The sequence below is a fragment of the Chenopodium quinoa genome, unplaced genomic scaffold (assembly GCF_001683475.1).
Source record: "Chenopodium quinoa cultivar QQ74 unplaced genomic scaffold, ASM168347v1, whole genome shotgun sequence".
In the NCBI taxonomy this organism is placed as follows: Eukaryota; Viridiplantae; Streptophyta; class Magnoliopsida; order Caryophyllales; family Amaranthaceae; genus Chenopodium; species Chenopodium quinoa.
In genome coordinates this window covers 3,663,421-3,735,509 of record NW_018744092.1, presented here as the reverse complement: position 1 = coordinate 3,735,509, position 72,089 = coordinate 3,663,421, and the positions used below count along the sequence as shown (strand labels likewise).

General features: G+C 35.8%; 4 protein-coding genes across 7 annotated transcripts; 3 read left to right on the top strand and 1 right to left on the bottom strand.

The window, feature by feature from the left end:
• The first annotated feature begins 13,567 nt into the window (after positions 1 to 13,567).
• On the top strand, positions 13,568 to 17,690 carry LOC110691906 (4-hydroxyphenylpyruvate dioxygenase-like). Its single transcript, XM_021868884.1, has 2 exons — positions 13,568 to 14,986; positions 17,199 to 17,690. The coding sequence occupies exons 1-2, from the start codon at positions 13,671 to 13,673 to the stop codon at positions 17,383 to 17,385; spliced, it is 1,503 nt and encodes a 500-aa protein (XP_021724576.1). The 5' UTR covers positions 13,568 to 13,670; the 3' UTR covers positions 17,386 to 17,690.
• Positions 17,691 to 19,586: 1,896 nt separating this feature from the next.
• On the top strand, positions 19,587 to 28,404 carry LOC110691905 (switch-associated protein 70-like). Of its 2 annotated transcripts, none has more exons than XM_021868883.1 (10): positions 19,587 to 19,780; positions 19,921 to 20,025; positions 23,649 to 23,710; positions 23,835 to 23,918; positions 24,010 to 24,041; positions 24,168 to 24,249; positions 25,542 to 25,770; positions 26,639 to 26,866; positions 27,081 to 27,373; positions 27,678 to 28,404. In XM_021868883.1, the coding sequence occupies exons 1-10, from the start codon at positions 19,757 to 19,759 to the stop codon at positions 28,012 to 28,014; spliced, it is 1,476 nt and encodes a 491-aa protein (XP_021724575.1). In that variant the 5' UTR covers positions 19,587 to 19,756; the 3' UTR covers positions 28,015 to 28,404. The 2 variants fall into 2 exon arrangements, with proteins under 2 accessions (XP_021724575.1, XP_021724574.1); XM_021868882.1 differs by having other exon boundaries at positions 19,588 to 19,780; positions 27,672 to 28,404.
• An 11,050-nt stretch (positions 28,405 to 39,454) lies between these two features.
• LOC110691904 (1-aminocyclopropane-1-carboxylate oxidase 4-like) lies at positions 39,455 to 41,294 on the top strand. Its single transcript, XM_021868881.1, is given in 5 exon segments — positions 39,455 to 39,712; positions 39,975 to 40,034; positions 40,037 to 40,203; positions 40,305 to 40,638; positions 40,776 to 41,294. Coding segments are annotated over 5 exon segments (849 nt in total). The 5' UTR covers positions 39,455 to 39,607; the 3' UTR covers positions 40,959 to 41,294.
• Positions 41,295 to 52,006: 10,712 nt separating this feature from the next.
• On the bottom strand, positions 52,007 to 57,143 carry LOC110691903 (probable tyrosine-protein phosphatase At1g05000). Of its 3 annotated transcripts, none has more exons than XM_021868878.1 (6): positions 56,658 to 57,143; positions 56,284 to 56,377; positions 54,763 to 54,912; positions 53,232 to 53,304; positions 53,059 to 53,102; positions 52,007 to 52,954 (listed from the first exon to the last, which is right to left on the bottom strand). In XM_021868878.1, the coding sequence occupies exons 1-6, from the start codon at positions 56,957 to 56,959 to the stop codon at positions 52,769 to 52,771; spliced, it is 849 nt and encodes a 282-aa protein (XP_021724570.1). In that variant the 5' UTR covers positions 56,960 to 57,143; the 3' UTR covers positions 52,007 to 52,768. The 3 variants fall into 3 exon arrangements, with proteins under 3 accessions (XP_021724570.1, XP_021724571.1, XP_021724572.1); XM_021868879.1 differs by having other exon boundaries at positions 53,232 to 53,289; positions 56,658 to 57,142; XM_021868880.1 differs by lacking the exon at positions 54,763 to 54,912 and having other exon boundaries at positions 53,232 to 53,289; positions 56,658 to 57,142.
• Between the last annotated feature and the right edge of the window lie 14,946 nt (positions 57,144 to 72,089).

Sequence of the window (72,089 nt, the reverse complement as noted above, 5' to 3'; positions counted from 1 at the left end):
AAAATCCGTCGGAATTTCTGATTTTTCCGACGGAAATACGTGTCCGTCGGAAACAATCCGTCGAAAATCGACCTATTTCTAGTAGTGTACTTACCCTAGACTTGTCTTAGGTTGGTTTAGGTAGAAATATTGTTTGGTTTAGGGTGATTGTGCAACGACCGATTTATGCCTCTACCAATGCATTAGATGCAGTTGACTTTTCCTTCAGCATATGCACCCACCATTTTCTACTATAATCATCAACGAAGGTAATAAAATAGCGATTACCTCCCAAAGATATTGGCTCCAATGGTCCACGTATATCCGTGTGTACCAATTCTAATGGTGATTTAGCTCTTTATGATAATCCCTTTTGGAATGGAAGTCTAGCTTGTTTTCCAGTTGTGCATATTTCACAAACTTGTTTAGGGTCTTCAATGGTAGGTAACCCATGCACCATATTCTTTGATTGCAAAAGTTTTAGGCCATTGAAATGCAAATGCCCAAAACGTTTATGCCATTTCTGTTTCGGGGTTTTCTGATGTCCTGCGGGAGAGTTACAATTCCAAGACTGGAACCGGACGCCTGTACCTGCAAAACAAACGGATGCTCCGGATGATTGGAGATCCGCCTCCGACGGTCAAGTTAGTACTTGATTAAGGAGTAATTAATGCAGAAATTAAAGTGATTGGGTCTCTCTAGGTGAGAGAGTTTAATGTGTGTAATCTGCGTCATCTCCCTTAATGAGGATTAAGGGAGGTATTTATAACCTCGGGAAACGTGCCAATCTAGGTTTAGGTTAACCTTGGGCTGATTGGGCTTCCCACGGAAGTAAGGCCTAGGTGACCGGTTATCCCAGGTGTCATGGGAAGGACACGTGTCGTATCGTAATTGGTCCATGGTGGACGGATCATTGCTTGACACGTGGCAGGCTCCTATTGGCCCATGTGACGGACACATGGCGGAAGCTGATTGGTCCACTTGTCAGATGGTGATTGGTGGGGAAAAATCCCCTAATCATTTGCCCCTCACAGGTGGCACGTGACTGGTCACGTGTTACCTGTGACAGGTATCGCCCTGTAACAGGCGACGACCTGCTACAGGTGTCACTCGGCGAGAGGCCGAGAGATTCTTCCGCCAAAATTTTGAATTCTGGAAGTGACCCTTCGCCTTCTCACTTCGCCTATATAAAGGAGTGTTGACTTCGGTCATTTTCACACTTGAAAACTTTGTGAGAGAACATTCGGACGCCTGAACTTGCTCTGACATTTTGGACCCTTTCTGCCTACCGCCTGCTCTGACAAGCCGACTGCAAAGGATTTTCAGAACTTCATCAATCGTCACTCGTTCAGGTAACCGTCGGTTCTCTTACTCTTAATTTTCTCTTTACTTTATTCTTTTTTGAAATGGCACCACGGAAGCACATGACACGACCTAGGTTAGTGATCAGCCGGTCACCGGGGACGGCTGAATCTAGGACTAGGAGTGCCGCATGCCCTTTTCTGGACCCATCTTTGCCCTTTATACAAAGTCCGACTGTATCTGTGTCTATGCAGAGCATGATGGCCAGAACAAAAAAGACTGCCAGGATCTCAAACTCAGACGGCTCCTCCCACAGGGTGCCGATTAGTGAAACATCTGACCAGGCGCCAGATGTGGAAGTGAAACAAAGCGGCTTGAAAGCCGGCAGTTCTGAGGGAGGAGTCAAAGTGACCCCTTCCCATTTTACAGTTGACAATTTTACATTCTCTCCTGCTCCTTTTAAAGGAGAGGAGGCGGGCCCCTCCGGGAGAGGGGAGGAGTCGTCCTCTTCGGACTCGTCAGAGGACGATTCCGAGTCTAGCTCTTCTGGCCATGCTTCTCTGGACAGAGAAGAGAAAAACAGTCGCCTGCAAGAGGCAAGGCTTTCTCACGCAGTTGAGAAGGGGGACGATTGGGCGGAGCCATCCGCCTCTCACTGAGAGCAAAATACCCCCTACTACTGCACGGTACCTCGGGGCCGGATCACAGCCATGCAAGAGAAAGTGGAGAGCTTTATCGCAAACCACACAATGGGCCCCGGCTTTTTAGTGTTCGTGCCGGATCCAGAAGACACAGTCGTCTGGCCGGCTGGTACCTGTTATGATGGCGCCTGCTTTGGCTGCTACAAGGCGGCCATCAAGGCTGGGCTGCGCTTCCCACTACATCCGGCTGTTCAGCGGATCTTGGATGGGTATGAGTTGGGGTTATGGCAGTTAGCCCCGAACTCCTGGGTCAACGTACTCGGCTATGTGGCCGGGTGCGAACTGCACGGGGTGGAGCCGAACTTCGAGGCTTTCGCCCACATGAACTACCTCAGCCGGACCCCTAAGGCAGGCGGTACCGGCTGGTATCAATTGACGAGCCACAGGGGCTACCTCATGACGAGAGGTAAAGCAAACAAATGGAAGGACTGGCGGAGCACCTTCCTTATCATTGAGAGTTCAGACACAGAGCTGAACAAGCGCTTCAACAGGTGGAACAGGAATCCGCCCCTTCTTGCAGGCGGCCGCAGCATGCCGCCTGTTCCCCCCAAGGCTAAGAAAGAGATCCTAGATAAAGGACTCTTCAAAGTAGAGTCGAAGGTTAACTCTACTTCAGGGGTACGAGAGCAAGTACCCCTGCACTGCGTCCCGAGCTTCAAATGGCTCTACGACGAGTACTTTTTGGCCGCCTGTGGCCTCAGCAGTCGGTGCTCAAGAGGTAGCCGGCTTGTCGAATACTCTGTTGTTCCATGCATTTCTTGTTATGACTTTTATTAACTTTGCTATTTGTTTTTGCAGCGGACGCCATGAGCAAAATTACCGCCTCCAAGACTGCGGCGGCCATGTTGCGGGCCTCCATCATGCAACAGTCTTCAACCGACTCCCCCAACAAGGGGGCACCCTTGGTGGGCTTCGAACCTTTCACCCTCTTTGTGGAGTTGTGTTTATGCATATACTGACTCTTTTCTTCTTTTTTAGACGGGCGCTCCAAGAGCTTCTTCTTCCCAACAGCCGGACCCCAAGGCCCGGAGGACGACTGTTGCGAGCTCTCCTGCATCTGCCAGGAAACATGTGGCGGTTGAGAAACAGCCGACCACTTCTTCTAAAACTCCAGCTGGGCCACCTAGAAGTATGAAATTATCCTTGTAAATTTTAGACTTGCTCCCTTCTTTACTAGGTCTAATCCGTTTGTTTATGCTTGATGCAGCCGGCCCTTAGGAGCCTGACTTGGTCGAGGTGGCCAAGTCTATGATCAAGGCCGTTCCTCCAGCTGAAAGGGAGGCGGTCAGGGGTGTCGGCACCCTTGACCTAGACGGGATTGCAGGGGTCCTTGCTGAGGTATACTTAGCATATTTTTGAGTATTTGAATTCCAGGACGCCTGTTTTCTTTTTTGTTTGGAAACTGACGCTTGTTCCCCTTTTTACTTAGGCCCTGCTCCGAGTGAACGACCTTCGCAAGCCGCTTGACCGGAAGAACAAAGAGGTAAAGGCTGCAAAAGCTATGGCCGCCTCTGACTGTGATAAGGCAATGTTTCAAATTGCCCAAAATGAAGTTCTGACCATTGATATTCTTTATTATCAGGCGCAGGCTACCGCCGCTATCCGGGCTCAGTTAGAGGCGGCCCAGAAGAGGAATAGCGAGATGGAGGCGATCATCAACAACCTCAAGGCCGAGCTGAGACCTCTTCGCCAAAAGATGTCCTCATACGAAACCTTGGAGAAATCCTTGGCGAGCGTAAAGGTACGCCTGGTGACCCAGGAGAAGAGTCTTACTCAGGAGCTCTCGGAAAAGGCCGAGCAAGAAAAGAAAGAGCTGGTCCGGGAGATGATGGAAGACTCTGCTCAAATCCAGCGCATGACTTGGGGCCGCCTCTTCCCCAATGCCGACTTTGCCTCCTGGGAAAAAACGTACCGCCAGTGTTCTGATAGATATAATCAAGAGATCCTGGCGGCTGCTGAGGAAGAGGCGTTGGAGGAGGAGGAGCAGCTGGTAGTGGCGCTTGTGCCGCTTGGGGGTAATGTATCAAAGAAGGATGCAGCTGAAGCCGAGTCCAGCAAGAAGAGTGCTGACCAGGCGGCAGCTGCTAATATTGAAGATCTGCCCCCTTCTTAAGCTTTATGTCTTCTTTCCACGGCCTGCGTGCCGTTTGTTTGTATTTACCCGGCCAGGGGGCCGGGGCTCTGAATATTTTGCCGGTCTTTAATGACCGGCTTATTTTTAATGAATTTTTTTTGTTTTGCTTCAAATTTGTTCAAGTATTGAATATTCTGATATCCAATTGTACACTATACCGACTGTTTTACATGGCCGGTAGTTGCAAACAGGTACGGATAGTTAGTCACGCCGCCTATGCCCCTGGACGACTGGTTGTCTGTTTCCAGGCTAGACGATCAGTCGGCCATTTATCCAATCGGTATTCGAACCATTTTAAAGACTGGATCCCTTTTAGGCAGGCGGTCCTGTCATGTGTAAAATTAACCAAGTAGGAAAGTTGTTTCCTAATTGTCATGCTTTTAGTCTAGAGACTTTAGGCCGTCTAGGCCAACTGTTCCCTCCATATTTAATCTAGTGTGAACAGGTGCTGTTTGAACACCTTTTTAGTTTCATACTAAATTTTTAAGGAGTGACCAAGTAAACATGATTGTTACCTAGTCGCCAAGTAACTGAGTAGTAGAGGTATCAAGCGGTGGGTACCGGTTGTTCCCCTTTATTCGCCAATGTTTGTTGGCTTTTAACTCATAGGTTGTTAACCTAGCAGGAGTAGTGGTTGAGAGCCCCTGTTTGCTAAAAATAGGCGGACGACTCATACCTTTTAGGCTCCATACTAAGTTTGAGAGAGTGACTATGAGTTAACTTTGGTGTTACTCAGTCGCCGTCACTCCTGCTTGAGTAGTAAAGGTACCAGGCGGCGGAGGCCGGCTGAACCTTTTGATTCGCCAATGTTTGTTGGCTATTAACTCAAGAGGTACCCCCTGCATTTATCCCAAGTAATACAGGCGGTCATCTGACTCAGATGCCAACTGCTACCACTGGTTTGGTTAGTGATAGTGTTATCCTTGTCTCAAAAACGGCTACGTGGTTGCCCTTGGGGACAGTCGTATAGGTGCCGTGTAATTAGTTTATAGAGCAATGTTCCACCCAAAAGGGAGCTGCTCTCTGCGACGAATTTCATCCGGAGGGATGCCGCCGGACGCCTGCTATGATGTTGGGACAGGTCGAATTAGTTTAAAGATTGGATCAGTTGGCTTGGCGCCTGGACTGATCATTCGGCTTGTGGAATTGGTTAGTTCTTGGTGAACGTAGGTGCTAAGTAAGAGGAGGGTAGACGCCTGTTTAGGCACAGGGTCGGCCAGGCCCTGATCATTTTTAGCTAAGTATAAGGGGGGTGGCTGTGTGCTTTGGAACCAGTCGGCCCTCTTCTATGGAGAGTAGCCGACTATATATCCATACGGCATGCCCCTATGGTAATAAGAGTAAAATATTCAATGGAGAGTAGCCGAATGTAAATGTATAGGTGGCCTGCCCCTCTTAAGTAAGAATAAAAATTAAACATGGAGAGTAGCCGACTGTTTGTCAGTAGGCATGCCCCTCTTAAGTAAAAATGAAAACTGAATATGGAGAGTAGCCGACTGTTTGTTAGTAGGCGTGCCCCTCTTAGTACAAAATTGAATATTAAGTATGCAAACTTTTATTAAGTAGCCCTTGACTATTTATATCATTCAAAAGAAATATTTCTTAAGATTATCTGCATTCCAAGTTCAAGGCAACGGTTGGCCGTCTGGTGTTTCCAGACGGTAGGTACCATCCCTGACCTCTTCACAGATTCGGTAGGGTCCTTCCCAGTTGGGAGTTAGTTTGCCAGACTCATTAGCCCTTCCAACTGCTTCCATTTTTCTAAGTACAAAGTCCCCCACTTTGAGTGGACACCTGTGTACTTTTTTGTTGTATGATCTAGTCATTCTCAGACGGTAAATTTCATGGCGCAAGACAGCATTGCCCCTCCTTTCAGGAAGTGAGTCTAATGCCAGGCGCATGGCTTCCCAGTTTGCCTCTTCGTCATATAGCATTACTCGAAGAGTCGGCTCGTAGTGTTCTATTGGAAGAACAGCTTCCGCACCATAAGTTAGGAGGAATGGAGTTTCTCCAGTTGCCCCTTTTCAGTCGTCCTAATGGCCCAGAGAACATGTGGTAATTCATCCGCCCATAGGCCGCCTGCTCGTTCAATCTTTTTCTTGAGACCGTCTGAGATGATTTTATTGAAAGCTTCTACCTGGCCGTTTGCTTGTGGACGGCCGACTGATGCAAAGTAGTGTACAATTCCTTGGTCACCCAACCAGCTTTTGAGAACAGGCGTCTCAAATTGGGGACCATTATCAAAAACCATAGACATGGGAACCCCGAACCGAGTGATGACATTTTTCCAAATGAATGAAATTACATCCTTCGTCTTGATTCCCTTTACAGCCTCCGCCTCTACCCATTTAGTGAAGTAGTCGACGGCAACAAGTATGTACCTCCTTCCGCCTGTAGCAGGCGTATATGGACCCAGAATATCCATTCCCCACTTAGCAAACGGTAGTGGGCTATGAATGGTAGTGAGGTCAGTAGCCGGACAGTGAATTAGCTTGCCAAACCTTTGGCACGTGTCACATTTTTTCACCATCTCCATTGCATCTGCTTCTAAAGTAGGCCAAAAGTAGCCCTGCCGCCTTGCCCGTTGAGCAAGCGTCCTACCGCCTATATGGGAAGCACAGTAACCAGAGTGAAGATCGTCTAATATCTCTCGTCCCTTTTCTGGAGAAACACACTTTAAGAGGGGTTGAAGGTACCCCCTTTTGTGAAGTTCTCCCTTTATTATTTCAAAACTGGTTGCTCGTTTTTTCAGTGCTGCCGCCTGTTGATGATCATCCGGCAGGGTACCCTTTGTCAGATATGCCCTGATTGGATCCATCCAGGTTGAGCTTCTGTCTAAGATTCCAATAGGTTCTTCCTCAATGCTTCTCCTCTCCATTACTTCCCAAAAAACAGTTCGAGGAGTATCACAGGAGGCGGATGATGCTAATTTTGAAGGTGCATCCGCCTGGTTGTTTTTTGATCTCGGCACTTGGGTCAGACGAAAATCTTCAAGGGATCCGACCGCCTGTCGTACCACCTATAAATACTTGATCATGGCCGGATGGGTTGCTTCGTATTCGCCATTGTACTGACTCACTATCAATTGTGAATCGGAACAGGCGTCTATTTTTCTTGCCCCTGCCGCCTTGCATATGCGGATTCCGGCTAGTAAAGCTTCATATTCTGCCTCATTGTTTGAGGCCTGAAAACTGAAGCGTAGAGCATACTCGTACCTGTCGCCTTCTGGCGACTGACATATGACGCCTGCTCCACAACCATTTGAAGTAGAGCTTCCGTCCACATATACCTTCCAGACTTGGTCTGGAACTTGAGAGTCAGGAGGACGAGTCATCTCAACAATAAAGTCAGCAAAGGCTTGCCCCTTCACTGCTTTTCTAGGCTCGAAGGTAACTTCGAGGCTCTGTATTTCTATGGCCCATTTGATCATTCGGCCTGACGAATCCATGATGGTCAGTGGCCGCTTGATAGGTTGGTCTGTATACACGACGACTGCATGTGCCAAAAAGTAGGGCTTCAATTTTTTAACAGCCATGAAGAGTGCAAGACCAAATTTCTCCACTAAGGGATACCTCAACTCGGCATTTTTCAGTACGTGACTGACAAAATAGACCGGGAGCTGACAACCGTCTCTTTCAGCAAGGAGAACAGCGCTTAACGCATGATCAGAGACGGCCAGGTACATGTAGAGTACTTCTTTGGGCAAGGGCTGACCAGCCTCGGCAAGGAATGCAAGTGAACTTTCAATTTCTGGAAGGCCGCCTCAGCATCCGGCCCCCATTCAAACCTTGCCTTTTTCTTAATTGCCTGGAAAAAGTATAGGCATTTGTCGCCTGATCGGCTTAGAAATCTTCCCAAGGTCGCCAGACAACCTGTTAACTTCTGAACCTCTCGAATGGCACCTGGCGAATGTGTGTAGACTACACAGACTTAAACAAGGCGTGCCCCAAAGACAGTTACCCTCTGCCTAAAATTGATAACCTGGTCGACTCAACAGCCGGCCATGCTTTGATGAGCTTTATGGACGCCTACTCTGGTTTCCATCAAATTCCTTTATGGGAGAAAGATCAGGAGAAGACGGCCTTCGTCACTGATCAGGGGTTATACCACCCACAAACGGATTGCACCATATTCTTTGATTGCAAAAGTTTATTGTAACACCACCAAAAATCCCAAAATTTTGGAAATGGCATAAACGTTTTGGTCTGACCCAAGTATTCTTTGATTGCAAAAGATATTCTTTGATTGCAAAAGTTTTAGGCCATTGAAATGAAAATGCCCAAAACGTTTATGCCATTTCCATGACTCATTCTCCATAACACCGTAGAAACACTTTTGAACCTTGGTGTTAAGTTACAGCGGAAAAAAGCGATTCTTTGCCATTTTTTATTGAGCAATTATTCTTCCACTCTTATCTTTAAGGAAAAGAATATCACCCCCATATGAATTATATATCCTTTTTCCAAAAGTTGTCCAATACTGAGAATGTTACTTTTCATATTAGGTACGTAATAAACATTAGAAATGAATTCTTCATTTCCATTCTTAAGAAAAAATCGTATTTTTCCTTTACCTTCAACTTGTAGTTTGGATGAATCTTCCAAACTTACATTACCTTGAATCTTCTCATCAAGGTCAATAAAAAATATTTTCTCCCACACATGTGGTTGCTAGCTCCAAAATCAAAAAACCACATGTCTTGTTGATTATTAGCTTCGTCATGTGCTAGTTACAATGTAGGACTTTCTTCATTGTTTCTTGATGATTCAACAAAATTTAATCGATTGCCTTGATCCTTTTGTTTGCTCCAACACTCAGATGCATAATGTCCATATTTTTAACAATGATAGCATTGAATGTCTTTTGTTTTACCACGTTTGTTGAAACTCCTTCCTCCTCTGTTTGACCCTCTTCCATGGACAAAATTTCTCCCATTACTTTGGTTGCGAGGTTGGTAGTTACCACGACCTCTTCCTCGTCCACGAAATCCACCTCGTCGATTTCCACCTCTTTGTTCATTTAATGACAACTTTGATTCAAATGCTTGCTCTATAATACCTGGTTCATCATTCTTCTGAATTCTTTGTTCAAGTACTTGAAGAAATCCCATAAGTTCTTCTATTGATAATGAATCAATATCTTTTGATTCTTCTATCGCAGGTAATACATGGTTAAATCTTTTATTGCATGATCGAAGTACTTTCTCCACAATCTTTTTATCTTCAATCTTTTCTCCATTTAATTTTTGTTGGTTAACATTTGTAAGTAGGCGAGAAAAATATTAAGAGATTGACTCATTACTAGTCATTTTGATTTCCTCAAATTCACCTTGTAATGCTTGTAAGCGAATTTTTCAAACTCTCTTGACTCCTTTAAATATAGTTGCAAGTTTATCCCAAGCTTCCTTGCTTGTGGTTGCATTTGAGATTTTCACAAATGTTTCGCAGTCTAATCCTATGTAGATTAAAAATAATGCCCTTTGATCTTTCTTCTGATTTTCTTTCAACTCATCTTTCTTCTCTTTAGTTAATGCCACTTTTGTTTCATCCAATGGATTTTCAAATCCATCATTAACAATTTCCCACAAATCTTGGGAGCCAAATAATGCTTTCATTTTGATGCACCAATCTTCATGTTGGTCTTTTGACAATTGGGGTACTTGTGGCTGAACAAAGTTTGTAGACGTTTTGAGATATTGCAAATAATGTGGCTCTGATACCAAACGTAGGAGTTATATCAATTTACAAATTGCTAACTCAAATAATAATAAGGAGATATATAGGAGGAATAAATGTGGGTTACAACCCAAATAATAAAATTCTCTTTATTAATTCTCAATCTCTCTTATGCTTGCTTATTTATTTCTTTCTTTTATTTCTACTCTTCTGCTTCTCTTCTTATAATGAAAATAAACATTACAATTATAAATTCTGTTTTACTAAATAATAAAAGGATGAAAACTCTTCTAATTCACAACCTCTCACTAATTTATCAAATGTTATTTCAAGTAAACTAATTAATTTTATCAAATGCTTAAAATAGTTTTCTAAATCAAAGTTTGAATTTCAACATCCATAATGCTTAGAAAGACGACTTCTCTGATGTTGGGTGAAGTTTTTGTGCTCCTCCACAACTCCGTGATGGAAGGGTGATGGCTCCCCCTCGAAGATCACAAACCTGCAACAAAAAATAAAATCATCGCTAAGGCATCGACGAAGACGACTTTTGAGGTTGAATATTGGCTCTTCCTTGTGGCTCTAAGTGTCGGGCTAATGTGAGGTTTTGATAAGACTCCTTTTGTACTTGGTAGTTTGTCATGACTCGGTGATCCTAGGAAAGATGGCTCTTCAGTGCTATTGATGATGAGTGGCGCTCCTCCGATCCGTGGCTCCGTGGCGTCGGTTCGAGACCATCAAGTAGCAGCTCCGTCATATTATGGATTGAAGATAGCAACTTCTCCTTTCTGTAAGAATAATCTTCACCGAAGTCTTATATTTATAGGGAAAACTTGATGAGTTAACAAACTCTCAACAAGATTGAGACGGCTTCCAAGTTTATCTTTAGAGGTGGTTGAGCCTTTCGTGCCTTTTGACTCTTTGAATGTTGAAGATCATCTCCAAAATTCATATTAAAAAAAAGATAAAAAGAAATAAAGTGGTAGCATGTAGTTGCCTAATTTGATGTGGTTGTATGTGGAGATTCTATATGTCCCATTTGAAAATATGTATACTACATGAAGCAATAACTCTTATTTGCTTGTAGTACTTATGTTGATAAATGCAAATTTAAGAATTAAGAGTAAAAGAGTTGTGTTACATACCGTTGCAAGTAAGTTTCGAGACCCGTCATGATCAAACACTCCAAATTCGTGTCCATGACTGATCTTGAAGGGGTCTATTTGTAGGCACGTAAAATTTATATAAGTGTCACATTGGATAGGTCAAAAGTCTCAAAAAAAAAAAACAATTTGACTTTTGACCTATCCGATGTAACACTTATATAAATTGTTGACTTAATGGTATTTGACTGTTAATTTAAAATATTTAATTTGGGTGAAATATATTAAATTAGCCCATTTTATTTAATTTAATTTAACATGTATATTTTGAGGGTTAGAACTCAATAACTAGGTTAAGCTATAATAGATGGGTCACGGTTACCTAGTCAAAAGCCCAATACAAATATAACCCTAACCTTAAGGGTGTTCCCTCACTTTATAAATAGAACTTTTCTACTTCTTTTGGGAGAGGAAACAAATAGAATCAAATAATAGAGAAAACCTCTCAAATACTCTAAACCTCTGCACAAAAAACCTCTTAAATGCTCTAAACCTTTATTTCTAGAGAAAATCTTTCAAAACCTAGAAGAAGAGCAACAAGCATTCGACGTGTCATTCTACTCTAGAAGATCATCCGTGGAAGAGATCAAGCCTCGACGACCCTCAACTTGAAGGAAAGAAGAACTTCATATCATTAAGCACATCATAAGTTCGTGCCTCTACATCAAATATCTGCAATAGAGATCAAGCCTCGTTGGCCCTTAATCAAGAATTCAAGTCAAAAGTCTACATCAACAATTTTTGATCGAGATCAAGCCTCATCAATCGGCGCTTAATCAAAACTCAAGTCAAAGTTCTGCATCAACTATCTTCGATCGTGATCAAGCCTCAACAACCCTTGATCAAGAATCAAGTCCGCCTGTGAAACAAGTCAAAGCTAAAGCGGAGATCGAATCAGAGGAGCAAATTAGAGATTGTACCCATTGTACCCATAAATTATCAAATTAATAAAATTAACATTTTGTTTAGTTTGTTTTAAATCTATATTTTGCAGATTTAAAATTTGTGTTTATAGGTGCAAATTGGATACAAATTTTTGATTATTATTGAGTTTAACTAGTTTCGATCCAATATGGATCACCATTCATAGGCAAATGTAAAGCCCGTAGAGAGGCTACGAAGAAATGAATACGATTTCTATTACTCAATCTTGTTTTATTTGAGAGCGTGACATAATATATTTTAGTTCTTATTTTAAGGAACTGTTGCAACATGTTTTGAGAATTTTGACAAGTTGTTGCTCACCTATATCTACAATTCCTGTATTTATTCGCATTAAATATTCGATCTGTTTTATTTTGATTGACCAATTTGTTTTTTCAAACTTTTTGATGCACTTGTTTGATCGTTGATCAATATCTCCAATTTTGTTTTATAAAAGTAACTTTTTTCTACTTATCGAGTCGATTTTAATAAAATCTCATATAAATGTAATTTATCTTACACTTTAGTAAAAAAATCACATTTAAAAATGTGAAGTCTACAATATGGGAAATGATTTTAGCACAAGCATAGTTTTCTATGCTCTTCTTACATAGGGCTAGGCCAAAATCAATTAAGGTTGAGCCAAAATCAATTTCCCTACAATATGCGAATACATCATTTGGAAACGGAGGATATATCATGTTTACTCCCTCCATCCATAATACTTGACACAGTTTTCATTTTCGTCCGTCTCACAATACTTGACACGTTACTCAATATGGAATGGGACCACAAATAAAATAATATTTTTCCACATTTTCTCTCTCCTCACTACTCCCACCCCACCTCCACTCCCTCTTGTTAGTTTCTTGCAATATAAAAATACAAAAAAAATATTTTATATAATAAACAAATGTTTTAAATGAATTCACTAGTAATTTTCTTAAATTACGTGTCAACACCAACGTCTCAAGTATTATGAAACGAGGGAGTAATTAATAATTCACTTTATAAAACTTTAAAATTGGGATAATGAAGTGGAAATTACTTCCACGCAAGTCACAAGTAGAACTCATGGATCACGTAATTCAATCCTCAAACTTCATCTTTTAATTCTCCTCCAAAATATTCTCCTCCAATTTCTTCCCCTCAACATAACGGTCTATGGCAAACGTTTACGTTTACGTTGACGTTGAACACCAAATGTCACAGTCAACCTTCCTCTTCATGGATCGATAGTTCTTCCACCTCACACTCACATATACACATTCATATCTTACAAATAATTTCATTTTTCATCCTATCAAAATTATTCTTTTTAACTCCAATACCATTCAATTTAAAAACAGTAATTAATTTGACATTAGCAATAATCTCTTCGTTTTTTTAATTTTTCATTTTAGTCCGCATATTTGTCTTAATTTAACCAATGTATCTTTATTTATTTGATTTGATTTGATATGATCCGATTTAATCTGATGGTCAAATTGATAATTTTTAAAGAAAAAAATGTCATAATGAGTATTTCATTAATATGTAATTTTTATAATTTTTTTATTATGTAATTAAAGATATTTAGTGATAAAAAATTACAACAATAATCTGATCTAAACTTAATTTTTCTAATATAAGTAAAAATAATTGTAAAAAAAGGCCTTAAATCACCATTAATAATCATACAAGTATTAGAGTACTCGTATTAATTTAAATCTTTCCTCCCAATTTCAGGTGATCCGTCCTATATAAACCCAACTACTCTAATTCTCTCCCTCCAAACTTGGACACACTTTCCATGTCCTCCACTCTTCACCTCCATCACCCATTTCCAACCTACCATTTTCTCTCTCCACCACAATCTCCGCCGTCACTTCCTCCCTTCCTCCGCCACTTCAACACCCTCAACTGCACCCCACTTTCTCTCTCCTCCTCATCCTCATCAATGGGTACCATCGACTCCCAAACTCAACCCATCACCACCACTTCTCCCGAGTTCAAACTCGTCGGCTACTCCAACTTCGTCCGCGTCAACCCCATGTCCGACCGCTTCTCCGTCAACAAATTCCACCACATCGAGTTCTGGTGCGGCGACGCCACCAACGTCAGCCGTCGCTTCTCTTGGGGCCTCGGTATGCCCGCCGTCGCTAAATCCGACCTCTCCACCGGAAACTCCGTCCACGCTTCTTACCTCCTTCGTTCCGGCGACCTCTCCTTCCTCTTCACCTCGCCATACTCCCCTTCTCTCTCCTCGCCGTCTTCCGCCGCAATACCCACCTTCGATTTCTCTCTCTTCACCTCTTTCCTCACTTCTCACGGCATCGGGGTTCGCGCCGTTGCCGTCGAAGTCGATGATGCCGAGGCTGCCTTCAATATTAGCGTCTCTCACGGCGCAATCCCGGCTTCTCCCCCGATTCAGCTCGGAAACGGCGTCGTTTTATCGGAGGTCAGCCTCTACGGTGACGTTGTTCTTCGCTACATAAGTTACGGAGGTGGGATAGAGAATAAGAACAACAAGAATTCTGAGACTGCTAGTCCTCCTAGTGAATGGTTTCTTCCTGGGTTTGAGGAAATGCCGGAAGAATCGTCGTTTCGAGGGCTAGATTTCGGGCTCCGGAGACTAGACCACGCGGTGGGGAACGTCCCGGAGCTAGCGAAAGCAATTGAGTATGTTAAAAAGTTTACTGGGTTCCATGAGTTCGCCGAGTTCACAGCCGATGATGTTGGGACGAGCGAGAGCGGGTTAAACTCGGCCGTGCTGGCGAACAATTCGGAGACAGTGTTGATTCCGATGAACGAGCCGGTGTATGGGACGAAGAGGAAGAGTCAAATTCAGACTTACTTGGAGCATAATGAAGGAGCTGGGGTTCAGCATTTGGCATTGATGAGTGAGGATATATTTTGGACTCTTAGGGAGATGAGGAAGCGGAGTGGGCTCGGCGGGTTCGAGTTTATGCCGGCACCACCACCGACGTATTATCGGAACTTAAGGAATAGAGTTGGGGATGTGTTGAGTGAAGAACAGATGAAGGAGTGTGAAGAGTTGGGGATATTGGTTGATAAGGATGATCAGGGTACTTTGCTTCAGATTTTCACTAGGCCTATTGGGGACAGGTAGTATTTCTATTACTCTACTCACATTGGGTTTTATGTTTTGTTTGCTTTATTTGATTGATTGGTTTGTTATGTTGATTTGATTTTGTTGTTTGACTTATGATTGCTTGTATTATTTTTAATTAAAGTTATGTGATATCTAACAAATTCACAAAGATGTCTAAAGGTTGAACTGTGGAAGTAGGTAGTTAATGAGAGAAAAAATTCGATATTTTAATTTTTTATATTGAGTGTTAAGTTGCTAACAGAATAACAGTTAGCTATTTAGCGTTACTCTTATTCGGAGTTTATTTATACTAAGAATTGTTTTTGCAAACTGTTCTTTGGAGTGTTTGAGGATGGCGATTTTAAAGAGTAAACCTTGGGATCATTTGAGCTAAACCTTGTTGATCATTGTAGTGGCGTTTTTTTCCGTTTCAATGTACTAATAATATGCATTTTGTCACTTTAGTTTGTACAACACCAGCGAATTCTTAATCAAACTTGCATATTTACACATTTCAAGCTGTAATTTTATCAGAATTGTGATGCAAAATTCCCATAACGTGACTTAAAATGCTCAAATTGCATAGTTTTCCAGTATAATTGTGGCTTGAAATGTTTACTTACAATTATTAGTAAAATGTCCAAAATAGTATAAATGCGGCCTATTATTATGGAATTGTATTGGCTGCACTGGGAAGCCTTTTCTTTAGCTATATTGAGTAAAAGTGTGGGGCTAAAGTGGAAAGCTTTTTTTAATGTTAGTCTAGTTTGTTGCTTTTGTGCTTTCTTTGTCAATATACACATTTGTTAAAAAATTAGAAATTCTGATGCCACAACAAAGATTTTGAGAATTTGATTAGGTGGAGAACACACTTTCAGTCATTTGTGTACTGTGGGACTGCTCTTAAATGTTGGACATATCACGAGAGTTAGTGGTTAACGTTCTTAGTTATTGAGCACAATGCCTCACTGAAACAAAGAATTTGATGTTGATTGAAATACAATTATAGAGATCGAGGACATTATTCTAGTTGACTAGTTTCTTCAGTGTTCAGTTCGTATTTTCGTATAGACAGCTGCAATATATTTTCCAGATCTTTAGGCTTCACATTGATCCTTATGTCTTTCAATTGCCAGTCATATTGGTAGTTCCAGTCGGGTTTTCTTGTCCCCCTGCTTAATCACCTTTCCTGTCTTCCTTTGGGAATCACATCTTCCCCGGATCCTCATTTTGGCATAGATAGCTGTAGGGTATAGCTAGTCCCAAGAACGGCCAGTAGGAACCTTGAGATTATATTTTCAAACAATCTTACTATCATCCAAAGATGACGACATGACGTTATATGTAGTATTTGGCCGAAGTGCAAAGCCAATGGACCTTTTTGATAGGTGCTGGACTGACTTTCTCAATGACCAATCTTTTTTACGAAAACTATTAGCCCAAACCCCTCAATTTAAGATGGGAGGGACCTTTTTACGTTCTGGTTATAGGATAAACATCAAACCATACAAAAAAAATTGCTGATGCCTCATTCTAAGTAAAATTGGCACAAAAATATATGTGCTAAAAGATTGTTTTTGAAGGGATCATTTGTGTGTGCTTCAGAGCAGAAATGCTATACTTCTTTTTCAATTCCAGCCAACACCTTTGACAATATCCTTGAATCTACATGTAACTGTTTATTGGAATTTGGAATGTTTCTTTTTTTCATGTTAGGATTGACATTATGGTTTGGAATTCAAATGAATTAATCCCTTTGCCTCAGCTGTTAGTTGGTACGAGTCTTGCTTTAGGATATGGAGTTTAAGGAGAGGGTGGGTCCGAACTTTGAGAGAAAGTAGGGAGGAAAAACTTATTAAAAGTATTATGTTAACTTGGGAATAGGACACCATTTTTTAGGTGAAGTTACAACTGGGACGAAGGGGATTACATTTGAAGGCTGTAGCATGCTCAGGAAATTGACATTTTGGTTACAGAATACGGAGTACTAATTGAACTCAACACTTCAATTGGCTTTAAGATGTGTTCTTGTTGCCTAAAGCTTTACGACTCACCGGCATCAGCCTACTATGGGCTCTTAATCTCTTATAGTCAGATAAGTTCCAAGGACATCAAATGCCTAGGATGTTTTTAGCTTATATCCTAAGCAAGGGTTGTTTCCTTGTGATTTTTATTTACATGTAAATCCATAAATGCCTCAAGTTTCGTCTGTATTGATGTGATCAGGCCAACTATGTTCATTGAGATTATCCAAAGAATTGGTTGCATGATGAAAGATGAAGAAGGCAAGTTGTACCAAAAGGGAGGCTGTGGAGGATTTGGGAAGGGAAACTTTTCAGAGCTTTTCAAATCAATAGAAGAGTATGAGAAGACACTTGAACGCAAGCCTGTTGCCGATACAAATGTTGCATGAGTTACAAACTACGTTGTTGCCGTGCAGACATGAATGGTAATATGATTGAGTTGTTGCCGTGCAGACATGAATGGTAATATGATTGAATTGGTGGGCTGCTCGCTCCAATGATCTCGTAACTATGTACTTATCAACCAAGTGTAATTATGCAAAACGTATCATGACAGTGTATAGTGATCCAACTGATCTTTACTAAAGTATGTATTACATATATCGATCATTATGATGTATATGGTGAATAATTTATCAACTATGAAGTCATTTGATGCGTACACAAATGAGAAGTATATGTTGAATCTGGAGCATATGCTTGTTTTACGAGGAAGCAATGATGGTGCTACAAAAAATGAAGTTTATACTTGTATATAACCAATTTAGTTGCATTAAGTAAATAATCCCTCATAAAAGTTTTTAGCAAAGAACCAAGAGTGACTATTTATCTAATCAAAATGATGCAACTGTTAAATGTACAGTAGAGGATAATATAGTTATTATCATACTCATTTACCAAGTTTTATTTATCTTTATCATGAATTTTATATGTCCAAGAATTGATAAAAGTTTCGATTAAAATATTTATTATGAGTGACCTTTTGAGTTGTACATGACTTTTATTGTTAGAGCTTTGAGTTAAAATTAAGTTAAAATATGTACAAGTATACGAAGTACTATTAGACTGTTGGTTGGTTCATTGGAAAACAATTGGAATTGGGCTATTCTTTTTTTGTATGAGGAATTGGACTATACTTAATTTTTTTTTTTTTTTTTGGAATAATATACTTAAATTTTTTAAGAGAAAGGGAAATATTATAAAAACTTAAAAATCATCCAAAAACCAAAGTTTCATAAAATTGGATCTTGCTAACGAACGTTTTCGGGATGTTAAATAATAATTTAAAATATTTTCTAAAATGGAATTAATGTGCGAATCCATGATAAAATCATGCATCGATTGGTGTAATTTTATTCATATATAAATAAGCTTTTTAAAATTAATTTTATTTATGTATCAATCACCCATATGATTCATAAATAAGAAGTCATACGACGTCTACAAAGAGATTTAAATTTAATATATACATGACAATCGAATCAAATAAAAATATCCTTTCAGCAGAGCTACGATCGTTGTTGCAAATCGTACATTCTTCATACCCTCTTTCATATCGCTGTGATTTATAGCCTTCTTGGGGGTCTATCGATCTGGTGTAGTCGTGAAGAAAATTTTTGGATTAACCTCTTTTTCGATCATGCACAAATCTTTACTCATGAAATAAATTGTACCATACTAAACTCAGAAAACAAAAACAAAAATAAAACAAAGTCCATCATAGGGGCACTTACTGCACTCAAACCCACTATAGGGGTACTTAGAACCTTCAAATAGTAAAGTTTTATTGAATTTAATAATAAAAGCATAAAGAAAGAAATTTGGCTATTTCCAGCCTATAAAACACTTTTTTGAAGAACCCTAGAGAGAAAACGACTATGAATTTTTTTTTTTTTTTTGAAAAAAAACTAGAGTTGCTCGTGCTTCTCAAATATATATTTATCTTATCTTATACTTCATTATCTAATCTAATCTTATCGAAACTTACTAACTCTTAGCTTATCTTATCTATTTTATTAGCTCTTACTCGTATTAATCTTATCGAAACTTACTAACTCTTAGCTTGTCTTATTTATTTTATTAGCTCTTACTCGTATTAATCTTATCAAAACTTACTAACTCTTAACTTATTTTATCTATCTTTTATTAGCTCTTACTCGTATTAACTTCTATCATACATATTTTTTTAAACTAGTTAGAAGCGTATATAAAGCTAGGCGCGAAGAGCTTAGATGAGATGAGGTAGATTTGGAAAATTGGAAATTGATTACTTTTTAACATAATTTCATTTCAGATACTTCGTCATTTTTTTTATTTTTATTTTTTTTCTGCAATATTTTGACTTTAGCACTATGGAGTATTTTAGTCATATACATATGCTACCTTTGATTACTTTCGATGGTTATACTTAAGAAAAGATGTATTCACAAGAGATTTTAATTTGTTAAATATATGTTCATAATATCAAAATTTTTACTACAAATTTTAATTTTTTGACTGCAAAAGAGAAGGATAATTTTTTGACTGCAAAAGAGAAGGAAAAAAAAAAAAACTTGGAATACATTTCTTTTTTTTTGTTTAAAAAAACAAGGAAAAGAGGTACGTTTGGTGTGGAAAGAGAGTAGTACCAAAGTCTAACGAAAACTACCAGTCTACCAGTATTCCCGAGCTCCAACGATCTTCCCACAACCCGGAATTACCAAAAACCTAAACTACCAAAATCCTCCATTTTAAACCTTTTGAGCTCAATCAACTTCATCAATGGCGTCGAATGGAGCTTCTTCGGTTTGTCTCTCCCTCTCTCTCTCCTCCTTAACCCTTTCTCTTTGATTCTATGTTAATCATTTGATCAGCTTTTTACAAATTGATTGTAGTAGTTTGCGAAATGCAATCGAATTGAATTGCTTTTTTTGGTTATTTTGCAGAAAATGGAAGATACTGAAGCTAGTCTTGAGAAGATTAAACGCCAATTAGCTTCGAATTCTGGTCGAAATCTGTTACAAGGCCCTCTTTATAAACGATCTGAAACTGTAATTTCTTCTTCTTCTTTATATATTTTTTCAATTAATTTCATAATCATTTATTTCTGAAGTTCAAATACTTATGAGTTTTAGCTGATCATTGAATTAGGGATTAGAAAACCCTTAAATTGATTTTATGTGTAAAAGTATGTGAAAGCTAGAATTCAAAATCAATGTCAATTCCTCAAATTTAGTGATCCTAAGTCAATGAGAGGTGGTGGGAAACTGGAAATTATTGACTTGATGGAGTTATTTTTACGCAGGAGCTCGGCCGGGGTAGGGAGTTGGGTAGATGAGCGATCTTTATGTGATTTGGATGGAAAGTTGTGTTGTTATAAGAGATTAGGGAGGATAAATTAGGGAACTTTTATGAGGTGCAAGCTAAAGGTGAGTGCTTTAGAATCTCCTCAATTATGCATGGAGGCTTGTTGAGGTTGTTGAGTTATTGCCTCTTGATGAAGCTGTGATATACAATCTGTGGTACATTACAATCCTCAGCGATAGTATACAAGTATCTGATTCTGGCCAAAGAGCTGAGTCTGTAGGAAGTGGTCTATGTAATGCTTTTTTAAGAGTCTACAAACAGCTGAGTTTTTGTGTAGATGATGATAGACAATGTTCTGAAAGAGATCATTGAGAAAGATTATTGGACGAATGTGATTATTGGTTTAGGTTTCTTAGAAATCATAGTGCTTGTTCTTGGAAAAAGAGTGGATATCACACCAGACATATGCATATTATGCCAGGCAAGCTGCGTGTCTTCTTCACATTTTTCTTCACTATAAGGTGGTTTCTTAGTAACAGGCTCTTTCAGTTGCAGAATGAGACTTGGGTTTGTCCTTAGAATATTATAAATTGTTGCTAGCTCAGAATATGGGGTTTGGGAAGTCTGAGGAAATGTTATGGAAAAAACTCTGTGATAGCAATCTTGTGGAGTATATAGCTTGAATGGAATGGCTGTATTTGAGACAAACCTTAACATCGTAGTATTTAAATATAGTTGATAATTGTAAAAAGTTTGAGGTACACTACACTAGGGTTTAGATTCAGCCACTCAAGGGAAGCAAAGGTGTGCACATTGTGTGAGGTACACATTTCTTTGTAAAAATCTTGTATATCAGCTGTATATTATATTAATTAAAAAAAGCTATTAGCTCACATTTCACAAAATAAGATGAATATCATTATTTACTATTTGTAGATCACTAAAAGGCTTATTATGTAATCTTCAAATGGATGACTAGTACACGCCTGTAATCTACCCTCATAGGGTGGATGGTAATGTTCTCTTTTCAACGATGAGTTGGGTGAAGAACAGAAAAGATGTTTAGAAAAGATTAAATAAGTGCAGGGAGAGAAAATGATGGTGCTAAGTGCACCGAGTGATAATCATGTAATGACAGTGGTGTATCAATCATTAGAGCACGATTTGTGGTAATTTATGAAGTGATATAAATGGGTGGGTAATAATGACGTTTGGGGGAAGTTGTATCGTAGAATCCTAGAAGTAGCCTGGTACATGATATGTTACCTACTACTTTTGACTTTTGAGGTCTCAGTGTCTCACCTAGTAAAAGGAGGATGTTTGCTATGAGTCTATATTTCATCCTATTGTGTTTATTTGACACTAGCTGCTATTCCACTTATAGTAAGGAGCTTAGATGTAGCATAGTGAATTGCCGTCCCTTTTTTGGGTTAAATATTGTATCCTCATCCTTTGTGGTTGTCTGGCCAGCTTCCTTGAAGGAGCTGATTGTTCAACTCAGTGAAGGCTCTTTTGGGGCTGGGTTCTGGAATTAATATCAAATAGTCTGTGCTTATCTGGAAGGCCACATCTAGGTCATGTAAACCATGTGTTTTTAAATTTTCTAGCACATGTGAAAGGAGAGCTTTGTAGCACTCAAGGGTATTTATACTATAAGTTTTGGTCCTTAAGGGAGGTCATCCTCTGGTTGAAGATACCTGTCATTTATTTTGTCTCTCAGTTATCAAGCATAGACGGTAACCCTTGAATCATAATGGGTAACAAATAGACGAGGCTAATTCAAGCCTCTACAGGAAAATTTCACTGTTTTTTTTTGGGGGGCTGGTACTATAAGCCACTTTCAGTAATAGAAATCTCATGAGCAGTCCACCATTTGCATTTGTAAAAGGTTAAGCATCCTTCTTCATTGTTTGTTGAATTAGCCAAGTATTGGTTCATTTCACTATTTGTGGTGCACCTCTTACGAACCCTATAGAATAGTGAGCCAACTCCTATTTTGATTTGAAGGCCCAAAAGGGACACGTTTGGCCTGACAAGGAATTCTTTTCATGGGATTTCCCTTGTGCAGGCCTTTTCAACCTTTCACCTTACTTGGTCTCCAGTCTCCACTGCACATAGGGGGAAGGGTTAATCAACTTTGCCTCTTACTGCCGCAGCTTTTACAGTCTTCTAGAGAGAGAAAACTCTTTCCCTACCTTTCACGTTTATGGGAACTTGGGTGGGTCTATATTCTCTATAAGACATTCCTTCTTTCTCCTTCATTGTTCCTATTTGATTTATAGCTGCCATCATTAAGATGTTATCTGTTCATACTAGATATCCTTTGCTAGATTTCAGTTCTGATGCCCCTTTGCAGTCATCTGCGATTTTTACTATTTTATGGAAACTTATAATGCCCGTGTCTTCCTTTCTTACTTGTTCGTCATATCTATGGACTGTCGGGTATTGTTGCTTTTACTATAGTCCAATGAATCCTTCATAATCCCGTATGGGAGGAGAGACACAGCTCCTATCAACCTGAATGCTTGTTAGGATAACCCCCCCCCCCCCTCTCACCCAATGCAAGAGAGCCCCACCAGTCTACCTCCTGAGTCTTACAGTTCTACTACATACTGGGCAGCAGCTATCAATTTCATCAAGCACAGTGACCTTTGGGTCTTCACAGTTAAATCAAGGATCTAACTAACTCTTAATTTTTTTTTAATATTGCAAAAGTGAATGTACATCAAAAGGGTACTCACAAAGACACAAAAAAAGAACTAATAGCTAGCACAACTTCTTTGTATCTCCACAATAGAGTAACTTGGGAAAGCCACACTGCCTTAGCCTTTTATGTCACCTTTGTAAATGATTCAGTTCAGTATTATTAAGGTATAAAAAAATGGAATTGTGTACGTCTTGATGGTGCAACTGAACTTTTATGGTCCTTGAGTAATTTGTAATAATGTACATGGAACTATCCTTAAATTAGGCCATTAGTCCATCTGGTAATCCCACAAGAGTAGCAGGAAGGCTTACAAGAACTGACACTATCCTGTCTCTAAGTAAGAGGTGATCTGATCTAGAGATAAGATTTGGCCCAATGAACTTTTATATTGGTTTGTTGAGCTTTCTATGCCTAGAATTGGAACGTCCCTATTGTTAAAGGTCCTTATTTTTTTGTTGCTGCACAAGACGTTGAGCCTTCCGTCAGTTCCGTGACCATGATTAGCATTCCCGTGCATTAAAATTGTTATTGACTATGAATATCTTTATATCTGTAGATTATTTACATTATTCAGTTAACTTCTTAGCTGCCAAAAACTTTCGATATATATGCTTATGCTAATCAAAGTTTGATTATCCTCATTATCTCTCTATTTCGTAGTTGAGGAAATGGAACGAGAGATGGATGATTTTAGATCCTAGCACTGGGAAAATGGAATACAAGTAAGTAGTATCTTAGGCCATGTACTTTATTTTGATAATTGCTAATATTATAGCAACTTTCTAATGGTTTTTTTGACCTCTTTCCATATGTGTATCTCTACATTACATTTTCAATTGACTTCAGGTTAAAGCGAAATGAGCCAAATGTCAAAGGAACCATTTTATTTGATGCAAGCAGCGCAATTACCCTGTCTCCTGTGAATTTCCAGTATGATTTGCTAGTTCAACTTTGCTTTATTAAGTTATTTTCTTTGTTCTCTGTGAAGATGAGATTTTGATTTGTGGTTTCATATTTTCAGTGGACTACCAAAATATGATGGGTGCTGCATCTGTATCCATTGATTTATTTGACGTTAAAGTCGTATGCAGTTCCTAAATTCTGTAATTGGAAGTATACATTTCAATTTGGGGGAGGGGGATGAGAAATAAATTATATTATACTTAACAGAACATACAGATATCGGAACCCCGCAGAAGAAAGATTATTTCCTTTGTGCAGAAACTCCTGGTGCTGCAAAAGCTTGGGTGTCAACATTACAGTAAGCTCCTGTGCTGCTTTTTATGTTAATTCCTTTATGAAGAAGGCTTGGTTACTTCTCTCTATAAGTTCATCAATTACCTTTCTATAACTGAATGTGCTTCAGTGCTGGTAATATTTGCAAAGATTAATCAAAATTAGCAGCCTGTGGCTTATGATCAGGAGATACTTTCATCATGATAATACAAATCAGGGAAAGATACAAAATTTCACACCTAAACAATGTATATATTCATAAAATTCAGTGAGGGATTGTCACCTACTGCATACAGAGTCATTGTGCTCTACCATTTTGCAGTTTCTGCTTCAGTATCAGCTATCTGTATTTTCTCCACATTCAACATCTTTTGTACCAATATGTCCATAAAAAACGCTTGTTCTGTAACGTAGCTGACCATTGACACTGTCTGAGATAGAGAATTCTTAGTAGCTATATTATCATCTTTGCTTAGTTGCTACTGGAGGAGGTGTAGGCTGCTTCCGTGGCCATTCTCAAAGGAAGTACTTCCTTTTGTTTGTAAATGGCAGAAATCTGTTGGATTTTTTTTTTTTTTTTTTTTTTTTTTTTTTTGGCAGTTTAGGTGTTGATTTATTTTGTGAATTTAAAACTGTAAACGAGGATACTTTGGTGCTAAGATTTGAGAAGTCAGTCCCACAAGAGGGTTTTTTAACCCAACTTTCTAGAAATTAACAATAATTGAAAAATTACTCCTCCTAGCGCAATTATTGTAACTTGACTCACTATTATCAAAAAATTTGTGTTTTTTTCTTTTCTTTTCTTTTTTTTTTTTTTAAGTTTTTTTAATTCAAAATAATTTACTTTCCAAAAGCCCCGGCATCTAATCAATGCAATTCAAATGACACTTTCTAAAATGGCCAGTATTGTTGATTATTATCTTTTCCTGGACAAGAAATTGGCCATTTTATGGCTCTGCCTACTATCCTGCTTCTATTTTGCTGTCATGGTATGCTTCCATACGTTGGATGATTTTCAGTCATTTGCTTTCATCTTTTTGGTGTAAGAAGTAAACACTTGAACTGTTATTTAGTACTTCATAGCCTTCTCAGTTATTCTTTGTTTGATTCCTTTCTTTATGTGAGGTTTGATAGCTTAATAAATTGGGCTCATGTTGATTTATGTTCCTGGTTGATTGCTTGATGTATGTTTTGGTGATGATTGTCTGCTCTGTGAATGACTGAATTGTTGCTCTGTGAATGACTGAATTGTTGTGGAGTTGGCTTTATTGTTTTATGGCTTATGTCTCTAACTTTGATCATTTTGCATGATTCAAGTGCGGCTCAGTTGGTCCTAAAGGCTCATAAAGAAGCTGTGAATTCATTAAGTGGAAGTGGCTCTTCTCAACTTGGTACGGTTGCTACTGTTGTTGCTGCTGCAAACTCAACTGCGCTAGAAGCCACAAAAGAAATAGAAGCAGCAATGAAGGTTTCTTTGAGAAATGCTCTGGGATCAATGTTGAGCAAACCTCCTGAAGGCCAAATGGATGATACAGCAATCATGAAGGTAAGGTGATGAACTGATGATCAATCTATTTTTTACAAATGAATAGCTTTTCCATTCATTTGTAACCTAGGCTGTTTGACCCTCATAAACAATGTTGGGTTGATCTTCCAATGATCAAGCAATAGTTAAGGTTGTAGTTCTAAAAAAGGGAAGATTCTATAGATGACTTCTTGATAATTTTTAAAAAAAAAATGCTTTGGATGTGTTGTTTTATCTTTGTTATAATGAAACAGTAAGACTCTGATGCAGGGATGAATTATTATTGGTTTCTTTGTCTCAAGATCTTCACTTGCAAGACTTCCAGACTAGTATCATCTTTCAAAGCCTCTTACCTCTTTAAGTAAAATCTTTCATTACCAAGAAAAAGAATAAACAATACACTCTTAAATCAAATTAGACAATTACAAGTCTACAACCATGATGTCACTCCCATTTTAAACTCTGTTTGTCTTAAAATGCCTGGATAGGGCTGACAAAAGCTTTTTTTAGGGATGTTGAAACAATGATGATTACTAAACTTTGCTGCTAATTCTTATATACTACCCCCCCCCCCCAACCCCAAACACACACACACACCTCCCTGATTTATTTGTGTAAATAGTTGTAGCAGATTTAAAATTTGTGTTTACAATAGTATAAACTGCGGATTCCATATAAAAACGATCTTACAGTGCTTGTCAATCCTGAGTAGGTATGGGGCAGTAGTGCTTGCACTTTTATGAATTGTAGCCTTGTTCTTTGTCAAAGGTTAATTGACTGTCTTGGAGTTTTTTTTTTAACTCTGTAGATTAAGTATCTGTGTTCTCAGAGCATAGACGAGATATTAACTAAAGTTTCCATGATGACTTAATTTTTTGTTGTCTTTCAGGAGACTTTACGGGTGAAAGATGAAGAACTACAGAATTTATCACGTGAGCTGCGTGCAAGGGATTCTGCAATAAAGGAATTAACTGAAAAGCTATCTGATACTGCTCAAGCTGCAGAGGCTGCTGCATCTGCAGCTCATAGAATGGATGACCAAAGGAGAATTGCTTATGCTGAAAAGGAGCAGCTCAAAGAGGGTTATGAGAAACATTTGGAGTCTACTGCAGTTAAGGTACTCTGTTGTGTATGTATGTTGTGACAAATATAATCTGTATTGGTAGAGCTAGATGAATTAAACATTTCCAGCATCACTTTCTTTGTGCTAATTACTTTTTGTATACTTCATGTCCTGGATCTAATTATTGTGTGCTTACTCTTTTGTAACATACACTATCATTCACTACATAGTATATGTTTTGACCGAGGCATGCTGCTTGAATGTGCAGTTGAGAGAATCTGAAGAGAAGGTTGTGGCTCTAAGTAAAGAAATAGATCAACTGATTAAACTGCGAGATTCAGCTATTCAAGAGGCACATTTATGGAGAAGCGAACTTGGGAAAGCTAGAGAACGTAATGTGATATTAGAAGCAGCTGTTGTTAGAGCAGAGGAGAAGGTCAGGATTACAGAAACAGATTCTGAAGCCAGAATAAAAGAAGCTGCACAGAAGGAATCAGCAGCTTTGCAAGAGAAGCAAGAGCTTCTGAATTATGTTAATGCACTACAAATGCAGCTTCAGAGGTCAATGAACAAACCTTCCTTATTAGTGTGTGTGCTCAGTATAACTGGATGTTTCACTATGTACTACTCCATATATCCCACAAACTTTTACTCCATCCAAACTAATTCTGCGTATTTACTGGATGAAAACTTAGTTTGGGTGTTGCCATCTGTGTCTTAGAGTATCGTTAATATGCTAATTTCAGATAGGTTTTCATTTATTTGTATTTGTATTGTTTTTGTTTTTGGAATAGTGGTCGAATGTTTACCATTTATAATCATATGCAGTATCTGATTTTTTTTTTTTTTATATATAAAGTGACAGGCAGCAAATCGACACGAAGCAAGTCTTTGAGAAGGCTGAGACTCGTTCTGACATGGAAGACACCCGTCCGCTAACTAAGCATGTGGACTCATCTGATGAGAATGTTGACAAAGCATGTTTAAGTGTCTCAAAAACAGTTCCTGTCGCCGAGGATGGTGCTGTTTGCTTATTAGAAGCAGACCAAGGTAATGAGCACCCGATTGGTGATGGTCAATGGAATGATATCCAAGCTACAGAATCAAGAATAGCCGATGTAAGAGAAGTTGCCCCTGATTCAGAGGGAAGAAGCTTAGACATTTCTGTAGCCAGCTCGCCGTTAAATGATCAGCAAGAGTAAGGAGGCTCCTATCCTCAAGATCGACAATGAAACATCCAAGGGTAAAAGGTAGAAATTTACTAGCTGTTTGAATTACTTTAAAGCAGTTTGTGATGTACATGAAAGCGACGACAGGAGCTCCTTCCATTGCAGGAACTCTGGAATTAACGATTGTAATTCTTGTAGAAATGCGAGGTGCTGAATATAGCGAGTTTTCCTGGGATAGAACAAGATTTGATATGGTTTACATCTTGTTGAGATGGATGAAACTTTATGAAACCTTGCCCGAGGATGAGAAATTTGTACAACTCATCTCAGAATTTCATTAATCACTTTATTACAAAGTTTTCAATAGGATAAATCTTATAATCTTATGCGTGGTTTATTCGAAGTCAGTGGTGTTGATGAAATTATCTACCCCCACTCCCCCTCCCCTCCCTTCCCCTTCCTCCTCTTTCTCCCAACTATGAAGGGTAGTATTTTATTAAGTTTTCAACAAATAAAATACAAGAAAATTAAACGTAGTTGTATATGGTTCACTAATAATACTGCATGAGCTACGTTTTTATGACAGGTGGTAGAATAGTCCTATAATCTACTAAATGTGATAATGTATGAGCTAAGTTTTTAGGACATTTGGTACAATGGTCCTATAATCTATAAATGTAATAATGCATGAGCTACGTTTTAGGACATTTGGTACAGTGGTCCTTAAATCTACTAAATTGAACGAGCCCATAAGAAATACCTTAAAACAGTACTTTTCATATAAACATTGACTAATTACTGCTTTGATGGTGTTACCCTAATACCCCCACCGGAACTATGCTGCCCTCGAACTTTTGGCTAACTAGCCAGGCAACGGGACCTCGTCGCAGTTATTTGAATCACTAGATTACTGAGAGTTAATTGAAAGAAGAAGCCTGCGGATTCAAGACGCCTCATTAGACAAAATTAAGTAAAAAGATTTGTAGTTTAGGTCCCTAGGACCGCATAGCAAAGACTCTTAACAAAGTAAGCTAAATGACAATATCATATGTCATAATATAATGTCATTGTGAAAAGAAAAAAAAAGGATTAGGATACATCCTAGAATGGTACGTTTGGCATATTAGTAACCAAGTTGATTACAAGTTTGACCATCGTTATTACATGCATAAATCTACATCATCTTAGTTGGAAATGAAGAGCTCTGTGTTCGTCTACTACTAATAATATCGCCATTTGTTATAAATAACTTTTTATTTCAGTAATTTGTCAAAAAATGAAAGTTAACGGTCACATTTGAGTAAAAGTCCTGATCAACATGAAATTTAATTTCTTTAAGGTCTTAAAGTATTAACTTTTTTAAGGTCATTTCTCGCTTTTAAAGTCTGAAAGTATATTACAAATTACAAACTAGAAGATGTTCAAATTTGCGACCTATTGTACACAATAAATATTTTTTTCGATCTTTTGTTAATTTTTATTTTTGGGCAAGGAGACTACTAATATGTTTGTTTCTTATTGTCTTGTACTTAGAAAGTTAGAAGTGACATATTACTAGTTTTACTACTAATACTAAATTGTTTAATTTTTAAGGTGTGTAATTAAGGACGTAATATTCCAACTTTAGTAGGGAATGAAGGGCCCTATTATAGAGTCGGCAATCGGCAGACGTTGAAGTCATTGTCATACTGGGCCCATCTCAAATTAGTTGACCAATGTCTATGGACGACTTTGACTGATTACTGATCATCTTCTATTCTTTAACGAATTTTTGTCCATTGAATTCAAAGGATAGATAAGACTAAGAAGCCAGCGATCTTGCTTGTCCGTTTTATTTTACTTGTAACAATTTGACTTTTATGTTTATCGATATATAACTTTAATCACTAATAAATTTAATAATAATTAAATAAGAGTTATGAAAAACACTAATACGATGAAAATGTAAATTAAAATATTGATAACTACAATATGAAAATTTCCCTTCTTTCAATAAATTCCTTGAAACTATTTTAATAAATACATAACTCGTGTATTTGTACATGTATACATTATAGTGATAATAGAAAATTCATACTTGGTATCTATTCATATTTCTCTCTTAAATATTTGTGCTTAATAAGATAAAGAAAAATATCTAGTAATAGAGGGAGTAATAATTTATAGACAAAGGCACAAAGCCATTAAAAACAAGCCCAAGTTGCAAAGCACATGAAAGAATAGTTTTACTAGCTCATTTGGCTTTTTCTTACGGACCAATCCATTCAACTTAATTGCTAATGGGCCCTCTATTGAATAATAGCATTCTCGGCCTTGAGAAATTTGATCCAAAATGATTTAAATTCCCTTTTATTTATTTAAAGGAAACAATGTATTCCGTATATTCTTTTTTTTTTCGAAACATACTTTGTATATACTTAGTATATTTGTTACCTAATTGGCTAATTTGGAGTGACTATACTGCGTATACTTAGTATATTCGTTACATCAATAATTATGTAGATATAAGCTATATTTGACAATGATACATTGATACATTAAAAGATGGTGACACTGAGAAGTTAATTAGAGTTAATAATAAGGTAATAGCTAAAAATGATAAGGTGCTGAAATTACTAATAAATAAATGATTACATCAAATGTTTGGTAGAAGTTTTTTTTTTTTTTAGATATTTAGTTTAGGTCGCCGAAATTACTTTTAAGAATTTCTAATTTAAAAATAAAGATGATTTAGCATTTAGATAGATAACTACAATAATTTCACCACCTAATTATTTTGAGATGGGACTCGAATTAACATCTTAATTCAACTCTTTTTTGCCTTAGTTGTGTTAAATGAATAGTGAATCGCTAAAAGCCGAAATTGATCATGTTAGCTGATGTTGGCTAATGGATTTGACTATGTTGACTAATGAAATTGATCACCTTAATTCAACCTTAAAGTTAACATGCATTTCGTTATATAAAAAATAATAATATTTTTACCAAATGAATTTTATTAACAGTCCTAATGGATTAATACCAAATAATAATTATTCCAAATAATTCAAATACAATTATTCAAATCTTTAACACGTTTTTGTCTTAAAATTTCATTTGCATCTTATTAAATGAAAATGACCTAAATATAAACATAAGAAACAAGCTAAATTTTTTATCTCAAAGTGCTGTAGGAATTAGGAATTTTGGTCAAGCACGTCACAAGTTATGAGCAGGCTTGGATATCAATCAAATAAACAATTAGAAACCACAAAATTTTCAACCTTTATAAAAATAGTTAATACCACAAAAAATATATTACCAAAATATCAATGTTTTGGAAATTTCCGTGGAGATAAAGCAATCAACAAATTAAACACGCCAATTTTACAAAGTAGAAAATTCTTGCACATTTGCCATTTATGACAAGTCTATTAGAGCAACTACAGGTTAGCTAATTCATTTTAATAGCTTGTCATGTCACACCATTTTTTTAAGCTACAACAATTCTATCTATTTGTTACTTCAATGGTTAAGCTAGTTATAAATTAATTTATTTTTAAATTAATAATAATTTTTATCTAATAAATATTTACCAAGCTAATTAGCTTTGCAAAACTAATTTGCTTGCCAAAGCTAATCAACAAGATGTGCAACAATGATATATCCACTAGCTTAAGAATTTTTAATATTTACAAGCTAGTCCCTTTTTTCCAACCATTGGAGTTGCTCTTAGAAACTCAACAGCATTTGAAATGTTGTTGTCAGTTTTAAAACAATTCAAAAAGCTTAATTGAATACTTAGTAATTGACTTGTAAACTCCCTCTATTTCTTTTAGGTGCTTCTATTTGAAATCGTATAAATAGTTGCAATTCAAATTTTATTTAATATTCTCTCCATAAATGCATGAAAAAAACATACTTACGTGAAATCTTGTACGATAGATTTGTTTCGTTGTTTAATTACACAAAATTGTACTCTATCTGTTTCATATTAATCGCAACAGTAGGTCTTGTACAAAGTTTTAGGAATTTTGTAGGGTAGGGATGATAGGGTGTATTTTATAACATAAAGTATAGTTACTGAAGATATATTTAATTGTTTGTAAGAGAGAGAATTAACAAAAAAGTAGTTTAAGTGGGGTTTGTAGGAGATAGAGAGAAATAATAAAATATTTATGCAAGTGGGGATAGTGGGAAAGAGAAGTAATAAAATAGTAGTGGGTTTTTACCAAATTAGGAAGTGTTGCAACTATTATGAAACGGATGTAAAATGAAAGTGTTGCGATTATTACGAAATAAAGGGAGTAAATCTTATAATACTTCATCCGTTTTTTTAGATGCATCATTTTCTACATATGAAAATTTCAAATTCGATGCATCACTTTCATTTTTTACATGTTGCATGTATGTATTGAAAATTGTGCAAAACATAAAGCATGATTAATGAAAACTAAATCGTGATACAAATTATGGAGTATAAGTGACAAGTGTATGATGGTTGATCATCAATGTACGTATGGGATATTACCGGATACTGATATGGGTCACGTAACATGAGTCGGATCCTTGAATCTAGACTATTGCACACCAACATACATATTGGCCTACTCCAAAGTCTATGTGGAACGTTGCTTACGGCCACCTGGACACCTGCCATCCATTTGGTCTCCTATGTGGCACCTGCTTTTGGTATTTTATAAATTTCCACTCATAAATAACTTAGCTTCTAATGTACAATTTTAATTACTCTAAACCACTCAAATTACCCTTCATACCTTTATTAGACAAAACTGAAGACTTTAACGTAACATTGGAGCAGTTTTCTTCGGACAAAACACTAAGGGTAGCTAATAATACTAAATGTGCAGCGCTGCAGGTATCCATGCATCTAGATGTACGATAGACCATTACCGACCCTAGATAGAAGCTCCCTTAAACTAGACAAAATCTGATTTGGATTGAAACTCGATTTGATAAAAGCAGTGTGGGTATTTATTAATTCACTATCATAAATTCAAAATCATCTTTTTATGCTCCATGCAATACACATTTATGTTGTGAGATTAAGGGGTAATTTGGTGGTGATGTATAGAAGCCTTACTCCATTGTTAAGTTCGTTGCTAATGATTACGCAGGGTTTGATTCAGATCAGGTCGTTGCGTAAAAAATCCAGATAAGCTAGAAAACCTTAAATTTGGTGAAGAGAACACAGCTTGATGTTGTTCATCATTTGGACAAGACCTTGTTGGTAAAAAAAATCCAAACGATGCATCACTTTTAAAATTACGGATTCTTAGGCGATATTTGAAAATGAGAGGAAGAAAAAAAAAAAAAAGAGAACCCATGTGATATGAGAGAGATAGAGAAAATTTATTAAATAAAAAGGAAAGTAATGAATCTAAATGAAACTTCCACATATAAAAGTGATGCATCTAAATTAAATAAAACTTCCACATGTAAAAAATGATGCATCTCTAGTCGTTTCCTCTCTATTTTTTCTCTCTAGGGTTCATAAAAAAAAGTGTTTCATAGGCTGGAAATTTGGCTATTTCCGACCCTTTCTCTTTAGTTTCTTTATTTTTTGTTGTTAAATTCAATAAATCTACACTCTTTGAAGGTAGTAAGTACCCCTATTGTGGGTTTGATGAGTGTATTAAGTACCCATATGGTGGGCTTTGTTCTAGTGTTGTTTTTGTTTTTTGAGTTTCGTATGGTAGAAGTTTTTTCATGGTAAAGATTTGTGCGGGATCGAGAAAGAGGTTAATTAATCCTTTGATTGCAATCAGATGAATCAGACGAAAATTTTCTTCAAAACTACAACAGATCGATAGACCCCCTCGTCGAAAAAGGTTATAAATCACAGCGAAATGAAAGAGGGTATGAAGAATGTACGATTTGCAACAACAATCGTAACTCTGCTGAAAGGATGTTTTTATTTAATTCAATTGTCATGTACTCCGTATTTATTAGATTTAAATCTCTTTGTAAATATAGTATGACTTTTTATTTATAAATCAATCTTTATTTAAAAAAAAACATCTTAAAAAATGGAAAAAGTATATGATGAACGGCATATAACTACGGGCAGCTGATAAGCCTGATAATAATACGAGTACAGTTTATTTATTTATCATTGAAGTTATTTTTAGCAAAATATCAATAATGCATTCCATGTGATCCATTTTGCTTCATAGTGGTTTGTCCATTGCTCCATTTTTGTTTGTTTCTCCAATCTAAATAAAACAAATTGTTTTTTTTTTCCCATTGTTTTTCATTTTGTTTTGGTTTTCTATATTTATCGAAGTTTGATCTGTTTCTTGTTTTTATTTATTTTAAACGAACTAATGATCAATTTGCAAATAAATACCTAGTGTACATGTGCAATTGCTCCCAAAGCTATTTTGTGATAATTATGTATTTAAAGTGGCATGAAATAATGCAACATTGTCTCCATGTCTATGATTTTGTTTGGATAAATGACGTCCATATACTTCTGTTACATTTACTCTATTTATATATTGTGGTACACATACCGCAATCACTCATAATATAGTGGGTGTCAGTTTAATTAATTAATTCGTAAAGTTTTAATATAGGTTTCTTAGACCTGCATGCCAATATGCCATTGGATCACGTCCACATTATTATTCTTCTAAACACTCATAAAATTAATTACTTCGCAAATATACTTTCCTTTTCAAAAATTCTTTTGATTTTGACTATACATATAATTGACCATTAACATTGGTAATTATGGTATCAATAAAAATTAATTCTTGTACCTGACATATATTGAGACAAATTAAATATGATTCCATTTAACTTTATTTTATCTTATTTATTGAAAATAATTTTAAAAATTGCTTCAAATTGTGTCAAGATTTTAAACAAGAACAGTAGAATTAGATGATGTAAGAAAATACACAATCTTAGTCACTATTATGAGATTGAATTCTTCTAATATATTCTTTAAGATAAACTTATTCTATCTTCAATTAATGTTTACTAATTAGGCACAATACCATTACATTATTATTTTTTTCTTTTAGGTGTGAACACTTAAAATTAATTCTGTATTTCTAATCCAAAGCATTTAGTAGAAGCTAGCCTTTTTAATACACATGATATACAATCAGCACTAATTCACGAACACTCGAATTCTCATCATTTCCATTAAAAAAAAGCCACAAAACAAAATCTAACTCTTAGCGTCGTACCAAAAATCAACTAACTATTAGTACGAAATTAAATTCAACAAAACTTGTTTTAATACACTTAGGAAAAAGTTATCCCTATAATACCATTAATACATAAGATATTTGGATGCTGATGTAGTGATGTCTAATTTCATTTCCTCATACAAATCATGCCGTCACATATTTTTTTAGTGCAGTAATATATAGTCGTAAAGTACAGTGATGTAGACATAATTTAATCTCAGATTTTAACCTTTGACTCTTTAATCTCTAAACATTTTAACTAACTAAATTAGTTGACATCCATATCATGTCATATATGTAATAACTTTGTAACCTTACACAAATGTACGTACGTATACTTGAGCACACGTTGTCTCATGAATCGTATAATGTGCATGTATGCATGATACAAATTGACATTTATCGCTCATGTTACACCTTTAATTATATTCCATCCCAGACCAGAGCTTATGAAGTAATGGAAGACTTTGTCCTCATATCATCATTTAGCTTGCTTTAAATCTAGCAACAAAGTTGCAAAAAGAATGCTTAGTTAACTATTAAATAAAGCAACAGAGAAACAGGAAAGGAAGTAAAATATGTAGTGAATCTATAAGTGCACCAACAGCTGAATTTTACACTAGTTTTGCCCTTATTCTGTCTCATTATTATTTTATAAAATTAATTAACTATAAGTCCCACCTACGAAAACCTTTTATATATATATATATTGATTTTTATGTCTTATCTCGTCAAAAAATTTATGTTGGTAATCTATGTTGCACAGATACCGACACGGACACGGACACGGACACGATACGGACACGGGAAAACGGCAATCCTGAAATAGGGGACACGGGTACGGCGTATATCAAGGCATATAATATATCAAAAAAACGAGAATTTGACAACCTATTCAATAAAACACTAAATAATTAGCCTCAAAACACACAATTTTGTTTAAACAAGTAAATAAACAAAGTGTACGAACATAATCTCATACATATCAAGAAACCATAAAACCATATACATGTCTTGATAATAGTTTTACAAATCATAAATAAGATAAACATAAGTACTAATAGTTTCATTCTTGACCATCACCAAGTACATCATCAAAAATCATATTTTCCATCTCGGGTTCATCAAGTGAGAGCTCGGCCATCTCGGGTTCATATTTTCCAAAAGTTACATTTCCATTTATAATTTCCTCCACCACCCGATGTTTTATCACCCTTAACCACAAACTTCCGCAAGGGTAGGGGTCTTTCATAGACTCAGATGAATTACTACTACCACTGACATTGCATGAAGCAGAGGAACTAGAAGACATTCCTGAGAATTTCAACAAGACAACAATACAATTTCAGCAAGACAACAATACAATTTCAGTTTTTCATGCTTATATCAAATGCATTAAAGTTTAATTAAACAAGTCCAACAAGTCCAGCAACTAGCCAACTATACAGTATACATCAAAGTATCAAAAATCAAATTTTCAGTTCTTCATTTTCATTACAGTATACAGGATGTATACATGAAGGATCAATTATGCACGCTTGTTCCTGATTCTAATCAAGTTAAAGTTAAATTAATTGAATGTATACATGAAGGAGCAATTGAATTTCAGAAAATTAATTGAATGTATACATGAAGGAGCAATTGAATTTCAGAAAATTAATTGAATGTATACATGAAGGAGCAATCGAAAATTAGAAAATTAATTGAATTTAAAAAAAAAAAAAACAAAGTAGAGAACCTCAGAACCATACCTGGTGGCTGACGCGCGACGGACGACAGGCGACAGACGACAGTGAGCTGGAGACTGGTGGCCTGGTGGGCGGTGGCTGAGGACGAACAACGGTGAGAGAAGGCTAGCAGCCTAGCACGAGCAGCAGGTGACAAGCCTAAACAGCAACGAACGGTGACTCGGTGAGAGACGCAGCTAGCAGATCAGAGACAGACGTTTGAATGTGACAGCGGTGGTGAGACCGACGGCCGGCGGTGACGACTGACGGGCGACGACGACGAGCTACAAAGTACTTAGGGTATGAGTTAGTGAGAGAATGAGAGGATTGAGAGTTTGAGACTTGGGAAGTTGGGAGAGGCAGAGCATGAGTCAGTGAGGGTATTGTATTTCGCGTGTCCAATACAAAACGGGCCGTGTCTTGGGGTGACACGGTCCGTGTCCAAGTATCAAAATTTAAAAAAAAAAAACGGACACGATTTTCTGCGTGTCGGACACGTGTCGCCCCTTGTCCCACCCGTGTCCGTGTCCGACACGCGTGTCGACTCGGACTCTCCTGTCAGGTGGCGTGTCTGTGCATCACAGTTGGTAATACGAGATATATATCTTACTCGTACATATTTTGAAAATATTTACGCATATATAGCACAAGTAATTATGTCAATCTAGATCTATTTATATTCACATTAATGTGGAATAATATTAATAATAATATCTAATGTGAAAAGGTATCCATAAGAATACCAATGATGAATCGCCGGATATATTAGGTTAGGCTAGGAATCAATATATCCACACTCTTATATTTACTTTCGGCAAAACCACTTAATTATTTAAACGTATTATCAGAATTGCACGTGCATGGACATTTATCATGAGTTTTTAAGGATTCGTTTGGTAATCTTACAACTTCATAATCATATCAGTTGACGTAACGCGCATTTTGTACGACCTTGTCACCTACCAAGTATTATGTGATCTTCTAGGCTTCTACCTATAATGCTAGCTAGTACCATCAAATAACGAAAATATCTAATACTCTCTCCGTATTTAAATAAATAAAACGTTTTGATCGATTTTTATGGAGTTTTAGAAAGATTAGTTGAATTTATTAATATAATCAAATAGCGGGGTATAAATTGAGGAGAGAGAAGAGAATAAGGGGTTTTGCGGGGACTGGGGACCATTAGTTAATAGAATGTTTTTAAAAAATAGAGGGAATATTATTAAAATGTAGAGAGAAGTTACTAAAAAATGAAACGTTTTATTTATTTAAACACAGTCGAAAAAGAAAAACGTTTTATTTATTTAAACACCGATAGAGTATTATGGGATCTTTTAGCGTTTATCATCGAATAACAGAGGTAAGAAAGATCAACAAACAACCAAAAAAATACACTGACTATTGTAACGTTATGTCCGAATAGGCAAATATTGATACTTTTGTATGTGTAAAATGTTTCAAAATTAATTTGAAAGTTAAGGGTGCATTCTACTCACTTAATTTTTCAGTTATGCATGTAAAACTAATTTCAGTTGAACAAAAATAATTTGAATTCAGTAAAAATAATTTCGATTAAGCAAAAATAAGGTGAAGAAAAGAAGGACTTCTACTTTGTATATCTTATCTAAACTTATTTTTCTTGACTTATAGTATATCCTATACTATATCTTAACATATTATTGCTAATATAAGTAAAAATAAGGTGAATAAAACAAAGTAAGGTTCAGTTCACCACACCTTACTTTTTATGTATTTCAGGTTTGATAGGCTCATAGAAATTCAAATAATATAAATAAGGATTAATAAGTTCAATTAAATTTGAATAATGTAGATTAAATGCTAGTAAGTTCAAATAAGATAGAATAATGGCCGATAAGATTTAATCTTGAAATACCACGTATTTATCCAACAATCTAGGAGAAAATGCGGCGGGAATTATCTAGGCAATATTAACTAAACTTTGAGCTATCAAGTCACAATTAGGTCAAGCCTCAATATAATTAAAGTCTCTTGTAAGAAAATTGTTCCCTTTGTTTCACTTTCAATTTTTTTCCGTAGATTATAAATGCACACATTCAAATGTTAGTATTTTTTATTATGTATCATAAAAAAAAATTAGTGTTTTCTTTTTTAAAAAAAAATTTCACATTAAGACGACTTGACTGTATTTTCATTAAATTTATTTAGAGTATTAAATTTAATAATAATAATAAAAAAAAAAAAACGGTGGAATCCGCCACTAGTATTATGGTTACTCTAATTCCAAACCCGAAAATACTAGGTAATTTCTTAGTTCTAACTCAAATATTAGATAAATGGCATTTATGCTTCTTCTTCTCTTTTGGTCAAGAATCTAGACCCACAGTTAAGCCATCACTAATGAAACATGTAGTAAGACTATTTTACAAGTGAAACCATGTGGTAGACTGGTAGGTCCCAAACATTCTTTGAATACAGGGTCCCACTTGTATGTTTTTTTTTTTTTTTTTTTTTTATTAAATAAATTTCATTAAATATCAACCAAATACAAATTTTTTTGTTTACTTTTCTTAATCCTATTTTCCCACCCTCTATAAATAGGACAGACCAAAGCTCATTTATCACAATTCAAAGAGCAAAGCAAGAAAGAAAGAATATTCTATAAAGAGAAAAACTCAGCTTATACTTAGAAAAAGAAGAGTGAAGTTATAAGAAATGGAGAATTTCCCAGTTATCAATTTGGGGAATCTTTATGGTGAGGAGAGACAAGCTACCATGGCAAAGATTCATGATGCTTGTGAAAACTGGGGTTTTTTCGAGGTAATTTATAAACGTTTTTTTTATTATTCTCTTTTGCTTTTTTTGGCGGTTATAAACATATCTTTATAGATTTACTCAGTGGCACGACTACACGAGCGAGTCCGTGCAAGTCGTGCCACTAGAGGAAAGACTCCTTTAATTGACTAAACGTGTTGACGATAATCTTATTTTCTATTCATTATGATTTTTTTCATATAAGCATGCAAACATTATTTTTTTTGGCTAATTAATTTGTTGTTGATGAATATTATTGTTGATATAGTTGGTGAATCATGGAATTTCACATGATCTTTTGGACACTGTTGAGAGGATCAGCAAAGATCACACTACAAGAAATGTATGGAACAGAGGTTTAAAGAGCTAGTTGCTAGCAAAGGCCTAGAGAATGTATCTACTGAGATTAAGGACATGGATTGGGAAAGCACCTTCTATCTGCGCCATCTTCCTACTTCTAACATCACCGAAATCCCTGATCTCGACGATGAATACAGGTGAGACTCGACACAAAGAAACCATTACTGCAATTAATAGTCACATATACTATTATCTCGTGTTTGGAAATAACTGTTGGTCAATTGTCATGAACATACAGGAAGGTTATGAAGGAATTTGCTCTGAAGTTGGAAAAACTAGCGGAAGATCTTTTGGACTTGCTTTGTGAGAACCTAGGCCTTGAAAAAGGTTACCTTAAGAAGGTATTCTATGGAAATAGTGCACCAAACTATGGGACCAAGGTGAGCAACTACCCACCATGCCCTAAACCCGACTTGATCAATGGACTCCGAGCCCACACCGATGCTGGTGGCATCATCCTCCTCTTCCAGGATGACAAAGTTAGCGGCCTACAACTCCTTAAAGACGACAAATGGATCGACGTTCCACCTATGCGTCACTCCATTGTTATCAACCTTGGTGACCAACTTGAGGTAAGTCACCACCAAATTGTACTTATACACTTTAGTAACAACTAGTCTTGAGTGAGACGCGTAACAAGTCACCCCTTAAATACAGGTACAAATTTTTTTAGTACTAAGACCTTACAATATTATGTTACTTTATGTAGGTGATCACTAATGGGAGATACAAGAGTGTGCTGCATCGAGTCGTAGCCCAAACAGACGGGACTAGAATGTCGATTGCTTCGTTCTACAACCCTGCAAGTGATGCAGTGATCTACCCTGCACCGTCGTTGGTGGAGAAGGATGCAGAGGAGCAAAAACCGATGTTTCGGCAAAAAATGAGCTAACCGGGCCTTGGAGGGGTGTCTGAGAACCTCGAATTTGGGCCTTGAATGGACCTGCAAAATGAACCCCGAGCCCCGGGGGTTGAACCCGGGGCGGAGCCTCCGACGCCCAAGTTAGTTGCCAAACAATGCATATTTTGAGAGGAGTTTAGGGGAGAGAGTGGAGGAGTATGGTCATCTTAGATGATAAGAGTGACCTCTTTTTACCTTATGCCCTTTGAGGGGTATTTATATGAGTACATAAGTGGGTTTATGAGCCCTAAAATTACATATGTGGGCCGTTGAAGGCCATATTGATGTATTTGACTTATTTGGGGCCTTTTATACCTTTTTTATGCCCTTTGGGCTTATATGGGTAGAGTTACCCAAGACTAAAATGGGTATGACCATTTTAGTACCCAAACAATTAGCCCCCGAGACCCAATTCTATTTGAAAAAATGAGTTGGGTTTTGTTTCAATTTCCCAAATAATTCGTTCATAGAAATTGAGTCGAAGGACTTTATTTGTTCAGGTTTATGCAAGGCAACACTCTTGATCCGAGGATTGTAAGAGTTATTACTCTTGATCCGAGGACTGAAAGAGTTCATCCGAGGCAACACACTCTTGATCCAAGGATTGAAAGAGTTAATTACTCTTGATCCGAGGACTGAAAGAGTTCATCTGAGGCAACACTCTTGATCCAAGCATTGAAAGAGTTCATCCGGGGCAACACTCTTGATCCAAGGATTGAAAGAGTTAATTACTCTTGATCCGAGGACTGAAAGAGTTTATCTGAGGCAACACTCTTGATCCAAGGATTGAAAGAGCTAATTACTCTTGATCCGAGGAATGAAAGAGTTCATCCGAGGCAACACTCTTGATCCAAGGTTTGATCCGAGGACTGAAAGAGTTCATCCGAGGCAACACTCTTGATCCAAGGATTGAAAGAGTTAATTACTCTTGATCCGAGGACTGAAAGAGTTTATCTGAGGCAACACTCTTGATCCGAGGATTATAAGAGTTAATTACTCTTGATCCAAGGATAGAAAGAGTTTATTACTCTTGATCCGAGGATAGAAAGAGTTTACCCTTAATCCGAGGATAAAAAGAGTTTATTACTCTTGATCCGAGAACAGAAAGAGTTTACTCTTGATCCGAAGATAGAAAGAGTTTTACTCTTAATCCGAGGATAAAAAGAGTTTATTACTCTTGATCCGGGGATAGAAAGAGTTTACTCTTGATCCGAGGATAGAAAGAGTTTATTACTCTTGACCCGAGGACAGAAAGAGTTTACTCTTGATCCGAGGATAAAAAGAGTTTATTACTCTTGATCCGAGAACAGAAAGAGTTTATCCGAGGCAACACTCTTGATCCAAGGTTTGATCCGAGGACTGAAAGAGTTAATCCGAGGCAACACTCTTGATCCAAGGTTTGATCCGAGGACTGAAAGAGTTCATCCGAGGCAACACACTCTTGATCCAAGGATTGAAAGAGTTAATTACTCTTGATCCGAGGACTGAAAGAGTTCATACGAGGCAACACTCTTGATCCGAGGATTGTAAGAGTTTATTCTGAGGCAACACTCTTGATCCGAGGATTGTAAGAGTTAATTACTCTTGATCCAAGGATAGAAAGAGTTTATTACTCTTGATCCGAGGATAGAAAGAGTTTACCCTTAATCCGAGGATAGAAAGAGTTTATTACTCTTGATCCGGGGATAGAAAGAGTTTACTCTTGATCCGAGGATAGAAAGAGTTTATTACTCTTGACCCGAGGACAGAAAGAGTTTACTCTTGATCCGAGGATAAAAAGAGTTTATTACTCTTGATCCGAGAACAGAAAGAGTTTACTCTTGATCCGAAGATAGAAAGAGTTTTACTCTTAATCCGAGGATAAAAAGAGTTTATTACTCTTGATCCGGGGATAGAAAGAGTTTTTTTTTTTTTTTTTTTTTTAATCATCATCATCGTGAGGAAGATTGATGATTAATTTTATCATCGTCATCGTGAGGATAGTTGATGATATTTTTTTTTTTTGAGGAAAATATTGACTCGAAAAATTAAGAGCCATTTTTCTTTGCTGAAGCAATTTGATAGATGGGCTTTGATGAAAGTGGGCCCGAAGCCATTTACTTGATAAAAGTAGTAGCCGCAGGTAAGAAAGCTTCTGGCCATCTACCCTGACAAAGGTAGTTTTTTTTTATGGCTTATAGCTCTTTGAAAATGGTCAAAAGGTAAATTTTTCTTCTGACTTGTTATCATCAGATTTGATGTAGGTTGAGGTCGGGTACAATTTGAGCCAATTGCACTTGACTGCCGAAGCTAATTGCTTTGGTTGCTCTAGCATTAGCTCGTATGAGCTTCGGCTTGGATGAACCTTCTTCGGTTCAGACAAACCATCTTCGGCAGCACCCTCGGCTCATATGGTTGTGAGCTTCGGCTGGGAGCTCGAATCTCGGCGAAGGTAAACCTCGGTTGGGCTCGGCTTCGGCTATGGCTAGCCTCGGCCAGGAGATAAGAGGTGAGCTTCGGCTCGGCAATGGTTACCGACCTTAACTTGGGAGCGGTAAACTGTACCACCCTTGGTTTCTGCTGAATCACCTTCGACTCGCCCAGAACGCCTTCGGCTTGGGCTGAAACTCCTTCGGTCTCGGCTGAAAAGCCTTAGGCTTGGCTGAAACACCGGTCTCGGCTCGGCTGGCTTGCCCAGAACACCTTCGGCTTGGGCTGAAACACCTTCGGATAGCCTCGGCTCGATGAGCTTCGGATTCCTTTTGCTTATCCGAGCTATTTGCTTCGGATTTTTAGATTGGTGATAGTTTGAGCTTTTTTAAGCTTCAACAATGGTAGACAACCTCGGATCTTCTTCGGCTGCTACTTTAGATGTGATGTGAAGAGATTTGGCTCACTTCACAATACTAGCCTTGACCCCCATTGACCTCGGCATGTGTTGCCTAGGATGAAATGGTGAGTCGTTCTAGTGGTGGAGTTGTGAGCCTTGAAGCTTGTGATGAAGACAATGGCAATTTCCTTCGGTAAGCATTGAATTTACATAAACTTGATTGATTTTTTATGTATGTTTCATGCCACCTGCTGCCTCTTCAACTTGGTGGTGTGAATGAAAGGCTTGCTTTTGTGAGCTTTCCATTAGAGCCACGTAGATCTAGCTTTTATTCTTCTTCAAGAATAATTAAGGTTTGACCATATTCATGGAATATTTCCCAATTTTTTTGTAAAGGCACGAAGTACCTTGTTAGTAGTGGTTAGATTGGCGACAAATCAAAATGTTTATCTATCATCTCCACCATTTGCAAGAATGATTACCCCTTTTGACAGGAGTAATAATTTTGGGTTAAATTTGCTAGAAATTTTGACCCTTTTTCGTGATAGAACACAGTAGCCATGAATTAGTGGATTTTCATGGGTAGTAGTACTCGTCTCCCCACAGACGGCGCCAAATTGTTTCGGCAAAAAATGAGCTAACCGGGCCTTGGAGGGGTGTCTGAGAACCTCGAATTTGGGCCTTGAATGGACCTGCAAAATGAACCCCGAGCCCCGGGGGTTGAACCCGGGGCGGAGCCTCCGACGCCCAAGTTAGTTGCCAAACAATGCATATTTTGAGAGGAGTTTAGGGGAGAGAGTGGAGGAGTATGGTCATCTTAGATGATAAGAGTGACCTCTTTTTACCTTATGCCCTTTGAGGGGTATTTATATGAGTACATAAGTGGGTTTATGAGCCCTAAAATTACATATGTGGGCCGTTGAAGGCCATATTGATGTATTTGACTTATTTGGGGCCTTTTATACCTTTTTTATGCCCTTTGGGCTTATATGGGTAGAGTTACCCAAGACTAAAATGGGTATGACCATTTTAGTACCCAAACAACCGATATACCCGAAATTTGTTTTTGATGACTACATGAAGCTGTATGCAGGGCTTAAATTCCAGCCTAAGGAGCCAAGGTTTGAAACTATGAAGCAATTGGAAAATGGTGTCAACTTGGAGTTGGGTCCTGTTGCAGCTGCTTATTAGAAACCCAATATAATCAACATATATTTTTTATATTTGTTGCTAAATGCTAATAATGTAAAAGTTGTGTTTAAGTTTAATTATGTTTTTTCTCCAGTAAAAATGCTTTAGACTAAATATTTAAGGGAAAAAAAAATCTGATTAATTATGAGTAATGGACCAAATTCATTATTTCTATAAGAGGCATCTTGATCTTGTCCTGTATTCTCTAACAACTTGGCTAACAACCTCTTCTGATATAAACAAAAGAAACCTATATGCAACGGGTTATGGGTGTATTTCTATACAACAGACTTAGCCATCTCAAATCGCATAAAAGTCACCCGCTATAGAATTGGTTTTTGTTGTGATAAATCGCGTTGTATGCTTACACCCTGATAAGTACAAGTCTTCGTGATTACAGAATTACCTCAGAATCCAGGAATGAGACGGGTAAACTACTAAACTTAAATATAAACCAACGAGCAGTAGAAATCGGACAAGATATTATTTTGAAAAAAAGTTTGTGAATTGGGCATGACATAATTTTATATTGTACACTATATCTGATTGTTCTGCAAAGCCTTTCAGAACTAATTAATCTTCAGTCTGACATCTGACAAATGTTTTACATTCTTAAATCAAATCCCATGTAAATCTAATTTCATCTTCTCAGGCTTATCTGCTATTTTGTCCATTTTTTAGCTAAAAACCAAATCCTACTAAATTAATAGATTATGTAATACTAAGTACTGTAAGGACTCAGAGGCTCAGAGCCCACATTTTTGGCGTAGTGGGAGAGGGTTTTATACTTTTACAGTTTTTATTTACTCTACGAAGTACTATATGCATTGTTCTTTTAGGTTAGCCAGGCTAGCCGCTATCGAGAGCCTACTTGGGGTGAGCAAACACGGGTATCCATTTGAAATTTCAATTTCCGGATTTAGTTGTAAGTTTGTAACCAACCCTAGTAAAATACGTAGTTGGAATTGGAACTTTATATGTTGAGCTAGCATGATACCCGACGTTTATTATTTGGTGTAGTGATCATCTGCTATCCAAATCCTATTGGACTCCAACTAATACGAATTTTAGAAGGATCAAGTCTCAAATTGAGGAGGAGCCGAGGAGGGGATAGAAGGCTAGAAGCTAGTACTTATTAGATGTTCAATATAAGACCATTTTGATCAATTTATTGGTGCGTGTTATTAATTACTTGACCACATGCTTGATGCTTCACAAGTTTGGGCCTTTGGGAAATTTCGGGCTTATTAACTTGGAGCTCTACCATAAGTCCATAACAGAACTAGTACTTGGTTTGGTTCTAGTTCTACTGTTCTAGGTATCCAATATTTGACTCTATTAACTACTTTAGACCTGTAGTTACAGTAATAATGTGTACCAAAATGGTTAATTTTAAGCAAGTTTTGGTTTGTACTCTGAATTTTGTAAATTTGCTCACACGGCGTCTCTCTCTTTCAAGGCTTGATAATGTAGATCATAAACTCTCTAGAGTGTGTTGCACATCATGCTCTCGATCCATGTTACTCATTACACTAACATGTTCTTTTTCATTACACATGGAAGCCACTATTCTATGTAAAATGAACATGTTTGTCCATTATGCCTACATGTTAATTTTGACATAACTATAGTGATGAATTGTTAAAAAAACACGCCAATGTTACTTATGCTCCCAAAGGTAGGATCTAAGGTTAGGGCTACTATAGGAATTAAAAAGGTAAAATGTAACACGATGTAGGATCTAATATCATCTATAATATCAATGACTCTACATTCTTCGTATGTCCTCTCAATTCTCATAAGGCCAAAATCGAGTACAAAAGCACTTCTTTGGACATCGATATAACTTAATTTATAGCTTCTTATGACTCTTAAGAGCTAAAAGAGAAGAAAAGACAAAAAAAAAAAAAAAAACATACTAAAGTTTCAAGTTATCAAAAAACAATGCTTAAAGAAGACATTGTAGACGACAATATGATGATATAGTCTAGAATTAGATTTCAAACATTAGCTTAATGCAAGAATAATGAGATACATGTAGGCCATTTTATGTTGGGTATATGGAGCTACAAATAATCATTAATAATATGAAGATGCTTGATAAGTTTTTCCTTGTGATCATGAAATCTAAGGTGAGTGAGGTCCCTAGCTTAGTAAAGAACTTTATCAAGTAAAGTGAAGCTCTAGAATTATCGAACATGGAATAGCATAGTGCAAGTTGTATCAATTGATGATCAACTTTGTTCACATGTAGAAGTATACTATTTGTCATATTTGTTTCAATGTAATGATGTTTTAAAATATTAACTTTTTATAATTTTTAATTATGCATAATTATATAATGTTATTCAAAAATGTGAACCGAAATCTGTGAAAAAGTCAAATGAGACAACTACTAATCCACGATGGTGACTAGCTTATAAGATTTTTGGGCTACTCCTTGCGAGTGCCAAATTCCATTAAAGATCGGTGACAATACGCAAGAATAGTATACACCTCGATCGAAAAGCAGCAGACAAAAACAAACGCACAAAAGATGATCATAATTTTGCATGCATGAATGCAAGGAAATAAGTTGAAGATATACAACATGCATGTAAATGACAAACATGATGATAAGGGCAAAAAATAGATGCACTCAACGACGCCACTACCTAGATGTAGGGAAATTATGTTCGTTAAGTGGAGCAACAATTCACCATCATTATAATCAAAGATTAATATTGTAAAGGGTGAAGATTGAGCTCAATACTCAAGAGTCATAGACTTATAGAGTACTCTAAATGTTTCGTGTATATAATCGACGTTCGTACTGCTTTTTATAGTTGAACTTTAACCGTTAATTTTTTATTCTCAAACTTTATCAAAAGGTAATCTTATGTAACTAATTTAAAATTCGAATATATTAATATATGTATAAATTTCAATATACTACGTATATTAATATTTTTTTCGTTCTATATCATTTACACAAGAAAAATATGTAATATTGTCCACACAATTATTTGTATGCGGCCTGCTATACTGTGTGACAGGGGTTACTCGACTTACTCGATCGGGGGTTACTTGAGTTACTCGATAATCCATGATCGAACCCCTCGAGTAATCCATGATCGAACCCCTCGAGTAACTTCTGACCGAGTAACCCCTCAAGTAACCCCTGATTAAGTAATCCCTGACTAAACCCTCAATTAACCCATGACCGAACTCCTTAAGTAACCCCTGACTGAATTACTCGAGTAACCCTTGACTAAACTCCTTAAATAACTCCTAACCGAGTAACCCATGATCGAGTAACTTGAGTAACCCATGACCGAGTAACCCCTAAATGAGTAACTCAAGTAACTCTTGACCGAGTTACTCGAGTATCCCCTGACTGAGCAACCCCTCAAGTAACTCTTAACTGAGTGAACCCCTCGAGTAACCCCTGTTCCAACCCCTCAAGTAACCCATGACCGAGTAACTCGAGTAACTCCTGACCGAATAACTCGGGTAACCCCTGCCACACTATGTGGCCTGCTGCACCAAAAAGTTGTTGTATTCTCCATGCCTTTAAGTATAAGACACATACTCACTTTAAGGGCATATATATAGGCATATATTTTATCAGATTATGAAGTAATCTTATTGAAAAGAATCACGAAAGAACATGTTTGTCGTAAAATTAACTTTATAGTCCCTAGGTCTAATTCATATTGAATTGATTTTCATATACAAGTATATACTTGAGGATGACACATGAAAAGGGAGGAAAACTAGCTTAGATTTGATGGAAAATCAGGGGTAGTTTATGTTGTAAATTCTTGGATCTAACCGTCTAACTAGAAACATTTGGTCAAACTTTTTGATTCAAAACTTATTAAATTAGCAATAAATAGAGAGAAAAAGTAATCGCAATAACAAATAATAATGCCTAATTTAATGTATGGAGGATTGGAGATATAGTCTCATGTTCAAAAGTATGAAAACTTATATACTACCTCTGTTTTTTTTTTATGTGCAACTTTTGTCATTTTAGTCCGTTTATAATTATGTGTAAATTTCTATTTTCTTTCTGTTTTTAGTAAACAAAAACCCTAAAAATTACAAAGTTACCCTTACTTAAAAATTCAAATTTTCTTAATGTTACCCTTATTTTATTTTAAACACAATAACTTTTTTGTCTAATCTAAAATAATTAATCTAATTTTACCCACCCATTTACTCATCTCTCTACCCACCAGCCACCACCCATTCACCCTCTTCACCTTCACCCTCTTCATCTCTTTCACCTTCACCCTCTTCATCTCTTTCACCCTCCTCCCTCAAGAGTCACGACCACCGCCCCTCCCACCACCATTCTCTCTCCTCCTTCACAACCACCTTCCATCCCACCCATCGGCTTTCTGGTTTTTTTTTTTTTCGATTTTCTGATTTTCGATTTCCTGGTCCTCGTTCTTCTTCTTCATTCAGTAACTGGTAGATCTCACTCTTTCCCTCTCTTCTTTTTTTTTGTACGGTGTTTAATTTATCCGATCTTAATTTAGATCGGAATTTTTGTGTTCTGTTTTTCCAAAATTTGGTTTCTTCGATCGATTTTGAGGTTTGTTTTTGTTTTTGTTATTCAATTTTGATTTTGATTTTGTTTTCACCACAATCTGAAAACTTTGGATTAACATTCTGTTTCTTGCTTTGATTTTTGAAATTTTTAATTTTGTTTTTTTTTAATTCGAGTTATTATTTTGAGGTTAACTTTGGATTGAATTGAGTGTTGTTTTGATGGATCTGTGTGTATAGTTGAGAGTGTTTGGGTGGTCTGGGTTAGAGGTGAATTTGGGTGGTGGGGTGTTCTGGGTTAGAGGGGTGAGTGATCTGGGTTGGAGGTGGTTAGGGGTGGTGGTGGAGGGAAATGATAGATTTCTGGGTTTTTTGGTTAGGGAGGGGCTGCCTGAAAAATGAGGGAAAGACGTGAGGGTGGTGGTGGTTTCGGGGGGTTGGTTGTGGTGGTTTCGTGGGGGTGGTAGTGGTGGTGGTGAAGGCGGCGGTGGTGGTGGCTGGGCATGGTGGTGGCAGTGGGTGGTTTGATCAATTAACCAAACATTTTCTCTCCACCTTAATTACATACTCCTATAATATATTAATCACCATTATACTTTCCTAAACTTTACCCTTCAATCTTTTACTTCGTGAACCGTAATATGCCCCAAAGTTGCACATAAAAAAAAACGAAGGTAGTATATGTTTGATTACAGCTATTGTATTAAATATTAAAAATTGAACTTCAATTAAGTATATAATAAAAATGAATCTAACAAGATCTCACATGACTATATATATATATATATATATATTTTAAAAAATATCTATAATCATAAATGTTAGTCAAAGCAAAGTTTATAAATAGTGTTAGAGTTAAAACATTTCATCTGATTTGAAACAGAAGAAGTATGAAGTATAGGCCAGTGATAAATAGAACAACTTTTGTGTGCGGTTGGCCACACCGTGTGGCCATGGCCAACTGACACACACCAAGTAGCCCCTGATCGACGAGTAACCTCTTACCAAGTAACCCCTAATCGACCAAGTAACCCCTGATCGAGTGAATAACCCTTGACCAACTTAGTCACTCCTGACTGAGTGAGTAACCCCTAACCGACCGAGTAACCCCTAACCGACCAAGTAACCCCTGACCGTCATAGTAATCCCTAATCGAGTGAGTAACTCTTATACCACTAACAAAGTAATCCCCATAATAGGTGGCTACCCGGTGTGGCCAACCATAAAAGTTTGTGTAAATAGAATAAGTAAATGTGAAAACTATGGAAAGAATAAGAGAGCTAAATTGAATGAGCGTCCCAACTTATATGAGCAAGGCCCAATAAGCGGTATCGTAGTCCAAGGTTCCAAAACAGACTGGGTTATGATTTATGAAGCTATGATATTACCACAAATTACTTAAGATGTATATTAGATGACTGTCGAAACACTCACATATTTTTTGTTCCTCTTCATTGGAAATTTTTTGTGAGATAATAAAGTCAAAAATAGTGACAATTTTTTTTCCCTAAGTTTCTTTCCATGAGACATTTTTCATAAATAAATCAACAACTTTTTCAATAATGTGGAGTTTACAGTTGATAGTGATTGGATAAAGTTATAGATTTATTTAAGAAAATAGCATGTGATAAACAAACACTCACAGTGTGTTTGGATTGAAGGAAATGGAGGGAAAGAAAGGGAAGAGAAATGGAAAGATGGGATATCTTTCATTTGGATAACAAATGAGAAGGAAAGGGAATTGGAGGAGAGAGAAATGGAGGGATTAAATTCTAAGAAAATAATCCTTCTAACAATGGAGAGATTTGGAAGGAAAACTCACCATTCTTTCCTCCCCTCCCCTCCTCTTCTCCTCCCTCTCCTTCTTTTTATCCAAACACATTGTGAGAGACTGGGGCAAGTTCATAAGGTAACTGAATGCAAACAATTTTGAAGAGAACCCCTTTTTCCCCTAATAATGAGCACTTCAAACATGGATAAGCAAGGCCCAATAGCCCAAGGTTCCAAAACAGACTCAAATTACTTCACATGTTAGATAGTTGTTGAAACACTAACTTTGATGTCCCTCGTTCTTTTTTAATTCTTCTTCATTGGAAATTTTTTGCGAGATAATAAAGTCAAAGTAGAAAGGATAATGACAATTTTTTTTTTCTTAAAAGTAACAGAAAATACAAGTTTCTTTAAGTGATAAACAAAAAATGTTTATCACATGACATTTTCATAAATAAATTAACATTTTTTTTATTAATGTGGGCTTTACAGATAATGTTAATTGGATAAAGTTGTTGATTGATATACAAAAATAACTTGTGATAAACAATTTTTGTTTATTATACTGAGAGAAAGTGGGGCAAGCTCATAAAGTAACTCAATGCAAACGATTGTGAAGAGAACCCCTTTTTCCCCTATTAATGAGCACTTCAAACATCCACGAACATCAAGTCCAAGTCAACATCTATAATTCTATAAAAAGAAATTGAAACCCAACAAAACTAAGAAGAAATTTATTCTGGAAGACACAAACCCCTCAAGGATTCAAGATCAATATCCGTCACATTACACAGTTACAATTACCCTATAGTAAGGGTAGAGATCTTCGAATTATCGACTAAAAATCGAGGAAGACAATGATTTTCGAAACCTTTATACTCCGGTTTCACAAGAACCACACTTGGATGAGATTTCTTACAATGACAGCTCCTTGCAAGTACATTAAAAAAGAATTCAATTTCCTACAGAGTACAACATTTTCGCTACATTCAACTTGCCAAATAGCTAGGGGCGGTTAGTATGAGTAATACAATTATTTTCGACGTCTTTTTCATCATAATAATCATTGGTAGAAACAACTAGATAAATATGGAGAAGATTGACGAGCTGTCAATCTGTCATCCTAACGCTTTCACTGTCTTTCATCACTTAGAAGTGTTACATGAAGTACTAAGCTAAGCTAAATAAGTACGTAAATTTCGAAGAACACGTAAAATCTAACTACATTTTGAGAAAAGTAACACATGGTAGGTAAACTAAAATGGACTAAAAGAGGAGACGTATAGTAAGCTATAGTAGCTATTTGAGCCTAATGAACGATGCCTTTTTATTTTTCCGCATTGAATTACTTTCAATTGTTGATGGGAGATCGAGTGTATCATCGAAAAATCGAATAATAAGCCTTTCATAGCATTAATGTGCTTAAGGAACACATACTCATACCTTCTCCAAATTATTCTAAGGCAGTAGTATGTACCATGATTTGCTTGGTTAGTTACCTTTTCGAATTAGAAAAGGAAATGGGAAGATGCTTGAAGTTAGATGTGTCAAACAACTCTATAAATCTTTGATCTGAGACTCTAGCTTTTGCTGCTGCAAAACGTTGATATTCGTCGAAAACGGATGACAGGCACCACTTCTGTAATTTTCTTAAACATCCCACCAGGCAGCCTGTTCGGTGCTGATCAATCGAATAAAATGCAAGAGGAACATCATTAGTTTATAAAGATCTAGACAATAAAATTTCGAATGAATTCGATTGCATGATGCTATAAGATGCAATACCTTTCCTCTTTTGCAGTGTATCAAAACTGGATGATTCCTAACATCTGCATTACAACACACACTTAAACAAAGATTGAACTAGAAAAAGAAAAAAGAAAAAAAAACATAGGAAAGTTTGATGAGAAAAGAAAAAAAAAAATTAGGCATGATGATCAGTTATTTATATGTCATACCTAGGAGAACTTTTAGAGCTTCACGTATTGCATCATCTGGGATGTTTACAAACGGTTCCTGCAAGAAATTGAACTTCCATTTCAATTCCAAAAATTTCATATCAATCAATACCAACCTATAAAAAATGAACTAAAAGAAACGCGTTGCACTCATCCAATAATAGAGGTACAACTCGTACTAGTAATATTAACAAATACTTCAAATATGATCAAAATACATAATTCAATTCCCGAAATCACTAAAAACAATTACACACACTTATATAACTCTATATAAAACTTAAAGTCCATCCATTAAATAATTAATAATAAAATTTTAACAAGCTTATAATATGACAGCTAATTTTGGTCGGACAAATGATCAAGACTAAGAAAAAGTGACATGAGTACTACTCGTACAAACATTATTATCTTTTCTTATTCCTTTACAGCTGACTAAGTAATATAAAACATAACGAAGAAAGAGTACAAAAGAATTGTAACTTTCAAGTGATTGGAAAAGGAATTAAAGAGGAAAGTGGTGGATTGCTCAGATTCTAGTTAACATGAACCCACAAAATCATAGTTAAATAAAATTCAAGCAATAAAAATAATTTAAACCGGCCACCACAAACAGAAAAAAGAGGCCATCCTATGTTTTGTTATACACTTTAACTCGTCATGGATGAGGTAAGTATTGAATTATTCAGTTTAGTTGACACCAACAAAACATGCATCATTCAAATTTAGGGGACCATCGTTTAGGTAAATAAGAAACTTCCTAAACAACATTTCTCTTATCATTAGATTAAAGTTGTCTATTTTTTAGCGCGACTTTGAGGTTTTAAGTTTGAGTTTTGCTAATAATAGATTATAAGGGGAGTTTTACCTTTATTTTTTTTGTCTCCTCACATGCATTTAGTTCGCAAATAGACTGACTTTAATACGTTGAACCTATCCAAAATAATTCTCTCGCCAATTGCTTTCATTAAATGTTTTTTTAGTTCTTTCTAGGTCATTATATGTTAACCACAAACTATCAATTTGAACAACATGAAAAACATTTAAGGGCTTAAGGCTATGAATAAAACCAATTAAACACACAATTTTAATTCCTATTGCATGCCATATAGAAGACTCTAGAAGCTATAAATTGATTGTAATTACCAACACCAACACGGTAGCTAGCAAGCTAACAATTTATCATTTTAAGTGACAAACTCGTCATCATTGAACTGGACAAATTATCATATTAACAAGACCCTTAATGCCTTAACTTCAAAAAAAAAAAAAAAAAAAATTGAGCTCTTCTACCATATTAACATATTCAATAGAACCCAACAACATAGTGTGTTTCTCATACAATGTGTTTATTATAAAAGTTTAGGAGTGGACGTTAGTTATATATAAAGGGTATCACGTGAATTTTGTAAAAGTACAAGGGTATATATCATGTAAACCTTTTCATATCTAGATAAATATACTCATAGTTTAAAGTGTGTAGAGATTATTTAAGTGAAGAATTGAAGCTAATTATAATCTAGGGGCTAACCATGATTAGAGACTGATTAGTCACCATGGGCTGTGAAGCCGCATTACACTCAAGGGCTAAACTCAAAACAACCAATTGAATCAGCATATTCTTTGAGTTGTTGGATTCACTAAAGCATTCAACTTCATTTTGCCTATTTTTAGTTGCCATCTGCACATGGAAATAAATACACATACAACAAACTAGAATGAGATCTACATAGACCAAGTACCTAGTATTATATAATTCCATAGACATGACGTCACCAAATTAATGCGAGTGGACAGTTATGTAATATATGGCTTTATTCTTTTCAACTTAGAAATGAAAAGGTTTTAATCAAATTAATTATTAGAAAGGCTAAAAACAAAATGCTTTAAAAGTAAGTTCATACACGTCACGATAACTTTTAAATTCAAGTGAATTGAAATAGCGCAGCCAATTCAAGAAAGGATTGCGATATTAAATTCATTAAAACTTCTCTCTAAAGATAATTCCAACTATTTCACCTTATCAATCGTAACAGCACAACCAAAAAGATATTGCGTAAGTGATAAAAGTAGCATGAACAATAACAAGTAACAACATATAAGTTCTACCTTTTCAACTTGAGACACTTTAAGAGTAGAATTAATCATAAAAACATCTATTCAAGCATGTACTACAAATCTACAATGGCAACTGGCTAAAAGGAAATTCACATTAAATACAAAAAAAAATTATAAAAAATCTACAAAGGAGGCAAATAAAGAACCAATCATAGAGCAGACGATTTCAATAGGACAGAAATATTCCATGCTCATTCTATGATAGCATGTGACAAGACTACATAACGTTACTGAAACACATAAATGTTCAAAAAATGTACACTAGCTAGTAAATACATGATACATAAACACCCTGAAGGCATATTCCATTTTCTATTTTTAAAGATCCTCCTTTTTCATCACTCTTTTTTAAAAAAATCCTTCTTTGATTATATTTTTAGTTGTCGCAGCAATCGACAAATAGACTGATATATTCCTCTTTACAAATAAATATTAGGACCATTTTTAATTACGTCATAAAAATAAAAAAATTTAACCATCCTAGTTAGCTTCCCTTAATCATACCATTTTAACAAAAATAAGTATAAATCTTTTGATTATGACAATCAAAGTACAATTTAAAAGACCGGTTTATGACTGAAAGTAAATATGCTATTATTATACTTTAAAAGGATTCTAAAAGAAAATAGCCAATTAGAAGATGACAGGTGGAATGTAGTGTATCGAATTTGTGTGCTGGATACCGTGAATGGATAATTCTTTTCGGAAAATCAAACAAAAGAAATAATGACTCAACTCGAAGATCAAAGGTCATAAACTGTTGTGATTTGAATCGAATCTGATCTAACTTAATCATTTCAAATCAAGAAATTCAAATTGACAACTCAAATTTAAGAATTTCAACAATAGCAAGATAAGATTGCGTTCATCTCAACTTTACTTATTAATTCGACCATATATAATTAAATACATACATGCAAAAACGAGTTATTACCTTGTGACCTTCAATTCCAAATTGGTATAACTTGATACCATTATTCTTGATGAACTCCAAATTCGTCTCAGGATATGGTTCCGGGCACAAATATCTAGGACCAAATTAGTCAACACAAATCATAATTAGGGCATATTTTATTTCTAAGATCAAATTGTAGCAAGAACAATGTCAATAAATATTCACTAAGCTAAATTATGAACAATAATTGAATCATTATGTGTCTTATCTTTTACGAAGTATTTCTACAAAGTAATAGTCAAAAGTTTGACTAGACACTTTAAACAAGAACATTAAAAAGAAATAGAAGTATCGTTAAAATACCAATTCAACCAAAAATTTAAGCAGACGGTTATTAAAAATAAAAAACTTACATAATAGAACGAAGACCTAAAGATTGAAGGAAAGGAAAATTGGGTGGTTCGGGGAAGCCGGACCGAAAGACGCCATTGTCAACAAATGAAAAATTCAATGGCGGAACGAAGAAGTGATCTTTAAGAACATCATAATAATCATGATCAACATCATCCAAGATACCAACACTAGCATCATCATCAGTATTATAAAGATGCTTATATTCCTGCTTCTTGTTGTTATCGTTGTCGACGACGAAGATGGTTTTGCAATTACCCGAATCACCACAATTAGGTGAAGATGATGATCTTTCAACCTTCATATTTTTTGAAAGGGATTTTATGTTTTTTTTTTAGTGTTGATTTTTGAAAGAAAAAGGAAGAAGGTTGAAAATGCGCGGTGTGAAATGAGTTTGGCGTCGATGAAGGGGTTTATATAGAGTTGGCTGGAAAAGGAGGAGAGAGAAAGTGTTTTTTTTTTTTGAGAGAGAGAGTCAAAATGGTGGAATTGAATAGAGAGAGAAAAAAAAAGAGGGTGGGGGGGTGGGGGGGGGGGGATTTGGAAACAGAGAACGGCAATGTTAAAAAGAGAGGACAATTGAAGGAATATTGATGAAAGTATAAACGAATTTTTTGAGTTTTAACCGCAAAAATAACTACTACTCGTACTTATGAGTAATGAGTCAATTCATGGCGTGAATTAGCTTAGTTGGTTTAGATATGTTGATATTAAAACTAATCTAACTAGATTTTATTTACTCCGTATTAAAATTTTTCTTATGTATTGTGTGAAATACGGTTAAATTTTAGTCAAATAAATATATGCGTCAATCATTCTAATCCAAAGATTCCAATAGATTAGAAAGACTATGACCAAGCTAGCTAAAACAAGAGCTTAAATAAACATTATGTTTAATGTAAGAGAAGGTATTGGGTGCGGCAAGTATACATGATATGTAGTATTTGATGGATGATATGTATTATTTGATAGAGGATATTTACAACTTGTTGGAAGGTAAAAGTTATTTGATAGAGGATACGTACAGTTTGTAAAAGTATATATATTATTTATTGGAGGATATGTACAGTTTGTTAGATGATATATAGTATTTGATAGAAGATATGTATGTTAGAGGATAAGTGTTATTTGGTAGTATATATGATATGTAGTATTTGGTGGAGAATATGTATTATTTAATAGAGGATATATATAGTTTGTTAGAGGATATGTATTATTTGATAGAAGATATGTACAACTTGTTGGAGGATATGAGTTATTTGATAGAGGATACGTACAGTTTGTTGAAGGATATATATTATTTGTTAGAAGATACGTCCAGTTTGTTGCCGCACAAAATATTGGGTGGGGCACCCAATAGTTGTGTTAATGTAAAGACAACAAATTCAAAAGAAGGTTGTGCTCACTTCACAAAAATATTGTAATTTCAATAATAATATTGATCTGTACCTCAAAACCCCATCTTGGACAACCTCTGGCCCCTAGTGTTGTAAACTTATAATTATGAAGCTACTTTCAATTAACAAACTAAAGATCAATTAAATCTCATTTACATTTGCTTATGTATCCATTTCAAACATGAATAAAGGAATAATGGTTCATTTAATTTCTTTGACAACTCGATCTTTTATGTATGTTCATATGATTTTATCATTTACTTGCTAAATTAGAAGTTGAATAAGTAAAAGTAATCATGATTTTGAACAATATTTTTGAAAAATTGAAAATAACCACTATTGTATTTTTAGAATTATTTGATTGGTTTTTTTTTTTTTTCAACTCTTGAAAATTGAAAATTGAAAATAACCACTATGGAGCATGCCTTCTAGAAAAACAGAAGATAAATTTGCAGCATGAGTTTTTGTCATAATAAAAACTAGCTTAGCAAGTGTGGAAAAATGAAAATGGATGAAAGATAGCGTGAGGCATGGTGCTCATTTGTCGTCACTGTCTAATTACCTAATTAATTGGAGGCAAGCATCACCCCAATCCACTTCTAACCTTTAAATTTCATTGCCCAATTTTAATGAATTTATCTTCATTGGGGAGCGTATTTTTGCGCCACCTCTGTCTATGGATTATTTTGGCATTTTTCTAAGAATGACACATTATAAAAAGAAATATTGCTACTCTTTTTTGACAAGAAAAAAAAGAATTTCACTAATTAAAGATAGTTAACCGGTACTTATAAACAATTCCAAGGAAATCTAAAATTTTAAAACAAGTACAAATCATCTCAGAACTAGTTACATCGCAGATTCGATCAACAATCGCTTTAATAAAAAACTTCATCCGAAACAATACAATTTGCGAGTTAGCACTAATTTGGCTTGAGATCTGCATATGAATAGATAGTTGTGTGGGTGTAAAAACTCATATATATGGCCTTCTAATTACTTCTAGAGATTATGAAACCCTAAATAGATCTTCAATCTTTGGCAGACGAACAAATAAAGAAATTAAGCGTAATAGAATAAACGCCATCATAAAGATGAGATTCATTTATTGAAAGCAATTAAAAAGCTTGTTGGGGCCTACCACAGGTAAAAATACTGATAGAAGACCCTATAAAAATTTACAATTGAGACCAGAAGAAAAGAGATGAAAGAGAAAGAGAGAAGGAAAACCTTAAAAAAAAAAAAATCTAGCAAAGGAGGCTAGAAAAACCCTCCCAAGGAAGAAACCCTATAGTGAACCAAAAAACCCTCTCAGGGAGAAAACCTAAAGGAAACGAATTAACCATGAATTTGACTATGGTGGTTTAAGATCTAGAATAACCGCCCAAATTCGACCACCATGGCTTTGATTTTGATAAACTTGAGCCCTTCTAGAGAGTTGAGGCCAAGCTTGTGCGGTGAAGATGAGAAAGAGTGACTTGTGCGAGAGGAGGGTTGCTGGTGACGCTGCGAAGGTAGAGATGACGAGAGAGGGTGACTTATGCGGGGAGGAGGGTAGCCGGTGACGCCGCGAAGATAGAGGTGACGAGTGAGAGTGATGACACAATTTATTACTTTGATTATGCGCTAAATCACGACACGGAAAACCAGGAATTGATTTTTTTTTTTTTTTTAACATATATTTGGAAATTGAAACTCTTGGAATCAATAACTCCAAGTTTCCAACACAATACATGTTAGGGTTGGTGGCTAGAGGCGGATACAATTATGGGTGTGCAAGTGCAGTGGATTTTTTTTCAGCTTTTAATTTCTTAAAAAAAAAATCCCTAAATTATATACGAGGGCAATTTTACATCTTATCTTGCGATAATATGAGACTATGTCTTTGAATTGTCGTTCAATGATTTATCGTGTTCAAATGTTTTTTTACGGGCATCGAGTTCAAATGATTTATCGTCTTTGAATTAACCATATGGCCATCGTTTTTTACAAATGTACATCTTATCATGTGATAATCTAATCAATATTGTTATTGTGCACACTGTGTTTTAAAATCCTGAATACACCACTATTGGTGACTTTAATTAGATGTATAAATTTTTAAATTTATGGATTGAGAAGTATTAATAAGAAAAAAAAAAATAAAAATAAAGGCAAAATTAATAATTTCCTTCGTTTTTTATTAGATGTAGAAAAAGGCCGACTTTCACTAATTTAGTGTAAAACCGGCCCACTTCTCTCTTCTGGACTGGACTCACACGTGTCAGTCCAGCGGTTATTTTTTTTTCCGTTTTTTTTTGTTTTTTATTTTAGCACATATACTCTTCTACTCTATTCTTCAATTAATTTCTCTGTTACTGCTCTGCAATTTCTCTCTCCTTTGTTCATATTTATCTGCAATTTCTCTTCATCTTTCCTTTGTTTTGTTGATTTTCTTTAGTTGACGAATTGAATTTTGGATTCTCATCGGTTTTGAGGTTAGTTTTTAAATTATTTTTGGTTTTAATTTCAATATTTTTGTTCATTAGTTGTTGTAATTGTTGATTTGTTATGGTTTTTCATTGTGCATGTGTATTATTAACTTGTAATTCTCTTCTTTATTTCAATTTTTAAGTAGAATTCTTTGTTTTTGTTGTATTCGTAAGTATATTAGTTTGATTTTTGGTTTTTTTTTTTATCGTAATTTTGTTCATATTTTATGGTTTCCTTGTTCATTGTGTTCATATTAGATTGAATATTTTAGGTATTACTAGTTTTTTTTTGTTTTTTTTTTCCAGTTTTTTCATTCATTTTCATTCAATTTGTTGTTGATGTCATTATTTGATTAATTAATCGTTCTTATTTTGAATTTCAGGGTTTAATTTCTTGAATTAGCGATGGTGAAGTTTAGAGGTGGTCTTTCGAATTTTTGAAGGAGACGTGGTCTGCGAAGCTATGTTGGTGGATCTGATGATGCTCAAGGTTTTACCAAGTTCTCTATTTACAGTTACAATTTCTTGATTTTTGTACATTTGTTAAAGTTACAAAATTAGTTGTTATAGTTATATAAATGTTTTCTTAAGTTATGCTTTATGTTTTATTATATGTCAGTGTTTTATAAAAGGTATGTTTATTATAGTTATAGTTATACTATTTTTAGTTAAAGTTATGTTAATCTTAAACTTCAGCATTGTCAGCTTGTTATAATTATATAAATGTTTGCTTAAGTTATGCTTTGTGTTTTATTATATGTCTGATATTTTTATAAAAGTTATGTTAATTATAGTTGTAGTTATACTTTTTTTAGTCAAAGTTATGATTTACAGTTTAATACAATTATTTTCTATAGGTGCTAATGATGTAAGCAATGAAGTTAATGTTGATATGGAGAAGGGTGGAAAGAAGGGGGGTAGTGTAGAGGAGGCTACAGTAAAGAAGGGTGTTGTGAAGGAAACTGCAGTAAAGGAGGGTGCAGTAAAGGAGGCTACAGTAAAGAAGGGTGGAGTGAAGGAGGTTGTAGTAAAGAAGGGTGCAGTGAAGGAGGCCGGTTGCAGTAAAGAAGGGTGCAGTGAAGGAGGATAGAAATGAGGATGAGGGTTCTGAGCAGGATGGAGGTGATGAGGATGAGGGTTCTGAGTAGGATGGAGGTGATGAGGATGAGGGTTCTGAACAGGATGGAGGTGATGATGAGGAGGGTTTATAAGAGGATGGAGGTGATGATGAGGATGGTTCAGAAGAGGATAGAGGTGACGATGAGGAGGGTTCAGAAGAGGATGAGGGTGATGATGAGGAGGGTTCAGAAGAGGATTAGGGTGATGAGGAGGGAAGTGAGGACGATTCTGAACAAGAAGTAAGTGAGGAAGAATCTATTGAGAGAAATATGAAAAAAGAAAATTGAGGGTGAAAGCAAAGAAGCCAGTAAAGGATGATCGGCGTCCAGCTGAAAAAAAATCCAGCAAAGGATTATTGTCGTCCCAAGAAAAAGCTAGCTAAGGTATCCAATAATGCTCTTGTTGAGAAAAAACCAAAAAAAGATTATCGTCGTCCGGCCGAGAAGAAGGCTAAGAAGGAGCCAATATAGGATGATCGTTGTCTGAATGAGAAGAAGCGGAGAGTGGTTGACAAGGCTGTCAAAATTGAAAATAGAAACAGACCGAATTCTGATGCTAAAGAAGATGAAGTTGTTGCAAGTATATCACAAAGATATGATTCTGATTCTGATGTTGAAATGTAAGTACCCTTTTCTGAAATTATTATTATTATTATTTCTAAAGTTATGGATTATGCTCTTAAAGTTATGGATAATGCCCTAACTTAAAGTTATGGACATTGTGTTAGTAAGATAGATGTGATAATTAACTTATATGCTTATACAATATTTATGATAATTTTATGTAAAGTTATGGATAATGGTATTAAAGCTATATTTTAGTACATATTTATAGTTATAATTTTGTGTTTGCTAAAGTTGCATTTATTATTTCTAAAGTTGTATTTATTCTCTTTAAAGTTATAGTTGTTCTTTTATTTTTCCTTTCTTCTTTTTTGATTCAGATTGGATAGGTTTTTTAGTACCCATTGCAGACCGCACACATTAGTAGATCTCATGAAAGATTTTTCTGATGAGCAAGTTAAATCTGTTGTTGAAATAGGATTTGGTGGTTTGTTGGATTTAAAGTTGACTAGAACTGTTACAACTTTACTTCCTTGGTTGGTTGATCATTTTGATTCTGTTAGTTGGATGTTTTCTATAAATCCTAGGAAGGAATTTGTTATTTCTCCCTATGATGTTTATGATGTATTTGAGTTACCTTTGAATAATGGTGTAATCCCCCGTAATTTTGTGAAATTTAAAAATGATATTTTAACATATTTTTGTGAATATTTAATTATGATTATTTATTTACATAATTCATTTTACTATGATTTAAGCAAATAAATTTAATGTTTATAAAGTTAATAAAATTATTTTACTACCCATATTTTAATCATGAATTATTATGCAAACTCAACCCATTAATTACTAAGCCTATTCTTTTATCTAAAACCCACTCACTTTAAGCCCAAGTAACAATCCTAATTTTATTAGAACTAGGAAACCCAAAACCCCACTTCTTATTATTTAAACCCACCTAAAATTTTCCACCTTTTCACTCCAAAATCTCACGTTCAAGTGCTGCTGCTACTGTCTTCCTTCTTGTTCCTCCTATTTCACGATCAACAAAAAAAAAAAAAAAAAAAATAAACGCTGCTGCTACACCAGCCATCGCAGCCACCGAGCACCACCACCACCGGCGTCCGCCTGCTGCCGCGCCGCCCAGCAAACCACCAATGACCCCCTTGCGGATCTTCTTCTTCTCTTTTTCCTTCTTCCTTCCTTCTTATTTTTGCACTAATCCTTCATTGTTTTGATAATTATTTTTATGATGTTGTTAATTGATTTTAATGGTTTAATCATGTGATAATTTATCTTAAATTATGAGTTTTATGAATCTAATTATACACTTTAAAATTTCAGAAATTTAGTTCATAAAATTAGGGCTTAAAAATGTTAGTTTTCATGTTTTGGGGTTTTAAACTGTGTTCTACTAGTTATTTAATTAAAGCATGATTATATTGTAATTCTACTATCACTAAGCGAAAAATGGTCTTTAGCACCGGTTCAAACCCCCCATTGCGCACTGGTTTTGAATCGGTCCAAGATTTGGGGGATGACAAATCCCAATACTTTTCGCACCGGTTCTTGATGTGAACCGGTGCGAAAAAGTCTCCAAAAATATTAAAAAAAAACTTTTCGCACCGGTTCTGGCTGTGAACCGATGCCAAAAGTCCTGTTGCGCCTTTTTTTTAATAAAATACTTTTCGCACCAGTTCTGGCTGTGAACCGGTGCCAATAACTGGTTTTTTTATTATTATTTTTTTATGTGGCAATAAATAATAATATTAATATTAATACTAACAATAATAATGAGAACCTGTACATCCTGCATTAATTCTACCATTATTATATTATAATAACAATTGTAATAATAATAATTATTATTATTATAATATTATAAATAATAATAATAATAATAATAATAATAATAATTTCTAAATTGAAATAATAACAATACATAGATATTAATTAATAATCCCAAATGCAATACAATGAAGTGTCATATTTACAATTCCTCCAAAAAAAAAGGTGTCATATTTACAAACAATACTAATCAATAATGTAGTTAACAAGTTCAAATAGATATGATATTTACAAATTAAATGTGATGAAGGACGCCAACATGTCTCAAACTTCATTAAGTTCTTTGCTCGTCAACGGACTTCCCTTTTGTACCTTGCAAAACTTGGAATAAACAAGAAGTATGTTAGAATTAATTACTTAGGCTATGCATGTAAAAATACATTTACAAATTCAGTTAGGCAAAAATTTATTACTTAGGCCTATATGACTACTAGGATGCCTATTTTCTACATTTTTCGTCAAATCAACTCATTCTTACTCATAACATGTCATTATTACTTAGTTATAGGCGGATAAGGCTTGAAATCACATGTAAAGAGCAATTCAAGTGTTTTAGGACGCATTTTGATCCAAAATGGCCCAAATAAGGCCTATATGACTACTAGGATGCCTATTTCTTACATTTCTTATCAAATGAACTCATTCTTTCTCATAACATGTCATTATTACTTAGTTATAGGCGGGTAAGGCTTGAAATCACATGAAAAGAACAGTTTAAGGGTTTTAGGACGCATTTTCATCCAAAATGGCCCAAGTAAGGCCTATATGACTACTAGGATGCCTATTTCTTAAATTTCTTGTCAAATGAACTCATTCTTTCTCATAACATGTCATTATTACTTAGTTATAGGCGGCTAAGGCTTGAAATCACATGAAAAGAGCAATCTAAGGGTTTTAGGACGCATTTTGATCCAAAATAGCCCAAGTAAGGCCTATATGACTACTAGGATGCCTATTTCTTACATTTCTTGTCAAATGAACTCATTCTTTCTCATAAAATGTCATTATTACTTAGTTATAGGCTACTAAGGCTTGAAATCACATGAAAAGAGCAATCTGAGGGTTTTAGGATGCATTTTGATCTAAAATAACCCAAGTAAGGCCTATATGACTACTAGGATGCCTATTTCTTACATTTCTTGTCAAATCACATGAAAAGAGAAAATAAACTAAGTCAATGACATAACTCATCAAGCTGTAGTGTGTATGTACAACGACTCAATATGTCAAACATGAATCTCATCACGTATAGGCCACAATCAACTCTGTTATCTTGTTGTGCGCACTAGCATAGGAACAAAGTACATGAATCAAACATGCATAGCATATTAGCAACATTTTACGCATTTTTTATTACGAAAATCACAATATCATGTGGCATTACCATTGGTGATTTCCATGTAGGACCTTGAGGAGCTCGACAATTTATCTTCTTCATAACACTATAGAAAAGTAAGTTCAAATATGATTAGTATGACTAATAAATGAGTTAGGTAATGATAATCAACACTAGGTAGCTATATTTACTTTTGCAGTATGGACTTCACGAGGAGCTTTTTTGGATGAGGCAACCGAGTTGAATAAAAAAGGAAGATTGTGTTACTGGAAACATAAATCACCAGCAAGGTCCAATGTAAACTACATAAATTCACAATACACAAACAAATCAATAATTAGCCATGTATAACATATAATTAGGGGAAACAAATGAATTTGACATAATTAGACGTACTCATAACATGGGGCGAATATGAACTTGTCTCCCGCACGCACTGATTCCTTGATACTCCGTTCAACATAGTACAACATGTAAGGGTGGTTGCCTAAGATTCTAGTAGTGGAGATCTGCTCGGGGCATAACCACCCAACTTGACATGGAGAACCAATGTCACGTAAGTGCTCCTGCAGTGCTCTGCATGCATGATAATAGAATATTAATGGAAAAATAAACGACAATCACCACTAATCTGAATAACATAATTTGAGCGGCATTGAATTACCTCATGAATGTTTGAATGAGGGAAATGTTAAGCATTGAACCACTTAGAAATTCCTTCACATCTTCTTTGGTGAGCCATGCAATTGTATCGTCATCATAGTGGAACAATGCCTTAGGTAGTGCAACTTCAATGGGAGTGTCACTAGGCAACATACTTACACGATTGTGCAGATAAGTTAAATCTTTAGAGAGCGATTGAAGGACCGTGTCTGCAACAAGTGGGGTAGCTTGCATAGCTGAACCTCTTGAAGTGTTCTTGTTCGACGCTTTTTCACTCTCCGACCGTTGTCCACTCCTCTTCTTTGGCACCGGTTGATTAATGCTTATAAGCTGCTCCACCCTCATTCTCTTTGGAGTTTAGCTTTTATTATTTTATTTTATTTTCCGGTAACCCCCTTGTGTTAACTTGGTTGTTTAGGTTGTTCGAGGCTCGAAATTGAGCACGAGCAACAAAGACTACTACCTATTCTGCTCCCTGCTTCCCCCTTGCTGCTATGTCACCTTCAAACCAACACAACTCCAACAATTCGCACAAACAACCACGCCTTACCTCACAAACCCAACTATCTCTTGTTCTGCCAACACACAACAACACCAAGCATCAACCACCACCATCACCTCTCATCCCCGACCACCATCAACCTCAATTAATCACAGCAGCGCCACCCCACAACCCACACACCCTCTACACCCCTGCTTCAATTCGATCCCTGCCACCACAACAGCCACCATCAGGGTTGGAATTCTGCATTAATGATTCTAGCACCACTCATCATATACATAGCATGTACAAGCAACAATCGCAATTATAATCTTTACAGCACCCTAGTATTTTACGGAACCAAGTCACCCTAAAATACTAGCATACTAGCATTTTACAGACAATGTGCATACTAGCATTTGCAGGACGAAACCAAGTCACCCTAGAATACTAAACATGAAAAATGTCCACATAAATTACAATGCCAATACCACACAAAAATGAAGCACAACTTACCTTGGTACACTAGTAGAAAAAATGAAATAGGCACCCTCCCTTTAGCACCGGTTCTTGAAAACCGGTGCCAAAAGAAATGGGAAGGATTGAAAAAATTAGTGTTGGCACCCTTCTGAGGTACTCTTTTGTCCACAGCACCCTTCCGAGAACCCAAAAAACATCAAAATCAGAAATGTATATCACAGATAATAATAATAATAATAATAATAATAATAATAATAATAAATAAAAAAAATAAAAAAACAAAACAAAAAAAAGAAAATCAAACGTGAAGAAATAACAGCAGGCGAGCAGACAAACCCTAGAATTATGAAATTGAAAAGCAAATCAACGACAAACCCTAGATTGCGAAGGAATTCAATAGATTAAGAAGACCACAAAATAAATCTTACCTCGAAGCTGCTTCAATGGAGGTGAGAAAGCTCTGAATCCGCTTTAATGGAGAATAAAGAGCACGACTTCAATGGAGGAGAGATATGGAGAGAAAAAGAGGTGCAGCTGCGCGGCAATGGAGTGAGAAAGCTCATAAACGGCTTCAATGGAGAAGGTGAAAATCCGGATTGGAGGTGGTGGAAGAGAAGGCGAGAACAAGAGAAGAACGAAGATGGAAAAGCAGGGGGGAAAAATTAAAGGAAGAAGAAGATGGAAAAGCGGGGGTAAACCACGAAATTTAGGCGGTTTTTTTTTTTTTTTTTTTAAATTTCGCACCGGTTTGGTCTGAACCAGTGCGAAATCCCTTTCTCCTTTTTTTCATTTTTTAATTCGCACCGGTTCAAACCGGTGCAAAAAAACTTATTTCGCACCGGTTTATTAGGAACCGGTGCGAAAAGTCTTTTTCCCAATCCCGCCCATTTATTTTCCCACCGGTTTTCAAGAACCAGTGCGAAAAGTGCGGTGCCTATTTCATTATTTCTACTAGTGTATGATCATGATGATGTTTAATTCAAAAACAAATTTTCAGTTTTCCGCAATCAACTTCTGATCTCCGTTCTTATTTTTTTTAATCACGTTTTAGTCACGTTTAGATTTCAACTCGTCCGATTTTTACAATAAGATAGTGTTTTTTGTGTATAAACGACGTTTTAATCAAACATCACTACCTTTGGTAGTGTGCACCACCCTCACGTGGCCAAATTCAGCCTCTAAAAATGGTTTTGGGAATTTTTTGATTTTTAACGAAGGTTTAATGTTTAAAATAAATTTTCAGATTATTAAAGTTTTAATCTTGGGTTTAAATTGTATTGATTTCATGTGTTTCAAGTCTCTAATTTCATTAAACAAAGGTTGTGGTTATTTTATGATTATAAAGTTTGGAACTTTAAAGTTCAATTGCAAGAATAAATTTTTAGATTTTTAGTTATTGTTTTTAGAGTCTTTAATTAAATTGAATTGAGGAATTTTTGGGTTTAAAGTCTACTAACTTTCTATATAATGTATGTAGTGATAAAGATTTCTATAATTTGAAGATTTCATGTGTAAAATAAATTTTCAGATTTTTATAAAGCTCTAAACTAGTTGTAATTTCATGAATAAGTATGTATTTTAAGGTTTTTATGTAGGAAACTTAAAGAACTATATATAAACTTTTAATTCTAGTAAAAGGGAAGGTTTTAAAGTGCTGTTTAATTGAATTTTGAAGGTTTTAAAGTAAGTTAGTATTGCTGTAAATTATATTGCCTGGGTATTGATTGAATTATTATTGTTTGGTTTAGGAGAGGACTTTGTAGAAGGCGATTTCTAGTTCCTAAAGTGGCCAACCAACTCGTTTACTCAAGGTACGTACAAGGATATGAAAACCTTGACTTTAGAAGCATGATAAAGGACTTGGAAAATTTAGAATCAAGTTAGGAAAACTTGTAGATTAGTCGAAATTGTTTGGTAGTGAGTTTGATTGATGAGTAATGTGATGATTGGTTTTATTCATGTATGAGAAATGCGTATTGATTTTCTTGTAAGTGTTATTTATGCAATAACTTGCAAGATTAGTTTAGAGGCAAATGTACATGAGTATGGGGAATGAATTATTTTAATACTCGTTCATGTTTATTGAAATGGAATGAGTAAAGGGAGAATTAAAGTCTTATAAGACGAGGTTGATGATTTGAGGTGCCTTATGCACCTAAGGTGTTTATACACTGAGGTAGTTAAGGGATTTAATAATAAATATTGTTTGTCACTAATAAATCAAGAATTGAATTGAAAATTTAAATTGTTTGAATGATTGTGTATGATTGGTTGTATCATTTTTCATTAGATTCATCACCAAGTTTAAACTGGTAAATCACGTAAAGTGCAAGAAGAATGAGCAATAAAACTCTGGATTTGTGCACATCTATAGTATTGACAATCAGGGGTTGAGGTTGGGGTACACGGGGTATTAGCCGTGTACTTTCTAGAGGCCGTCTGATCTACGAGTCACTTGTTTACAAATGCTTTTTAAAACTATAAGGAGTTAGATGAGATCTCATACTAGCTATGACCACGGAATTGCGCCTGTCTGCCATTGAATGTTTATTGATGTTTCCGAAAGGAGGCATGGGGTTTTTCTTTTATTGATCGATGTTCCAAAATGGATCATGGGGAGACAACCTTGTCTATCGCTTAATCCAATCAATGAATGAAATGAAATGAATTATTATTAGTAATTAGTGAAGTTTTAGTAATGTTAATAATTGAGGCATGTGTTAGAGTCAATAATTAAATTGTGTGTGGTGATTGATTTTTAGTAACATGCTAGGGACTCTTTGTTATATTTCGTAGCTTGTATGTACTCAGCGTTGCTGATTGCGTGCTTTTGGGTGTCTCTTTCCTGGTCATGGCCTTCGCCTTTTCAATGACCCTGTAATGATCCAAATTTTACACTTATAGTATTGAGGGCAGATTAATCACATGTTTTTATATAATCAGAACTTGTATCAAGGTGGTGGGATTTTGAGTGGAGTGTTGGATATTTCCACAGTATATTTCATTTTAAAAGTTTGGATTTGTTTTAACTCTGGTTTGATTTATTTATTACTTTTGTTGGGGTTTGAATAAGGGTCTTAATGGTTCCGACTTGTAAGACTAAATTTGGTTTTGATTATTGGTTTTGAAACTTATTTATAATTGAGTTAGTTTTTCCGCTGCTAAATTCTGAACTAGCCTTAACGTTTGAACATGTGGCAGTAGCACGTCAGTAATTCTCTTGCAAATTGTTAAAGGTATTTACAGGTTTTTAAGAGAGAACTATTGGGGTGTTACAAATGGGATGGATGTTATAGAGAGTACTAGAAGTACTGATCTTCAATTGAAACAAAAATGGAGGAGTATGTTTGATGTTGCTGGTAGTGTAGGCATACCTTTGCATAAATTAGAGGCTAGGATTGTTCAGTTATAGGATGGTGGGGAGTTGTTTAAGAGACTATTTGTGATGGTTGCTTTTGCTACCTTTTTAGCACCCATTGCAAATAAAACTGCTGATTTGAGTTTTGTTAAAGCTCTTGAAAATGTTGATGAAATTAAGAATTTCAATTGGTGTAAATATGTTCATGAAAGGTTGTGTAGGGATATTTTGAAGTATAAGAAAAGTAAGAGTCAAGATAGTGTTGGTGGTTGTATTTTGTTGTTGGAGGTTGTGTATTTTTAGCGTCTGAAGTTCAGGAATGAGGCACAAGATTGTAGTTTGCCTCTTATCAAACACTGGACTGATAAGAAAATTAGTGATAGGGTGAAAAAAGAAGTTGAGGCTAAGTCCTTTGGTTGTGGTATTTTGGATACTACTACATACCCTATATCTCAGAATTTTTTGCTCGAAGATCAACTGCCTCTTCGAATTGCACCTGAAGAAGCTAAGCAAACTGAAGTTTCTCAAGTTGACAATGGTGATGATGCATCACTAGGAAAAAGGATCATTAAGCTTGATGTTCCTAATAGTATGACATCTAATGAAGAAATTCACTTTGTTGCTACTGATGTAAGTTAAAAGTTGCACTTATTAATGCTAAAGTTATACTTTTTATGTTAAAAGTTATACTGATTGTAGCTAAAGTTATCTTTCTAATTATTCACTTATTAATGCTAAACTTATATTTTTTATGTTAAAAGTTATACTTATTGTAACTAAAGTTATCTTTCTATTTATTCACTTATTATTTTTCAGGCTATTCATGAGCAATTTTTGTTGATGAAGAGGAATATGGAAGTTGTTACAAACTATCATTTGAAGAAGGTTGAAAGTTTAAAGAAGCATGATGTGGCTTATGCTTCTAGTAGTTCATCTCCTGTCTTGCAAAGTCAGGATTATGATCCAAGAATGTTTGAGATTGTTGATGAAATTGTTGATATTGTGTAATCAGTGAAGAAATTGTCTTGAGGTATTTCAAATATTGCTTGTGGTAAGAATGTCAGGGGTGGGGAGAATGGTGGAAGGGTGGAAAATGTTCCTAGGGGTGATTTTGTTAATAATATTGCTCAGAATGTGATGGAAAAGATTAACCTGGAGTATGGTGAAAGTTTTTTCTCATCTGTAATCATGAATGCTTTGGGTAATGGTAAGGCAAAAATATCTATTGGATGTGGGCCATGTGATGTTGATGTTGAGCTTGTTGGACATGTGATGAAAAGCAATAAGAAATCTTTGAAAAAATTACCAAAGTTGTATCAGGAGATTGCTAATTATTGCTTCTTAGATGATACTTCTATTAAAAGTTATGTACACCCCTAATTATGGTACTTTTATTAAAAGTTAATGATAATGCAAATTAAAGTTAAGGATACTATTATAATAGTTATATTAATTCTACTAAAAGTTATAGTTTTTTTTAGCAAAAGTCATCATTACTTATACAGTAAAAAAAAAAAGATCAATATATTGTATTTAAAAGTTCAAAAATAATACAATAGTCTCAAATAGTCTAAGATCAATGAGTATAGTTCAAAATTAAAGAACAATGTATCTAAGATCAATCAAAATAGTCTCAAATTAGGGGTTATAGCTCCAAACTCAAGTGGTGGTATTGCAGTCTTCTTTCTTTTCTTCTCCAGTGGTCCTCATGGCCTTTT

Excerpts from the sequence above, each read along its gene's own strand:
- LOC110691905 (XM_021868882.1), top strand. The coding sequence starts at position 19,757 with ATGGCGTCGAATGGAGCTTCTTCG. Across the intron at positions 19,781-19,920 it reads CGTCGAATGGAGCTTCTTCG|AAAATGGAAGATACTGAAGC; the intron begins GTTTGTCTCTCC and ends GTTATTTTGCAG. Across the intron at positions 23,711-23,834 it reads ACTGGGAAAATGGAATACAA|GTTAAAGCGAAATGAGCCAA; the intron begins GTAAGTAGTATC and ends AATTGACTTCAG.
- LOC110691906 (XM_021868884.1), top strand. The coding sequence starts at position 13,671 with ATGTCCTCCACTCTTCACCTCCATCACCCATTTCCAACCTACCATTTT. Across the intron at positions 14,987-17,198 it reads ACTAGGCCTATTGGGGACAG|GCCAACTATGTTCATTGAGA; the intron begins GTAGTATTTCTA and ends TGATGTGATCAG.
- LOC110691903 (XM_021868878.1), bottom strand. The coding sequence starts at position 56,959 with ATGAAGGTTGAAAGATCATCATCTTCACCTAATTGTGGTGATTCGGGT. Across the intron at positions 53,305-54,762 it reads CTAATCAGTCTCTAATCATG|TTCAATTTCTTGCAGGAACC; the intron begins GTTAGCCCCTAG and ends TTGAAATGGAAG. Across the intron at positions 52,955-53,058 it reads TACACTGCAAAAGAGGAAAG|CACCGAACAGGCTGCCTGGT; the intron begins GTATTGCATCTT and ends TCGATTGATCAG.